The 72089-nt window shown below is 35.3% G+C and overlaps 1 protein-coding gene across 2 annotated transcripts; it reads left to right on the top strand.

Annotated features, from left to right (window-relative positions):
• The first annotated feature begins 28407 nt into the window (after positions 1 to 28407).
• On the top strand, positions 28408 to 66975 carry LOC149168801 (uncharacterized). 2 transcript variants are annotated; one of them, XM_089426970.1, is made up of 2 exons: positions 28408 to 29592; positions 66753 to 66975. In XM_089426970.1, the coding sequence occupies exon 1, from the start codon at positions 28702 to 28704 to the stop codon at positions 29569 to 29571; it is 870 nt and encodes a 289-aa protein (XP_089283096.1). In that variant the 5' UTR covers positions 28408 to 28701; the 3' UTR covers positions 29572 to 29592; positions 66753 to 66975. The 2 variants fall into 2 exon arrangements, with proteins under 2 accessions (XP_089283096.1, XP_089283097.1); XM_089426971.1 differs by lacking the exon at positions 66753 to 66975 and adding an exon at positions 45567 to 45709.
• The last annotated feature ends 5114 nt before the right edge of the window (positions 66976 to 72089 follow it).

Here is a 72089-nt window from a genome sequence, read left to right as displayed (position 1 = left end):
TTGAGCTACCTCATTATCTGAAATGGTGGATTTGATTGCTTCAAAATGAGCTACCTTGCTCAAATTTCTGATTACCACCATAATTGCGTCATGTTTCCTGGAAGTTCTTGGAAGACCAATGATGAAATCCATGGGGATCACTTCCCACTTCCATTCTGAAATGGGAATGGGATGCACTAAACCTAATGGATGTTTACATCATCCTTCACTTGTTGGGATTCAATGCATTTAACAAGAAAATCAACCACTTTTCTTTTCAAATTAGGCCAATAATAAAAATATTTGATGGCCATGAGAGTCTTTTGGTATCCTAGGTGGCCAAAATATGGTTTAACATGGAACTCTATCATAATTTATGATCCTCTTCAAATATTCATTACTTAGCACATAGATTTTGTTCTTGAATCTAATCATACCATCATCTGTGAGATGATATACCTCGTTCTCACCATTTTGTTATAGCTTTTCTCTTATCTGTTGATACTTCTCATCATGTTTCCCTGCATCTTTTACCTTTTCTACTAGGTCTAATCCATAAGAACATATGGATTCCAAGTGTTGAATTGAATCCTTCTACTTAGTGCATTAACAACTCTATTCTCTTTACCCTTGATGTACTTGATTTCAAAGTTGAATTCACTAAGTAAATCCAACCACCTAGCTTATCTTGCATTCAACTTAGGCTGATAAAACAAATACTTGAGTCCTCCATGGTTTTTCATGAGTGTAAATATTCTGTCAAGGAGGTAACACATCCACATTTTCAATGCATGGATAATGTCAGCTAACTCTAAATCATGAGTTACATAGTTTTCCTCATGTTCATTTAGCTTTTGCAACTCATATAAAACTATATGTCCTTCCTACATGAAGACTCCATCGAGCCCTTCCTTGCAGGCATTTGTACAAAACACAAAATCTTTGTCTATATTTGTAATCCTCAACACTCGTGCATTGGTGAGAAACTTCTTTAAATCTTAGAAGCTTGTTGCACATTCAACTATCCACTGAAAAATATCTCCTTTCCTATGTGAGGATGTGATAGAGTGGCATGTGTTGGAGATGTTCATGATGAACCTCATGTAGTATCCTTTTGATCCCATGAAAAAACTAACTTCATTCAAATTCTTCAGTGTTGGGCACTCCATTATGGCCTTGATCTTTTATGGGTCAACTGATATCCCCTCCTTGGAGCTAATGTGCCAAAAATGGTGTATCTATGCCTGAAAAATTTCACATTTACTAAGCTTTGCATAAATCTTGTGTTCCCTTAATAATTGTAGCACAACAGCCAGGTGCTTTTCATGTTCTTCCTCAGTCCTTGAGTACACCAATATGTCATCAACAAAGACAATCATAAACTTGTCTAAGTAAGGACATGACAGACTGTTCGTTAAACACATGAATGTAGCAGGGGCATTGGTAAGCCGAAAGGGTAACACCAAAAACTCATAATACCTATATCTAGTCTGGAATGCAGTCTTATGGAAATCTTCTTCCTTTATATGCACTTTATGATATCCTGACCTTAAATCAATCTTGGATAAAATAGTTTCTCCCCTTAGCTCGTCAAATAAATCATCAATTTGTGACAACGGATATCAGTTTTTGAGGGTCACTTTATTTAATTTCCTATAATTAATGAAGAGTATGAGCATACCATCCTTTTTCTTCATAAACAATACTGGATCTCCCCATGGGGACACACTTGGTTGTATATAGCCTTTATCATGCATCTCCTTAAGCTATAATTTAAATTCAACCAACTCAGGTGTACTCATCTATTATGTTTCCTTGGATGTTGGTGCTGCTCTAGGCATCAATTTGATAGAGAAGGCTACTTCTCTATGAGGAGGTAATTCCAGAACATCCATTAGAAACAAATCCTCAAACTACTATAAGATAGGATATTTCTTCGACACTTTAATTTCCACATGTCCAACGTTGTCACCAACCTTTTCATATTTCAGAATTTTCACGACAAATAATTGAAATCCCTTTCAATAATTGTGTTTGGCTGGCATGGCTATGATCATCCTCATAGAAATGGGTGTTCATTTTCCCTGCAAAATTTTCCTTTCTCCAACATCATTAACACATTCGATTGTCTTTTCAAAACAATCAACTTTGGTTATATGTGTGTACATCCAGTCCATGCCCAAAAACATGTTGTACACACCCAATGAAATCGAATTTAAATGTGTTATTCTTGACATGTACTAGGATCAAATGCACATGATTTCACCCACTAGTTAATTTTCCTTTTTTTTCTTGTTTCCAATTGAACTGACCATGGATTTGTATGTGATTCTTTGGAAAATTAGAATTTTTCCTCAAGATTTGGGTTGATGTAAAGAAAAATATATTTGATTACACATCTTACCTTCCCTCTCAATTATGGACACTTGGTGGTATTCCTTACGATTCTCCACCACTACATAAATTTTGGGCAAGCTCCACACTACATCACCCATGATATGATTTTTCTGAGCACTGAAATTTTTTGGTCCTACATTCTTCTGATGTGGGCAGTGGCTTCTTCGATGATTCTCACCACATGTCCAACATTTTAATGGTTCTTTTGTCTCATTTATGTGCTACTCTCATGTAATCTCATGCACAAGAACTTTTTCAACTGGACCAATTTTCTGTTGAAATCAACTTGTATTGGATGTGTGCATACTTTCCCTCTTGTATACAATTTCCTTAGGCCATTTCTTTTTTTTTCTAGCATTACTTTTTTCTTTCCAATCACCTTTAAATTTTGGCATGTGCTTTGCTTGTTCATAGCATTGTTTTAATTTCTTAATGGAATCATTCAATGTATGTGTTCTAGAATTTCAATTCAATCTATGAATTATATGGGCATCCCATGTTGAGCTCATAAATTATTTTTCTTTATTGTCGTAGTATCACTCTGATAAATATTAATTTTTGAAGAGCCTTTTAGACTCACTCCAAGTCAACATCTCCTCAGTTATGCCTTGAAAATTCTTCACATCTTCCCACCATATGTCTGCTTTTCCCTTCAAACTATAAGTGGTTACCTTGGCTTTCATGTTCTCAGAATAGTCATGGATCTTGAAGAATTTTTACATTCTAAGCAACCAAGCCTCTGCAATATGGTCCTTTTCTATTTTTCTCTGATGATGGTGATGGTGGTAATAATGATGGTGATGGCTTCTGGTAGCAGAGCTATAATTTCTACCAGAGTGATGTACATAAGTGCTAGTTCTTCCTTATATGGTACTCAATGGTGCATTCCCTCTCACAGTGTCTTCACTTTCCCTTGTGTTCCTCTTCCTGGACCTGCTACCATATGCTCCACTTTTTCTCTCTTCTAGTTCCAAAGGGCTTTATCAGTCTCTATGACTAGCCCCCAACTCATGTTGCCTTTATCTCTCTAAGTATGAGAGGCTTTGTAGTATAACTGCATTGACCTCAACTTGCCTCTCATGAGCCCTACCAACCTTTCATTATCTGCATTGAAACTCCTAATCTCAGCCCATACAATCCTCAAGGTATCCATCTAATCAAGAGAGTTTTCCCTTGCCTCCTGGCCAATTGATCTCTCTTCTTCATTTACCATTGCTTCTTCATATCCATGTTGGGACTAATTAGAGCTATACTGTACCAAAATTGTCCTCATTTCCTTTGTTTCTTACTATCCTTTGCTACTTGTATGTGTTTTTGTTCACACACAATTTGTTAGCTAACATCATAATATAAATAAATCACACAATATCATGCCCATGATCTTTCTTTTGTGGAGCTACCATGGAAAACTACTTGTAAAAAATAATCGTGTCAACAAATTAATGTCATTCAATCATCCAATCATTATTGTCAATATACATATGTGAACTACATACTATGAATGTATATGTAATCAAGTTATATCAGACAACCAATTGTTAGCTCATCACTGACAATGAAATTATATCATAAGCCAAATTTTAACACCTAAATGTTTGTCTTATTAATTTTCTAAAAATCAACATGAGACCCCTTTGCAGGAGCCAATTGTTACTTGCTCATGATATAGCCTGCCCTATCTAATTTTTGAACCAAGATACTCTGATACCACCTCTAACAACCCCACCTTACCCTTGATGAAGTGTTCACTTGCTAGCCTGAATTCCTCGGTATAGTTAGAGAAATGGGGTAACTATAATTTTCTTTCTTTCTTTCTTTCGATTTATCCAAACTCAAAATATATTTCACCATCACACACGTCTCAACAAGATGATTTAGGTGATATAATTTTTTTCTCAATTTGGACTATCGAATCCCAAATTAGACTCTTTTAAAGTTTCATTATTTTTAAAGGGCCATTTCTCTCTTTTATGCCATGTGGCACTTACGTGAACTCTGCATAGTTCTCACATGGCATATCTCCATGCCACTGCTTGGAAGAGGCTCTTCGAAACCCTAAGGACACATGTTGATTTGGCATATCCCATGTGGCACTCCTATTCTCACTACACAAGCATAATTCTACTCATATATTCCTTTATATATATATATATATATATATATATATATATATATATATATAGAAATGTCTTGTCATTGATGGAAAAGGTGATGAGGATGAATATTGCAAGAAGAATGAAGATCAACTCAAGGTATGTAGAAGTTAAAGGTGGATATGTTGCATGACCTTTGAAGCCATTTATAGCTTATAAGATCTGCTCAAATGCAGCTGAAACCCACTTAAATGGATAAAGATATGAAAAAGATTTCTAGTGGTTTATGGAAGTTTCAAAATGGCGTATTGGATCAAAATTTATTTCCAGTCAAATTTTAGTAACCCCAAAGCCAAAATATGTAGAAATGAAGTGTTGGAGGGCCCATTGAAGCAAGTTAAGTTTGGTGGTATTACCAAATTTGGCAGAACTAGTTTGTGGAGCAACTATCCAAATCACTAGGCAAATGTGGCGGATAGTGAAGCGGTGGGAAGCATTTTTATTGGCTCACAGTGGGGCACTTACATACCATGTAATATTGATAGGTGTCTTCCCCCAGAAGGTTTAAAGGTGAGTGCATAATGGAGCACACGAGATGACATAGAACTGGGAAGACCTAGCTTGAGAATATACAGTGGAAGGGTTTTTTATTGGAAAAAAGGTATTAAAGTGAGAGGTCCAAACACCAGTTCATCTTAGTGGGTAGAACCCTTGAAGTTTTTGAAAGTGTGTGTGGTTGTTAAATCCAGTGATGATGCAAGCTCAACCTAGGAGGTCCTTCCTCAAAAGTTAAATGTGTAACATAGCTTATAAAGGCCAAAGATGAGTAAGAGTTAGGCTATAATGGTAAAGTAGGGCAGCAATAGTAACCAATAGAGAGGTGGCCGGACAATGTGGTGTGAGGAAAGGTGTAGCAAGTATAAAAGGGAGTTAACTTGGTGGTTTTTATTAACAAATTTAACAAAGAAATTTGTTGCAAAACACATGGCCCAGGACCCTTTTTTCTCTCCTATCTAGAGTATGTGTGGCAAAATTTTATTGGTCCATGACAATGTCAACATGGTGTTAATACAAATGACACCTTGCAGGTAGATTCGATGTTTTCAGGTACCCTTAGTAGGCCAAATCGAAGTGACACATGTCACCACTTAGTTGGCACCGCATGGCAGTTGGTGATGTCAACATGATAATAGCGTAGAAGGGATTTCCTGGAATGTTTTTGAGTGATGCACAAGCAAGAAACTAGGTTGTCTAAGCGTCGGGCGCATGTGGTAGTTACAGGTAAGTCTAGCGTGTTTATGATTGGTGCACAGGTACAGGAAGTGGACCCACTTTTATAGCTCATCCCAGTCCCTGGACCTCAAAAGGATATAAGTTAGCGCAACAAAGGTACCTCTGGGTTGACACAATGTTGGGATGAGTTGGAAGCTAACAATAGAGATACAAGCGAATGGAGTAAGGCGTAGGGTGGTCCCACACAGCATGTTATCTCAGAACTTGAATCCTGGAAGGAAAAAAATGGGCACAAAGGAAAATGGTTGGGATGATAGGCTAAGGAGACAAAAATATTTCCGATAAGTTACAATCCTTCAAGTGATGGAAAGCCCACCCAAGTCATGGTTTTGTGGAATTTTCATGTGTTTTTTTATTGAGGGTCTTCGGGCTATAACCAATATAAAGAACTGCATTCACATTGAAAAAGGGCTTAGCACCTTTGTATGCGCGAGTCGACAACTATGAGTTAAGCCCTTGGGGCTATATCACAAAAGAGCTACAATGGAAAATAGGCTTGCGGCTATATATATATATATATATATATATGGCAGCGTTTTTGTATAAAAGCGCTCGGGCTCGTAGAAGATCTACAGCCTTGATTTAAAAAAATTTCAGCCTATATTGAAGGCTTAAGCATAAAAATGGTCAACAACACTAATGCCAAATATAATAAGCGTTAAAATTGCATAAAACAAGCATGAAAGCATATTAGTGGAACAAAAATTTAAGAGAGATATTTGGTTGAATAGCTAGATTTGGTGTAGCCATAATTAGATGGAGCACTGCTAAGTCCTATATCAAATTCCACAATGGAATAATTGATGAGTTAATCTCGATTTTTCTTCCAAAAAAAAGTAAGAAGTATTTGAAGACTTGAAGTTGACATTTAGATGACTTGACAGAAGCAAGACAAAGGCAAAAATACAAGATTCAAGCGAGCATTGAAGTGACAATCACAAAAGCTTCAATTCCAAAAATATCAATCAAAATTTCTTTATAAGGAGAATTGAATGAGCAAGGGGAGCGTGTTTGAAAAAATGCAATTGTGGTGAGTACGCTGAATTTTTCAATATTCAGAGGTTGTTGAAGGTGTTTTAATGGTGGTTTTGGTGAGTGATTGAAGTGAAAAAATTATTTTTAATGTATGGAAGTAGCCTTCATGATTTAAGTATGAAAATTGTATGAGAGATGAATCATTGAGGTCATGCCAATTGTACCTTGCAAGTTATGGGTTGTAGCTCCTTCTAGTAGCTGGTGGTAAACAATTAGGGGTTGAAGTTTCTTTCAATAAAACCTAATAAAAACTAAGGGTTGTATCTCCTTTCAGTTGCAGATGATAAATCAAGGATTTATTGTTTCCTGATGGTTGTAGCCACATAATTTTGTAACCACAAATTGCAGCTTGTCTTATGAATATATTCAACAAAAGTTTGAAGAATCTATGTGTTTTATTTATGCTTTTTATGTTTATTCTTTTCATGCTCATATGAATTAATTTCTGAAGTATTTATTGGTGTCCTAAGTATCATTGCAAGTGAAAGAAAGTTATGAAATTATTACAATATTTATTCACCCCATCTCTTAGTATTTTCCTAGTTATTAATAATTGGTATCAAAACTTCTAGGTTCATATAAGTTTAACAGTTGGTAGAGATATCAAGGACCATGGCAAACTAGGAAGGAGGATTTACCAATAGGGCACCCATGTTCAATGGAACAAACTGTGTTTTGGAAAGTGAGGATAAAGTTTCTTGGAGCTTATGTATGGGATGTTGTGGAAGAAGAATATCAAAAGCATCCAACAGTGATTACTAAATATCAAAATATGGAATTTACATGTAATGCAAAAGCAATGAATGCATTGATTACTGGTTTACCTGAATCAAAACTAGTCAAGGTTATGGATTGCTCAACAACAAAGGCTATTTGGGACAAGATGATTAGCTATTATGAAGGAGACAACAAGGTAATGCAAGATGAACTTCAAGGTTTTAGAATTCAATTTGAGTCATTAAGTTTGCATGATGATGAAGATATTGCAAAGTACTTCTTAAGAGTCAATGAAGTTGTGAACACTATAAGAAGCCTTGATGAGAAATTAGAAGAACCTCTAGTATTTCAAAAGGTACTAAGATCTCTCCCTGGGATATTTAATCCTAAGGTATCATCCATTGAGGAGATGATAGAATTCGAGACTCTCCATTTGGACCAATTACTTGGTAGACTCACTACTTATGAGATGAAAAATTTAAATGGAAAGCCTGTAGCAAAGCAGTTAGTTGTCAAAGAAGATAAGAAGCCCAAGGAAGAGCACGATGATTCATGTTGTGAATCGGATAAATAAGAAGCCAAGTTTGTGAGGAAACTTAAGAGAAGCTTAGGAAAGTATAAAGGTAAGTTACCTTTTGAGTGCAACAATTGTGGTAAAGTTGGTCACCATGCTTCCAAGTGACCTAAAAGGAAGAAAAATGAATATGAACCTTGAGAGAATTTCAAGAAGGTGCAAAAGAAAAGGAAGAAAGCTAAAAAGAAGATATTTTATACTCAAGAAGACAACTCTTATGAAGGTGAAGGAAAGTAATCCTATGATGAGGACCGAGATGATGTAAGTCCAACAAAATTAATACTTATGGCTATAGACAATCTAGAAGTTGAAGCCATTAATTATGATGGTGAAGAGGTTGAGGTGGATTTAGAAGGACAACTAACAACAGTATTGAAGAGATTGAAAAGTCCAGACAGAAAAATAAATATCATAAATATTTTTTGATCAAAGAAAAAGTTGAATTTGTTGAACCATTACTCCTGCAAATTTTAGAAGGCAATAAAATTCAAGAAGTCTTATATCAATAACTCGGTGATAAAAATAAATCTTATGAGTGTCTTGGAAGCGAAGTTGTTCTCCTAAGGAAGGAGTTGGAAAAGGAAAAGAATCAGGTGAGACTTAATCAGAAGTTTGGCATGGAGGAGTGTTCTTTAGTGAGCACACCAATGGTTATAGGTTTCAAGCTTAGCAAGATAGAGGAATCACCAGAAGTGGACCATACTTTATACAACTATATTATTAGAAACCTATTATATTTGATTACTTCAAGCCCAAACATTATGCAAGCAATTGGTATCGTTGGAATATTTGAAACAGTCCCTCGACATAGCCATATTCTAGTAGTCATGATGTCTCTCAAATATCTCAAAGCCACAATGGACTGTGGAATTTGGTACCCAAGAGGTAAAGATTTTTCACTAATTGTTTATACTGATGTTAATTGGGTAGGTGATGTAGATAATCAAAAGAGCACTAGTGGTGGTGCTTTTTTTCATAGAGAATGTATAGTTTCATGGTTGAGTAAGAAGTAAGCTTCAATCTCCCTATCTAAAGTTGAAGCAGAATATATAGAAGAAACTTCTTGTTGCACTCATCTCTTATGGATGAAGAAATTTTTGAAAGATGTACAAGTTTTTTATAATCTATCTATTCCTGTTGTTGCGAAAATACAAGTGCCATCAATATGTCAGAGTATCATGTATTTCACTCAAAGACAAAGCATATTCCAATCAAGTACAACTTCTTGAGAGTGAAAGTTGCAAATCATATTGTCAAGCTGGAGTATGTATCTAAAAAATAATAGGTCGCTGATATTTTCACAAAATCGCTCCTAAGAGATCAATTTGATCATTTAAGGAATACATTGGGAGTTGTTCCTCTTTCATCCCTCCGCTAGATCTTCCTCCAAGAGGAAGAAAGGAATCCAAAAGGAAATCAACATATGAAGATGCAGCTGCGAGGTCCACAAGATCCACATGATAGTGGCAGATTGATGACAGGGGGGGTATTTTGGTGTCTTTGCCATCGATAACAGAGGGGGAGTAATATTAATTATCAAATAAAAGAATAATAACATCACACAAGGGCGCAGATGTATTGGCAACTAAATAAAGGAGAGGTACACCACAACAATACTACAACAAAAGATGAGTGCATTTCAGGGGGAGCACCATCTAAAGAAGAAGGAAAATAAGAAGCACACTTTCCTTATCTTTTGTGATGATTTTGTTTGATCAAGGTGTTGCCATCAATGGAAAAGGGGGAGAATGCTAGAAATGTGTTGTCATTGATGGAAAAGGTGATGATGTTGAAGGTATAAGCAGAGAATATTGTAAGAAGAATGAAGATAAGCTCAAGGTATGTAGAAGGAAAAGGTGGTGATGATGAAGGATATTTGAAGCCACTTCTAGCTCACAAAATCTCCTCAAATTTAGTTAGAACCCACTTATATGGAAAAATATATGAAAGCACATTCCAGTGGTGTATTGGAGTTTCAAAATGGCCTCCTAGATCACAAGTTATTGCCAGTCAAATTTTAGTAACCAAAATGTCAAAATTTGCAGAGTTAAAGTGTTGGAGGACCCATTGAAGGAAGATATGTTTGGTGGTATTGCCAAATTTGGTAGAACTAGTTGGCAAAATAACTATCCAAATGACTAGGAAAATGTGGTAGGCTACAAAGAAAGAATAAGTTTTTTTATTGTCTCAAAAAGGAGCCCTTACATAACACATAATCCCAGAAGGAGTATTTACTTGAAGGTTCAAAGTTAAGCACATAAGGGAGTACCTGGGATGGTGTAGGAACTAGGTAGACGTGGTTTGACAACAAATAGTGGAAGGATTTATTATTGGAACATTGTATTAAAGCGAGAGGTCGCAGTGCCAGTTCATCTCGGTGGGTAGAACCCCAGAAGGTTTCGAAAGTGTGTGCGGGTGTTGAAACCCAGGATGACGTAAGCCCGACTCGGGAGGTCCTTCCCTAGAAGCTAAATGTGCAACGTTGTTTATAAAGACCCAAGATGATTCAGAGCTATGGTAGATGGCAAAGCATAGTAGCAACAAATACCAATAGAGAGGTGGTCATGCAACGTGTCATGAGGAAAGTTGTAGCATTTATAAAATGGCTTGAACCTAGTGGTTTTTATTAAGAAATTTAACAAAGAAATTTGCTTCAAAACACATGACCCAATACCCTTTTCTCTCTCCTCTCTAAAGGATGTGTGGCAAAATTTTATTGGCCCATGATGATGTCATTATGATGTTAGTACATAGGACACGTGGTAGGTAGATTCAACATTTTCAGGTACCCTAGTAGGCCAAATAAAAGTGACACGTGTCACCACTCAGATGGCACCACATGGTGTTTAGTGATGTTAGCATGAGAACAACCTAGAAGGGCTTGCTTGGAAGGTTTTTGAGTGGTGCATAGGTAGGAACACTGGACTGACTAAGCATTGGGCGCATGTGGCCATTACAAGTCAACCTATTTTTCTTATGATTGGTGGATAGGTACAAGCAACGAACACAGCTTGAAAGCTCATCCTTATCCCCAGGTCCCGGAAGGATTTAAGTTAACGCAACAGAGGTACCTCCGGGCTGACACAATGTCAGGATGAGTTGGAAGTTGATAGTAAAGATACAAGCCAATGGAATAAGGTGCAGGGTGGCCCCACACAACATGTTATCTCAAAAAGTGAATCCTGGAGGGAAAACAAAGGCGCAAAAAGGAAAATGGCCGAGATAACGAGCCCAAGTGATGAAAATATTATCGATAAGCGACATTCTGTCAAGTAACGGAAGGCACACCTAGGTCGTGGTTTTTTGGCATTTGCATGTGTATTATGATTGAGGGCCTTCGAACTATAATCAATATAAAGCACTACATTCACATTGGAAAAGGATTATATCCTTTGTATAAGCGGGTCAACAACGATGATTTAAGCCCTTGGGGCTATACCGCAAAGGAGATATACTGGAAAATGGGCCCGCGACTATATATATTTGGAAGTGCTTTTGTATAAAAGTACTCGGGTCTGTAGCAAATCTACAATTTGATTTAAAAGTGCTTTTGTCCTATATTTAAGGCTTAAGCATGAAAAGGGTCGGCAACACTAATGAAAAATATAATAAAGTGCTAAAATTGCATAAAAACGTAGGCATGAAAGCATATTAGTGGACAAAGACAATTAAGAGAAATATTTGGCTGAATAATTGAATTTGGTGAAGTGCCAGAATTAGATGGAGCATTGCTAAATCCTCTAACAAATTCTAGAATGGCATATTGATGATTTAAGTTTAGTTTTTCATGCAAAAACAAGTGAGAATTATTTGAAGACTTGAAGTGCACATTAGGTGACTTGATAGAAACAAGACAAAGGAAAACATACAAGATTCATGCAAGCATTGAAGTGAAGATAAAAAAAAAAAGTTTCAATTCCAAAAATATCAATCGAAATTTATATATAAGTAGAATTGAATGAGCAAGGAGAGTGTGTATCCAAAAGTGAAATTGTGGTGAGTATGGTGAATTTCTCAGTAATCAAAGATTGTTGAAGGTGTATTAATGGTGGATTTGGTGAGTTATTGAAGTGAAAAAGTTATTCTTTTATGTATGGAAGTGGAATTAATGATTTGAGTATAACATTTGCATGAAAGATGAATAATTGAGGTCACACAAGTGGTAGCCTGCAGGTATAGGGTTGTAGCTCTTTTAGTAGTTGATGGTAAACAATTAGGGGTCGAAGCTCCTCTCAATAGAAGATGATAAAAACTAGGGGTTGTATAACTACTTTCAGTTGTAGATGATAAATCAAAGAGTAGTTGGTTCCTACTGGTTGTAGCCAGATAATTTTGTAACTGCAAGTTATAGCTTGTCTTGTGAAGATATTGAAGAAATGTTTGAAGAATGTGTATGTACAATTTGTGCTTGTTATGTTGATTCTTGTCATGCTCGTTGGAATTAATTGTTGAAGTATGTATTGGTGTCCTAAGTATCATTGCAAGTAAAAGAAAGCTTTAAAATTGCTACAACACTAGTTCACCCCCACTCTATATATTGTTAGAAACCAGGACAATACTGAGAGGGGGGTGAACTAATATTATGGGAATTTTAAAGATTTTTTTCACTTGCAATGATACTTAGGACACTAATGCATAATTCAAACATCAATTCCAATGATCATAAAAAGAATCAACATAACAAGCACAAATATTACATACACATTCTTCAAACTTTTCTTCAATATCTTCACAAGACAAGCTACAAATTTTAGTTACAAAATTCTCTAACTACATCTAGCAGGAAGTAACTACTCCCAGATTTATCAGCTACAACTGAAAGGAGCCACAAACCCTATCTTTTATTAGCTTCTATTGAAAGGAGCTTCGACCCCTAATTTTTTACCAATAGCTACTCGAAGGTGCTACAACCCCAAACCTGCAAGCTACAACTTGCGTGACCTCAATTATTCATCTTTCATACAAGTTTCATCCTCAAATAATTAAGCCCACTTCCATACATAAAAATAAATAAATTTGTCACTTCAAGCACTCACCAAAGACACCATTAATACACCTTCTATAATCTCTGGTTACTGAATAATTCACCATACTCACCACAATCTCACTTTTGAATACACACAACTGATAAATCAGAGAGTAGTTGTTTCCTACTAGTTGTAGCCAGAGAATTTTGTAACTGCAAGTTGTATCTTGTCTTGTGAAGATATTGAAGAAAAGTTTGAAGAATTTGTATGTACTATTTGTGTTTGTTCAGTTGATTCTCGTCATGCTCATTGGAATTAATTGTTGAAATATGTATTGGTGTCCTAAGTATCATTGCAAGTAAAAGAAAGCTTTAAAATTCCTACAATATTGGTTCACCCCCCTCTCATTATTGTCCTAGTTTTTAACAATATATATATATATATATATATATATAATGAACTTCATCACAGTCTAATCAACCAACCATATAACTATATAACTAGGAATTACTCCATACTAATCTTTTATGTGGCATTGTATATCTCACACACATATTGTACATATATGTTCATTTATATTAGCCATGACAGGCTTATAGCTAACATGCACTATATGTATGTTTCATATACGTGGACATATTTATATATAAATCAAACTATATGCAATGTCTCGATATACAACTAATGAATGGGGACCACACATATTGTCCATCCAACATATTAGATTTAAGGGGCTCGTTTGAAAGAGTAGGATGAAAGTGATACCGTGTGTTTTCTCGATGACATCACTAGGGGGTGCTTTTTCTTTCAGCGTTCAAACGCAAGGTTCCCACTACCTTACTAGGCCTCATTTGATGGTGTGTAGGACCCCACCCCTTCCCCACTGATGTCAAAGGGGGGAATCCCTCTGGCATCCTAGCCATTGATTTCCCATAGGTTTTTGGATGGTCCTAATCAAAGCGAGGGATCCCCTTCGCTTTGTTGTTGTCGCACGGGAAAGGCCTTGCGTGTACCATGTTCTTCAACCCTCAATGTTAAATCCCCACCATCTAAGAGATATGTCTCCACCCTCGGTTACAGAAATTTCACCTTGTGATATTATGACTTAGCTAGGGAGTGACTTTTTGAACAAGAGATTAATGTACAACAAAGCTTATTATTGAATACAAAACCGTTCACCCTCATCATTGTTTGTAAAAACAACTTTTAATATATAGATTTCTAATCCATGGTCTCTAAATTCTATGTATATAGTTTTAAAAATGTGAGTAATTTATGAAATGAAGTGATACTAAATAAGTTGAAGAATGAAATAATTGTCTTTCTATAATTTGTGTATGCACAAAAGAATTAATTTTTGGCTAGTTCCCTTTGATTTAGGCCCTCACGATGCTGAAATTAGAAGTCACATTCTGAAAAGTAACCATGTTTAATTTCCAGAAAATGAGGTTATGAATGATGTTTCCATCTCCTTACTAACTTTAAGATATGAATTGAATACTTCAGGTGATTTCTAAATGGAAGTGCCATGGCTTTGGGTCATAGTCATGGTCATCCTTGCAATTGGGTTAGGTGTTTTAGCATGTATCCCTTTTATTTCAACGATATGACCCCAGCTTCATTCCTGAATTCAGGTTTTGTTATTATGAAATGCCTCGTCCTAAATTTGGTTGTGAGAATGTCGACGGTACATGCAACCAAACAGATGTAGTTTAAATTACTTGAAAACAAATTATATGGCTATAAACAATGCAGTGAAAATCAATTGAATATCGATCTTAAAGGGCCGGTTCTGAGATTAAGTGCCCAGGTCTCCATTACGTTAGTTGCACCCAGCTTTCCTTAGCTGGAACTTGCCATTATATATCAAATCACCCAGGTTTCCTTCTTTAGAATCTGTAGGTTGCTAGTTCAATATGTTTTAAATTATTTTTTGGCTCCACAATGTTTGCATCCGGGTTTTGCATGAATTCCAAACGCCTCACGAGTCGAAGAATGGGTGTGTCTCTGCAAATAAACTGAGTGTGATTCGACCGTTGACCAGATGAAATTTCCTTCCTTCAGCGCTTACCAGAGCTTTTCACCCACACTTGGACAGGCCCGCACCTTGGAAGTTGGCACTATGATTTACTTGTTTACCAGAGCTTTTCACCCACACTTGGACAGGCCCGCACCTTGGAAGTTGGCACTATGATTTACTTGTTCTATCAACCCTAGGAGGCATATTAAATCCCTGACATATTGCTCCTTTGAATCTATTTAAATCAGACCGAGGGATGCTCTCTTGGTTCAACCCCCATGTTCAATTTGCGGTGATCAGCTCCTTGGCCTCACTTTGCCATTGGTGATGTTAAACTCACGCTTCTCTAGAAACTAAATGGACCAGCAATGCGTCCGACACGCTGACCTTGCTTATCATCGCTGGTTGGCAAGAAATTGACATTAGTGGCTGGCAAAATTTGTCGCATTGAGAAACGAGTTAAACTGTCTAATTGGCACCCAACAATGTCTTGGTTTTAACTTTTCAGCGGTTAGCAGCCCTTGTCATCGGTGCCCGCGGTCTCTTATCGTCATCGGCGATCAGCCAAACTTCGTCATAGGCGCATTGGATTTAGCGCCTTACAACGACACCTTAGACTTTTTTACGGACATCAGCGTTTGGAAAATACTCTCTCTTGGCTGCCTTCCCACTTTCCATCAATGAAATGATTACCCTTTTAAAAGTAATGCTACGTCAGATGTTACATATGCATGTTAAAAGAAGCAACTCGACATGTACAAAGGTTTTAGAAGGCCATTACTTCTCACTTCAACTTTAGAATTAAGTAACAAACTTATGTATCGTAAACAATTACACACATAACAGGAACATCAAATGCACATGTGATAAGTTGGGTGAATGGTTGGGTATGTGATAATAGTTATTGTGGACGATCAATTAAATTCAAAATTCTATAAGTCGATGCTTTACCAGCAAGTGGTATTTAATGTTTCAATATAAATATTAAGATATAATTCTATAAGCCGATGCTTTATCAGCGAGTGGTATTTAATGTTTCAATATAAATATTAAGATATACATGCTAGGGAAATATTTGTATTACGTGAATCTTTGGTGGCTCCTATGACCAATATATTAAGAGAAGAACATCATCCTCATACAATTCTTTGTCTCGTAGCCTCTCCTACTGAAGCATATTAATCATTCTATGACTCCCTGCACATCCAACATGGCCAAACAACTCGTGGAGTCTTCTTGCTCCCCTAACAATCTAACCTATCACTAACACTAATGGAGATTCGAAAGTGTGTTGGATGCTTAGTCAGCTTATCCATCACATCCCCAATACCCTCACTAACCAAATCTATGATGCGGTAGAGAATACCACCTGGATCCCAACAACGGTCATCCCATGTCTCAAGTATATGGTAGGAAGTCCCACCTCAATCCCAATGCGAACCTGGGCCTCCAGTGTCCTCAATGTCTAGTGGCTCCTACTGAGCTTCACTTTTAGCTACGATCATCTCCATAAGTCTAGGATACTTCACGGGGTACCAACTCATAATCTCGCCATCCAACCCCAAGGGCAATATCGAATGCATGTGTACCCACATATGCAACAACCTCAACATGCGAACACTCCACCCTACGTAAGTCATGTCATCTCATGTTATTGTCCTAGTTGACACATGAGATTTGACTAGGTAACTTTACCTCTCTTTATAATGTTCATAGATGACTCATCAGTGTTGTAAACCCCATCTATGTATGCTTGAAGAGGGTTTTTAAGGCACTCCAACATACACCCATGCAGCTGCATTGTTAGGGATGTCAACCATTCCTAACGCGATTTAGCTTGGGCACTAACTCGACACAAACCACTCTTATGCCCTCCAACTCATTCTGCTGCAGAAAGGACTCTCGGACTGTCATTCCCTTAAAATAATATTTTTTCCTTTTCTTACAAAATAATATTTTCCCCATTTTTAATATTATCAAAAATTAGTAAAACTCATTGATTTTAGCATGCACATAAATGGGGACATGACATCCTCCTTCTTTGTCTCTCTCTACATTCTTCTTTTTCCAGACCTTCCTTCTTGTTTTCTTTGTGTTTGTCTTTGCTATCTCTCTAATTGTTCAAATACTCCCTCCCTTGCCTAATTGCTCGAATTCTCTCTTCTCTGATAGTTCGAATGGTCTCCTTACTTGTCTCTTGCATTGTGCAACTATTTGAATTAGTCCTTCGTCCCCTGAATTCCCCTGAGTACTTCGAATTGTCTTTTTCCTTCAACCTTCAAATAGTTTCCTCTGTCTCCTAGAATCGTGTCAGCGAATGAGGAAAGTGCCAATTGTGTGCATGTTTCTAGGTTGTTAAATGTTGGTTAATTTGTTGTAGTGAATGATCAACACACCATACTAGTTGGCGACCTATCCATTATCCTTTTAAATTTCATGTCCTTGTTTTCTTGTCCACTATTGTAAAAAGCACAACTAATAAAAAAATACAAATTGTTCCTTTTTCCCAACTATCAACTGCTATGTACTAGTTCCAGTTTATGCTATAAGGAAACCTTAAAATATCCCTCCCCAGCCTTTGGAATCCGTGTTATTCAAGTCTTTTTTTTTTAATATTTACATTGCATACATGAGTGTAAACTAATTGGGGCTGTCACATAAGCATATGTTATAGACATTTTTTTGCCCTACAACCCCAAGCATGAAATGTCCATAAACCAAGGGCTCCTAAGTCCCTAAAAGTGTTGTTCTAACCCCTAAAGGGACAAGTTCAACAGATTACAGCTTCTCCCAGAAGTTCTCCATGAGAAACTACTCAGAATTGATCAAAACAGGATCATTGCAGCTGCTCCACTGGCTAAGTGCGTTGCATCTCACCTAAATACACTGTGAGGGTGCGTTGCATTTCAAAAGTCCCTTCTGTGGGGTGCGATGGGCAAGAAATGACAAATGGAAATGTCATTCCGCGAGGTGGAGAGGCAATGGAAGCTTCCAGAATCTTCTTCTGTGACACTTGCCTCACTGAATTCGACCAAGGATGAGTAAGAGGCCCTCAGTCTCCAAGTGGAAGCAAGAACTATCAGAGAGAAGACACTAATCAGATCACAAGCTGACTCATCCCCCTTACAGATATCTATATATGGATCCCTCATCCCAGAGATCCAGAGGGTGGAATTTTGCATATTGTAAGGAATTGCTGTTGGTTTCTAGAGACAAACATCAGATTGTTGGGTGATCTAAGCTTTTTTTGAGGTGAAGAGGGGCTTCTTTGCTGGGAGGTTGATGCTGGGTCATAACAACTGGTTGTAACTCCTTCTGGATCTTTTCTTGTTTATCAATAAAAGCTATTTGAGTTTTCCTTCATGCTTTTGTATCATTGATGCTTGTTACATTTGTATGGTCAATTTACATCTGATCCTAGATTGTTTATGATTATAGATCCATGTCTTTGTATAGTGCTATGCTTCTGTGATCTTACAGGTACTTTGTGAAGCTGGGCGTGTAAGGGAGCAGGTAGCTGAGGACTATCAAAGAAGAGAGGGATCGAATCGAAGGATTAGCGCAAGACAAAGTTTGGTCTTTCTGTTCCTCTCTATCTATAATTCATAAAGGAAAAACAAAAGTAGTTTTTCTCTGTTTGTTTCTAAGGCAGCTGTCACACCTTAGTGGGATAGAGTAGTTCTAAATAGACACTTTCCCTGTAACACCATAGCGTGAGGAAGATCAATGAATAAATTAAGTGTATACCATCTTGAGAAGAGTAGGAAAGTTGGGAAAACTACTAGAGTTACACAACTATAGCTAGGAATTTACTTGACACACACCAAGAAACAATAGAGGGTTCGGTGGGAAGGGTTTTAACAAATTGTGTAGTAGAGAAGGGAGTTCTCTCCTTGTGTTCTATGGGTAGGCATTGGAGTGCTAATTAGTCATTTTTAGTTAACACTTTATAATTTGGTAATTAAATGCTTAGAAAATCATTGTGAGGGTTAATTTCACCCTTGTGGTATTATGACCTAGCTAGAGAGTGATTTTCTGAACAAGGGATTAATGTACAACAAAGCTTATTACTGAATACAAAACCATTCACCCTCATCCTTGTTTGAAAAAATGACTTTTAATATATAAATTTATAATCCATGGTCTCTGAATTCTATGCATATATAGTTTTAAAAATGTGAGTAATTAATGAAATGAAGTGATACTAAATAAGTTGAAGAATGAAATAATTGTATTGTGTATGCACAAACGAATTAATTGTTGGCTAGTTCCCTTTAATTTATGCTCTCATGATGCTGAAATTAGAAGTCACATTCTGAGAAGTAACCATGTTTAATTTCCAGAAAATGAGGCTATGGATGATGTTTCCATCTCCTTACTAACTTTAAGATATGAGTTGAATACTTGAGGTGATTTCTAAATGGAAGTGCCATGGCTTTGGGCATCCTATGTTGGGCTGAGTGAAGAATAGTCATAGTCATCCTTGCAATTGGGTCAGGTGTTTTAGCATGTATCCCTTTTATTTCAACGTTATGACCCCAGCTTCATTCCTGAATTCCGTTTTTGTGGTTATGAAATGCCTAGTCCTAAATTTGGTTGTGAAAATGTGGACGACACATGCAACCAAACAGAAATAGTTTAAATTACTTGAAAACAAATTACATGGCTATAAACAATGCAGTGAAAATCTATTGAATATCGATCTTAAAGGGCCGGTTCTGAGATTAAGTGCCCAGGTCTCCATTATGTTAGTTGCAGCCATCTCTCCTTAGCTGGAACTTGCCATTATATACCAAATCACCCATGTTTCCTTCTTTAGAATCTGTAGGTTGCTAGTTCAATATGTCTTAAATTATTTTTTGGCTCCACAATGTTTGCATCCGGGTTTTGCATGAATTCCAAACGCCGCACGAGTCGAAGAATGGGTGTGTCTCTACAAATAAAATGGGTGTGATTATACCCTTGACGAGATGAATTTTCCTTCCTTCAGCGCTTAGCAGAGCTTTTCACCACACTTGACAGGCCGACACCTTGGCACTATGATTTACTTGTTCTATCAACCCTAGGAGGCATATTAAAACCCTGACATATTGCTACTTAAGAATCTATTTAAATGACACTGAGAGATGCACTCTTGGCTCAGCCCCCATATTCTATTTGCGGTGATTAGCTCCTTAGCCTCACTTTGCTATTGGTGATTTTTTTTTTTTTTTTTTTTTTTTTTCGCGGTGGTTCACGAACACCTTGGTCAATAGGGGCTTACTCGGACAAATCTGCGTTGACCAACCCCGAAGGGAACACCTTGGTCAAGGGGTGGTCACTCGGACAAATCTGCGCTGATTGACCCCGAAGGGAACACCTTGGTCAAGGGGTGGTCACTCTGTCAAATCTGGGCTGATCGACCCCGAAGGGAATCTAGCCCCGCTGCCCACTAGCTAGGCCTAACCCCAAGGGCTTGGGGTAGAATGGACCTTTTGACCTCCCGATTGGCGAGGCACTGATTTTGACCAACTGAGCTAACCCTTGATGTTGCCATTGGTGATGTTAAACTCACGCTTCTTTAGAAACTAAATAGACCAGCGATGCGTCCGACAGGCTGGTTGGCAAGAAAATTGACATAAGTGGCTGGAAAAATTTGTCCCATTGAGCAATGAGTTAAATTGTCTAATTGGCACCCAACAATTTCTTGGTTTTCAGCAGTTAGCAGCCCTTGTCATCGGCACCCCCAGTGTCTTAGCCTCATCGGCGATCAGCCAAACTTTGTCATAGGCGCATTGGATTTTCCTTCCATGAGCGCCCTACAATGACACCCAGGCTTGGAATTTCAAATCCCCTCTGCCCCTCAGATGAAAATTTGATGACGTTTTGGCATTTTTCATGCCTTTCATTTTACGTTCTTCTTAAATTTGTGAGTGACGACTGCCCTTTATCTAGAAATTCTCTTACAACTATTCCTTAATCTCAACTTCCTTTAATCTCCCTATGAAAGTGCCTTGTTTCTTCTCAGCATATGTATTTCACCATGTCTCGACTTCCTTTAATATCCCTCTTAGAGTGCCTTGTTCCTTCCTAAATTAGCATATGTGTTTCCACCTAGTATACAACCATATTTTTAAGATTTTATAAAGCTTTTTAGCCTTTGGGAGTTAATAATTTTGATTATGTACATAAATTTTGACATGTGAAAGAAACTAAAGAAAGCCATATAGTTAAGATGATGAGGATTCTCAACTGCGAGTAAATGAGATAGAGTTATTTTTTTTAAATATCAAGAATTTAACTACTATCCCTTTTTATAATTTATTTAAATCCAATAATCTACTACATATGTCAAATTTATTAAACATATAATTACATGTTTGACTATTTCTTAATAATTTATTTTCACCAAATATTTTATTTACAGATGGGTGCACGCATCTTTATTTACTCACTACATATTTTATTTACTAATTCTTTATTTATACTAAGATAACTTTAATCCCTATAAGTGCACTTTCAATCAACTATGAACCACTTGAACTACTTGAATAATAAATCCAGTAATGATAGCTAAATATTTTTTAAAATATTTGTATATCCTTTCAACTAATTTGATATCCATTACACATATTTGGAACACATTATTCCTAAAACCATGGCGCTGAAAAATGTCAAGACTAAGCAAATAGGTAAACTCTGCAATCTATCTACCACGTAATAAACTCATTATCTGCATTTGAACATTGTTAACTAATCATTTTCATAATATCTTAAATATGAGCCTATGATTTCCTCATCTTAAAAAATTAGATTCACATAAACATTGCCCTAGACAATACCATCACTTATTCTATTCATGTACTTAGTACGAGTTGAATCCTCCAAATACAATTATATTAGAAGTGGTTGATAATCTAAATAGGTGTGTTAAATAAATATGAGTTTGTAACATTTTCAATAATTATTTTTATTGTAAGAGAAGTTTAGCTTAATAATTATATGATTATTTTTTTTAAAGAGAAATTCACTACGATAAAAATGAAGTTGATTTCAAAACATTTAGTAAAAAAACTCAAAATACAAAATTAGTCAAAATAAGCCAGGGCACTTAAAAAACAAAAATAGTCAAAATAAGCCTGGGCTTTTCAAAATAGTAATTAGCGCTTCATTATGCAATAAAACACAAGCTATTTTTAGTCAAAATAAGCCAGGGCGCTCAAAAAAACAAAAATAGTCAAAATAAGCATGGGCTTTTCAGAATGGTAATTGAGCACTTCATTATGCAATAAATCACCAGAGATTTTTATAATATTTAAGACATTTTTTTAACGTGACATGATATATTATTCCTATAAAAGAACGAGAAATTCATTTTTACAAGCCTGTATAATTTCACAACATTTATTTCACATAAAACAAATACTAAGAAAGAAATTAAAAAACAACAACCGAATGAGATTGAAACTGGTTGAAGAAGGCAACTTACTTGGGACTTGAAAACGGGTAAATCTTGTCGATTTTGAAGTAAATGATGAGGGCAAGTTCAGTAGAAAGCTCCAATATTTATTTTTAGTGACTTTTTTTTTGGTTGTGGTGTTGTTTTCTGTGTTATTGCATATAAATTTTTGGAATCCACGTTTCAAACCATCTTTCGTGGTTCATGAACCACCTAAAATGGTTCGAAACATCGATTCCAAAAATTTGTATGCAATGACTCTAGAAGACAACACCACACATAATATAGATTGCAAGAGCCTCAAATCAATAACTATCCTTGCTTTTCAAGAAAATAGCATGACAATGACTACTGTTTTGAATGAGTTTAAGGTCCACCTTTTGCTTACCCCTTTTCATTGTTATTTTGTTGTCTGTTTGCTTGGGAAGGTGAGTAGCAATGGCAGACCACCTATTTCCCAATAGAGCATGAAGTTGAATAATAGTCTTCTCTTGCTGCACGCTGAATTTTTCCCCTTGATATTATATTTGGTCTTAGATAGTTAGCCCAATGTAATCTCTAGCTCTTTCTTATCTCAGCGCCCTACTTTCTACTGCAGAGCCCTCCAACTTCCATATTTCTTATCTCAACGCCCTAATTTCTGCTGCAGAGCCCTCCAACTTCCATCTTTCTTATCTTAGCGCCCTACTTTCTGCTACAGAGCCCTCCAACTTCCATCTTTCTTATCTCGGCGCCCTACTTTCTACTGCAGAGCCCTCCAACTTCCATGGTTGTGCTACAATATGTAAGTAACCAGCCTTTGATTTTCTTTGGGCGTCCAGGGCTCTTCTTGAGCCCAACTTTTTCGCCGTAGGGAGCCCTACCATTATTTTTGATTTGGTGCGACTTTTAATAAGCCTCGGCAAAGATTTTTTCAAATTAAACACTGCAACTGCCCTTCATGTCCCCAGTTGTTCCTCGACTGCTTTTATTTATTGATCGCACTTCTTCATCGATGTTGGAAGATGGCAGAGTCAAACAAGAGGGAGAGTGTGGAATGATTGAGGGAAGCCTAAGGAATAAAAACAAGCCCACCACCCCTTCTCAGTGTTAACACACCAAAAAATGCATGTATATTTTTAGTATTTTTCAATCACGTACTAGCTCACTGTTTGATCGCTGAATTCACATTCTTGACGTAAACTGGTTGGTCGGTTCTTTGAATGTAACCCCTAGATTACAATGTAGTTGTTCTTAGTTGCCTAGGGCTAGATCTCCCTTCATAAAGTTCAAATCTACGAAAGGACTATAGCCAAATAATTTTTCATACGATTCAAATCTATGAAAGTGTCCCAGGGTCCATTGCCATGTGAGCCAGAGGTGTTGTATGCATTTGCGTTAAGACCCTGGGCTTAGTCTGACTTTGGTGTTTTTAACTTAAAGATGAGTACTATAAATTTTGACGAAACAAATTTAAACTAAACATCAAAATGACAGTTTCTAATTTATGAAGCACATCAAATTTGACGAGTAAAAATTTATAGCAACTGTCAAATACATCTTAAAATATGAAATACGACGTCTTGTGAGACGTCAAATTCCAGACCTCACGACACCTTACATTTTACGGACATCAGCGTCTCGAAAAAACTCTCTACGGTGCCTTCCCACTGTCCATCAACGCAATGATTAGCCTTTTAAAAGTAATGCCACGTGATGTTACATATGCATGTTAAAATAGACATGTACACGGATTTTAGAATGCCATTCCTTCTCACTTCAAAATATTAAATGCAGATGTGAAAAGTTAGGTTAATGGTGGGGTTTGTGATGATAGCTATTCTTGATGATCAATAAAATTCAAAATTCTAGACTTTAGAAGCATAGGCTTTTCAAGTAAGTGGTATTTAATGCTCAATAAGAATATTAAGATATATATTTCATAGTTTTTAGCATTTTAAATATGTATATAGATAATTTAAATATTATCAATAAAATATTATCATATCTTTGGATTATGTATATAACATATTTTTATCAAAAATTTGTATCATACTTAATAAATTTAGGTGACTTGACACTTCCTAATCTTATAAGTGTAATATATTTGTCATACATTTGACATGAGTCTAACCTTGTGTGACCTTTTCATTCTCTTTACCATCCCACCACCAAATGAGGACAATAGAACCCCTCCCCTAGCCTTAATCATGGAGGAAAATCCATAACCTATGGATGCTTCCATAATTTGCACATAACATTACTTATTAGAGATTGTGACTCCTTCCCACACCACGCCTTAACTTTATCGACTTTCAAGCATGGATGAGGACCACACGAACTATGATTAGAATGCCTAGTATGTCGAGATGTGCTCACTTGACTAGAATTAGATGCATGACTTTAAATCCTAGTGTGTGACTCTCCATTATAAGTTACAAATTGTTCGAAGATCTCTCTTAGTATGATGCAATGATGAATGTGTTATACTAAAGTAAACTATAGGTCAAGGTGGACAATAAAGTTGAGGACTCACAAAAAATTGTTTGAAATCTCAATATGTTGGAATGGGGGTTAGACATCTACCTAGAATGGTGCAACCCCTCAACAAGTCATGCTCGTCATTTTGTCAGTGTTACATAAATTCATGAACTACCCCCAAAAATTCATTAACTTTAAGGTATTTCACATAGAGAACTAAAACAAATCCAACACAAAATTTTTGGCATAGAAAATACAATGACACCTCCATGTTATGAAGTTTGTTAACCACCATAAACCACTTATCTATCCAATTTCCTATAAATAGGTGATATGCAAATCAATCCATACATATGAACCTTTTTGTATTAAGAGGATGTTTGACTAGTTTTATGGTTAATGAATAAGGCCATGAGATCATGTTTCTAGATTTGTAAATATTTCACCTCATTCCTACCTAATCCTATAATGTAGTACCTCATTCTTTGCCGCATATTTAAAGATAAAGATACACAATTTCGTAGACCATGCATAATGAAAGATATAATGGTGTGTACTTTTAAAAAATTTCTAAGTGTTTTGATCACATTATTAATGTTGATTGTTTATTTTTCTAATAAAATGGGAATTTTCTTTATCTAACATTGATGGATTAAGATTTTGATCATATATACTATAAGAGATTTACTAAATAAACCTATAAAATAACATGTATATTCATAAAATATTAAATAATATTATAATTCATTTTTGATTTTCCATATTTTAAATATTAATAAAAGTACAGTAAAATTTTATTTTATTAAATTAAATATTATAAATAACTTTTTTTCAACTATATTATTTAATCACTATTTAAGAAAACATTATTATTATTATTATTATTATTTTATTTAAATCAATTCACTAGTGTGAAACAGGATTCGTCACACTAACTTTCCTACAAATTCTCCTTAAATAGGACATGTGCCTATTTAATCTATAATGCCTTATGGACATGTAAATGGAGAAGTCAACATTGCTGGTCGATATGGAATAGTGATAAACTTGGATCTCCTTAACCTGGGGAGAGAACTCTCTCAAATACACCACTTACCGCGTGGACGATATTTTTAAATAATTAAAAAAACTAAATTTATATGTCACATTCGATGTAATACCGGTCAAAGCGCTAGGTTAGAAATTAAGTAATTTGGCTATGAACAGTTTCTGGTAGGCAGTCAAACCATTATTAGAAATAAATTCTTGGTAACAAATCAGGGTTATTATAGATAAATTTAATCAAGAATCTTAACCTGAGTTGTGATTGAAATTAACTTTTAGTTATTATATCAAAACATTTAATTATATAAAATTAAAATTATTATTATTATTTAAAATAACTAATACAAAGTTAATATTGTCAAAGTCCATGACTGCGAGTCTTTCTGAATTGTAACTTCTTTATTTTGAAGTATTTTTACTTTTCTAGGTTCACAGAATAATAACGAATGCAACGATAGTATTCACTGGGTGTAAAGTAAATGTTTTGTATGTTTATTTCAAAATTTATTATATTTGTGTGACGTAAATTAATTATTTTTATTTGGTTAAGAATTTGTTATTTTAAAATTAAAAAAAATAAGCTAATGACTTAAGATTTAAAAGTATGTTTTGAGAAATTAACAATTAAATTAGATATTTCATTTTCCTGAAAAATATTTTTATTAATCACATAATATTTTTATTAATCACATAATACTTTATTTTGATTTATTTATTATTTTCTATTTTCAACATCAGCCATATCACTCGTAAAAACTAAATTTAGGTAAAGAAAATTTCTTTTCTTGAACCACCCACAATAATCAATTAGTATATATATCTCTCTCTATATATAACTAATTATACGAAATAATCCTTCAAAAGAATATTATACTCTAACCATTATCTTCTTCATCCCAACCTGAGTTCGAATCTCAAGTCAAATTAATATAGCGAACCACAAATTAGGAGTGACGATCCTAGCATTCAACAACACGATACCAAGTGGATTGGTTGGGATGTGATATATATATATAGAGAGTTAGACACGTGACGATGATGAAGTCGTCTGAAAAGGCAACCATACCTTTCAAACGTGATAACGTGTCACATGGCTTGCGGACTGCCGCCACTTCTCATTAGTCGTGTAATATTCCATACATTTCTGTATCTTGTTCACGTCCACCACACACAAGTTACACACACACAGGAAAACACACGCGTACGCATTTCCATGAACATATTTTACACATCGATGTTTTGGGAGTTTTCTATGGGAATAAGGGAAAAGAATGGTAGGTTAAATCTTGATTTTTACGGTTTAAAATCAGTGTTTTTTATTCAGATGTTTTTGGAGTTTTTTATTATTTAAATCTTAATTTTTATTATTTAAAATTAGTATTTGATTGTGTATATAGATTCAATATTTTTAAAAATTTTAAAATTATAAACCATTTACAATTTCAACACATCTTAACTAAACTATAAACAAAATAAATAAAAAAATATATCAAAAAACCTCTAAAACTTATAAAGAGAAACTGCAACTATCCCATTCCAATCTTTTGATGTGTGATTGGTGGAGTGGGCATGTCCTATTTGAGTTTGGTGGACGATTTGATTTAGGTATCGAGTAAATTAATTGAAAAATCTTCATCAAAATCTAACAGGGACCTTTGTACATAGTCAAAGTTTCTACATAAACTAGCATCTCCGAAATTTTTAAATCTGAATAAATAGAAACTTTCCCAAAGATATAGAGACAGACCAATAAGATTGAATTTGTCTTGCACGATCCCTTGCAACCATTAGACCGCCGATGTCCCCGTCCCCACATGACAAAGTCCTCTTACAGGTGTTTTGGCAGATAGGGATATTACAGCAATGCAGATATGTATCATGGGGTTGTATTTTCTCACCTAGACTTCGGACAATTAGGACATTTATTCCGCCAAAACAGCCGACTTAAAACAAGTCAGATCATCCACCTAGGACCCGGTACCAATGAGGAGAAAACCCTTTTTTTTTTTGGCCCTATCATTTATCTTAAGGTTCGCTGAATATAATTTCTCTTTTGCTAGTTTTGGCTTCAGAGTAATAACCTCTGAGAGTCGCCGTGCTGGGTTGGTTGATGATTGTTCACCTACAGTGAGAGACTTGGAGATGTTTTATACCCTAGCCGGGCCCACTAGAAGGGGTTAGAAGGGGGGCGGAGGGGGGCAAGTTTAGCAAGATTGTGATAAACTCAAAGAAAATTGAATTCATATCATTAAAATTGAAAGGACGACTCATAACAGAACCCTAACAATTTAGCAAGTACACAACCCACTGTACACATGGCTTTTATATCGAAGCTTGTACATAGCTTTTTATATTGAAGTCTCCGTGTTTGAACGAGTATTCCCCTCGTCAATTCAATCCAGATATGGCGTTCCTGGTAATTTCGTGGATATTCTAGAACACAATTTCCCGACCGCTTGATTTCGTAAGTGTGACGACAAACTAGAGAAGACTCCACAATTGACAAAACTCGGTCATTTGCATCTATCAGACGTCTCCTGTACATTGCAGCTAACTTGGACGCTACGCTATGCTATGGTTCTTCATAGTACTAGGGGTTTTAATTCTATTCAACCTAATTTAGATTCTGGAGTTTTTGCATATAGAAGCTCTTATGAGCCCTTAGTTTTCATCAGAAATTACATATGAATCCAGCAGTCAGAATGCTCAATCAAACTGTATGCTCGGAAATGGCCGCAGAAACTGTTTCCTCACCTAGTTCCATACAGAAATCAGAGATCTCGTTGGATTTGAGCCTGTATACTTGCAATCAAACGCCTTCTGGGTTTAATGGCGACAAAAATCAGACCGCGGATAGTTATGCCCATGATATCAATCCTGCTGGAAAAGCTGATCAGATAATCAAAGAAAGCAACGCTCGATCGTTTACAATGCCCTCCCAGGATTCCATTAGCAAGCCCCTGGGCACAAATTCCGGGCTAAGTCACAAGAGGACTGAGCTTCGCACAAATCTTTCTGAAAATAATTGCGCTCCCTCTGAAGACTATTCAGTATCGCGCCTCTTTTCGTGCTATTACTGCGAGAGAAAGTTTTACAGCTCTCAAGCCCTGGGAGGACACCAAAATGCCCATAAACGAGAACGCTCGAAGGTTACTAAAAAGGCACAGAGAAGTACGACTTGTCCGCAATCGTATGAGATTTCTAATTCCAATTCAGAAACAAATTGCATCTCTGCTGGTATGCCTTTTGGCGTTAAAGAAGGCCTTTTGGATACAAGCGCTGGATATTCTTTAAAACCTCGTATATCACATGATATTAAGGTTACAACGGATTCAAAATTGAGGCACTGTTTTCCGATGGACAACTGCCAGGTATCGAGCATGAGCAAGCCTAAATATTCAGAGGAGGCTAATATCTTAGTTTGGCCTGCAAACCGAGAGAAATCGGATAGATCAGGAGGCCATGGAGGACCAGTATTACATTCTTCCCTCACCGAATCCGTTGACGAGAAGCAAAGCGACGCCAGTAACTTAGATTTGTCTCTTAGACTTTGAAGTTTAATGTTGATCTACCATGTAAGTGTTCTCAAGGTGCACATATGTTTCATTATTATCACAGTTAGTCATTAGATGTTTTTAGCTTGATTACATGGTTCCACCATTTCTGTAAGCAGTGAATCTGTTAATTTTAATGCAAAATTAAAATTTATTCAACAAAGACTATAGAGTGTTCTTGTTTGGTGGGAGGTTATTGTTTTTTCAATTGATTTCAACTCTATTTGGGACTCAACTTTAGACGTAGCACAAAGAGAGTTACTGGTTCTCATCTCCCCACCTTCAAGAATTCAAATGCCGGTCCGTTATTCACCGTAGAGAGGTTTCAAACAAGACATTGTGATCCTGTAGGAAAGAGAATTTATTTCTCTTCTTCTTATTCGTGCTTCTCTCGTCATGTTTTCGGTTTTGAAAGTGTTTCCACCATATTTTAGGCTTAAATGGTCTTAGAGATTTGTTTGAATCATAAATTTAAGTAATCTTAGTGACTGAGAGATTTGTTTGAATCACAAGTAATATTTAAGTAATCTTAGTGACTGAGATATTGTGAACTTTTCATAATCAAAGTAGAGTGACTCAGATATATTTTAGAATGCTGAATCCATAAATACGGACAGGAAAAAACCAACTTTAAACAACAAAAATCAAGATTTTATTGTATTACTTTTAGTCTACTAAAAACTTCAACAACCAAAACCTACACAAAATCCTTCCTCGTGGCTAATCTGAAAACAAAACTACACAGAAGGTCCTATTCTTCATGAATATCCACCTCTATGGTATAGTTTTCCACTGTTTGTCTTCCTCCATCTACAAAGTAGTTATGTCCAGGCTAAAACCTCTATGATCTGGAGAGAGAAAAAATAAAAATAAAAATAAAAATATCTAGGCAGGAAGTCCCACTGTTTGTCTTCCTCCATCTACAAAGTAGTTATGTCAAGGCTAAAACCTCTATGATCTGGAGAGAGAAAAAATAAAAATAAAAATAAAAATATCTAGGCAGGAAGTCCCATCCTATATGAAAATCTACATTTATATAAAAGGTCTTAACATTTATGAAGATTCATATTTAGTATGAGGTTGTTTATTATTGAAAAATAAATATTAAGACCTATATAATAAATTAATAATTGGTTTACTATTTTTCTGTCATTCATTTTCCATAAAGCCATCATTTGATAACGAATCCATACATCTTAGAGCAACAATTTTTAGGTCCACGTTATTGGATAACTTAAGTTCAAATACTGGCCGCGTCCACACAACTTTTCGCCCATTACCCATTTCTCTAACCTTAAGCAACCTTCTCAATACAAAGATGGTGTAATAGGTAACTTTCTCCATGAATCCGCCACACTGCAAACTGGTGATATTTTCAGGCTTTACAATAGTGCAGATTAAGGGCTCTTAATGCTAATTAAATTCGGGCTTTACAATAGTGCCGATTAAGGGCTCTTAATGCTAATTAAATTCGGTATTAATGGTGCATAAGGTTGAAATAACTAGAGATTTTTCTGACAATTGTGGACTCCAGTGGTCAAACTTGCCATTGATTTTATCGCTATAAAACTAGGGTTGGCTGGGCACTAAACACGCCTTCATTCTCCACTCATCGAATCCATAACTAAACAATATTCTCCTCGCTACAAGACTTAGCAATCACCAACTAAGACTTCCAATAAACCGTTAAAATTTAAGAAGAAATACAAGTCAAACGATCTAAATTCGTGTTGATCCTTTTCTTGTCGAGACTTCCTCTTCATCTCACAGACCCTCCGTCGAAATGGACGATATTTGCAATCAGAAAATCCTGAAATCTATTTTATGTCGACATTATTAGTTTATATAAATTTTCTAAGGAATAACCACTCGTTGATATACATATTTGTTCATTCATGACATCGTTCAACAACTCTTTGATAAACCATATCGATCTTCTTTAATGGATGAAATACTTCACCAACACAATTCCCAAGGGCAATCCCAATATAAATAATTCATCAATCTCACACAAATAATAATTCATATATAATCCCCGAATCCGGGTTTCAAATAGCAACCCCGAGGCATTAAATCCCTTCATGAATCCAAACTTCGAAGCATAGAACGACTGGAGTGGAATTTCGGCAGTACCACTCGCACAGCTTCCATGGTGTAAAGTACATCTGCCTCCTACATTTGAAGCGCATTAAGCATAGGTTCAATCACCCTGGTATATGGTGAAACGAAAACAATGTTAAAAGGTTTGGTGCTCATAAAAATGGCCACTCATTTCCTCAGCTGTTCGAAGGTGAAGATTGTGTTCAGATCTAGAGAATTGTATTTGATTTCACAATAATCATGGTGCAGGAATGTGGGTCATCCCGCAGAGGTGGCCGAGGAAAAGGCAAACTGCCCCTCAGTGGCATGGGCAAGGGACGAGCACTTTGATTGTAACACCCATTCGCAGAATGGTGGCCGATGGGAAGCTCTGGAGCTCAGAGTCATGGGCGACCACCTTTGGGCTCTGCATAACTTCCTTGGCCGCCATTACAGGAATCACGAAGATGTCATTGTTCTATTGGAAGGAAATGTCCTCAACATGAATTTTCATGACCCACTTGAACCCTAAAAAGAAATGTGTTCAAAACATGTGTTTCCTTCTCCTTACACATGGAAACATATGACCCACTTAAGCCCAAAAAGAAATGTGTTCACAACTATCAAACGTGGAAGCCTCCTCTTTCACGAAAATAATGCTGCAAAGGAACTTCATCAATAACATATTACTTCAAGTTCCTTGGACCCATTTCAATTCTTAGTTTTCCTTCTCAACCGACAAATAACTAAACATTCGGGATTGAACCATCCCGTTTTATATGGTCGTGCATTTTGCCTTTCCTTGTATTTGTCTTCCCCTTTTTTCAAAAGATATATGCCTCTTCCAAAATATTCAAACACGTCGAGGAAAACCCGACCCAAACAACAATTGCTTTTGTATAGAACAATCACCACGGTAATGGATGAAGTATTATCTATACCTAGTTAATGATGAAATATGTAATATACTTATATTATTAAATTACAAATTATTATTTTAGCTATTATTAAATTGTAAAGTAATATTTTAGTTATGAGATAATTGTTTCATAATCCTAGTTTTGTAATGAAGCGGGGAATAAATGTAAACGTACAATAACTATGGAAGCTTTAGATGGAGGATCTTCTCATAGATTGAGCTGTATAGGTTGTATTATTTGGAACCAAATCCACTAGCATGAAAGATGAAGAGGGAGTGATGTTGGAGAGAAAGGATAAAGGCCTTAATATAATGTTTAGTTGATTCATCATTATTGAATGTTTGAAAAGAAAAGAAAAAGTCATATAAATATATCAAAGAATTTGGGGGATTTATATGAGGCTAAATCCTTGGTTAATACTTTTTTCTTATGGAAAAGGTTGTTTTCCTTGAAAATGGGTGATGATGATCTATAGCCAAGCACTTGAATGCATCTAATATTATTATGGCTCAGTTGATCTTAGAGTTAGGATGGATCAGAAGGATGGTTGTATGATTATTTTTTTCTTTTCGAGATTAGTGTGACAACCTAGTAATGGTCATTAGAAGGATTGTAAATACATTGGTGCTTGATGAGGATGTAGATTTTTTCTTCTTAGAGGTAGTCAGATTAAATATTTTGAATCCATAAATGAGGTCTTGGTTATTCATGGAAGATATATGAATAAAGGAAATAAGAGAGAAAAGGGCATATCCAAATCTCATTTGCAGACATATGTATCTTTGAACATATAATGAAATATGATGATATTGTAAGAAAGAAAAAAAAAAGAATAAAAAGGAAAAGAATGATTATGACAATTAGTTTGAAAAATATTCTCAGAGAGGATAGTCAAGATACCTTTGGTTGTAGATAAACTTTGGATCTTCCTTCCATATGAATTTACATCAATAATAGTTTTCAATTCATGAGAAATATGATGGTGGGGTGATGTACCCTTGTGATGAATCTCCTCTCAACACGACTTCCCATGGTAGTGTCATAATTCGATTCATTCATGATTAAGTAAAGTGGATTAAAGGAAATTTGCACACTTTGGATCTAGCATGAATCCTACTATCAACAAGGACACCTAATGGTGAAGGTGTGTAGGTTCCTTTATTTGATAAAGGGTGTAAGATGGTCCAAGGAGCTATGGTTCTTGATAAGGTTTTTCATGTGGACACTTTGTTTCATGTTGATACATGCAATATTCAATGTAATTGGTCTTTGATTTTTACTGTGGAGAGATCTATCAAATATAAAACTTCTCAATTAAAACCTATATACACTTCTTACAATCATGCTTTTTGGACACCTAAACAAACTCTTATTTCAAAAAGAAAGTTATCTATAGAGAAGACAATGTTGTGGCACCAAAAATTGGGCCATATAAGTGAGAAGTGTCATGACCATTGAAAACCATGTTATCGATGGATTGAATGATTGTGTTCTTGAATTTGATTTATTTAAGCATTGTTGAAAATAACAACAATAAATGCTAAAAATAGAGTCCATAAATTCCAATTTAGTTTGTCCTTGAATTAAATTGTAAATTAAAATTGTAATTCTTTTCTCATAGCAACTTGTAATAGTTAACTAAGTTAAGTTGACTTAGTTAACTTAGGAATTTTGAGTTGGAAGTCTATTTGGATTCATGTAAATGTGATCCCTAAGTTTTAGGGGTCCAGATTGATTCTATTGGAGCTGTAATTAGATAACTCAGTTTGACTAAGTTATAGACAGTTAAACTAGTTCTAACTGTTTGTGGAACTAGTAGAGGATTAGTAGTGAGTTGGTGCACTGGTGCATCCTCAGGTGCTACTCCATCTAACTAAAGATTCCCTCATGAGAAGCTCATTCATTTTAGTTCAGAGAAATACCCAGTTGAGACTAAAGTGCGGGGATAGTGTACTATCAGTTGTATGATTTACTGAGATGCAAATATTATGCATGCAATAAGAGAGGGACCTATGTTTGGATTACGCAGTTTTGGAGGAAGGATTTCCCAATTAAATATGGGTTTATCATCATAGGAATTACGCAAGGAAATAGGGGCTTGGATAGCTGTAGAATAGGCTAAGGATTTGGCTTGAGCTAGCTTGTGAACTGAGGTTGATTTACTTGTGCACGGATTGTTCTTGTGAGAACAAGCATTGCATTCTCATCTAGGATTTCTAATTAATGCAATAAATATAGTAGGGGTTTTGAGTTGTGGCTTTCGCGAGATACATATTGTGTTATGTGCCATTGATTATCTACCTCTTGTCTATTACTATTTTCATCGATATATTGGCTTCCGTTGGTCGAAAGTAGAAGTAGATTCTTATCCTATGCTTTAGTAAATTGCATGAGCTTGTGAATCTACAAGAAATTATACATGGTATCAGAGCCGATTACAGTAGAGTAGAGGAGATTTCGAAGTCTTTTAGTTCAGGGTTAGAGTTGAAATTCAAATTTGCATTACATACTTTAGGATTGGCAGATGGCGTTCTATGGTTTTTGGCTCTAGTATTCCTTGGATGGAAACTCGAATTATATAGCTTGGAAGGATAGGATGGAGGCCATGTTGGAGGATAATGGCTTGAAGGAATTCATTGATCAAGACATTCCTAAGCCACCAACATCAGATGAAAAGTATATCGCTGAATGGAGGGAGTGTGTGGAAAGGGCGAGGCGAATTATCCTTGAGGGAGTTTGAGACCACATTGTCTCGAGTCTGCATGGCAAGGAAACTCCACATGCTATGTGGAAAGCATTGATGAACCTATTTCAGAACAACAATGACCATAGGAAGTTCGCACTAAAAGATAAACTTCGAAAAATCAAGATGGAGGCAGGTGACTCAATTCCAAATTACTTGACCAAGTTCACTCATTGTCAAGATGAGCTTGGAAGTGTTTTAATCATTGTTGTTGAGGATGATATGGTGAGCCTACCTCTTCTAGGAATTCCCAAGAGTTGGCATATTTATCAAGACTCTGTCAATGGGAGGGAGAAGCTGCGAGAATGTGAACGTCTGTGATTGGATTTTGTATAAGAGGAGTTTCGATGGAACACTAGAGATGGGACCTCTTCCAGATAAGTGGAAGAGGACTTTGCCTTAGCAAGTAAGGCAAAGAAGGCCAAGGGAAAGAAGTCCCAAGGCAAGATGGGCGACAAGAAGATGGACTTGTCGAAAGTCAAGTGTTTTCACTATCACGAGCATAGGCACTTTGCCACGAATTTTCCATAGAAGAAAGAAAGAAAGAATGAGCCTACAATTGTTGCACCAGGTGAAGCTCTAGCTTCACAATTCGAACCTGATTTCACTCTCATTGCATTCATGGCCATCACTATCATGAGAGGCATGTGGTACCTTGATAGTGGTGCCTCGTTCCATATGACGAGGAGCATAGATCTCTTTAGTAATTTTGAGGAGAAAGTCCTCAAGAAAAGCATAGAGTTTGGTGATGATAGGAGGTATAGCACTACCAGGATCGGTACGGTTACATTTCAGAGTGAGTCTGGCTCGCCCTCAGTATCACAAATGTGATGTATGTTCCAGGGCTAAAGAAGAATCTTGTTTGAGTCGCGGTATTGGAAGATCGTGGCTATGATGTGATTTTTAGTAAGGGAAATATTTTCCTTAGACACATCACCACAAGACAGGTGAAACATATTAGTGCACGGGTCAAGAACCTATATGCTCTTGAGGTACAAGATGCATGCAAATCCTTGAGGATCAAGGCAAAGGTTAGAGACTTGGTGGTTGAGAGAGAGAGTAAATTACCTCTCAACATGTAGCCGTAGAAGAAGCCTTAGAAGTAGACTGAGACAATTGTGGAGCAACCACAATTGGAGAAGTAGAGAGGAGACCGAGTGGAGAGATCCACTCAAGAAAAGAAGAAGTAGCCTCAGAAGTACTCTTCAAATAATTGTGGAGTAGTCACAATTGGAGAAGCAGAGAGGAGACCAAGTGGAGGCATCCACTCAAGAAGAGACCTTTAGTAGGGGGAAATTTCAAGCTAGGTGGGTAGAGGGATCACATGCAATCATATCTCTAGGTGTGAGGTGGGGCGATGTGAAGTGATAATCCCAAGAGGGCTAATATTGGGCAGGGTCCATTGAGAGCTTTTGTCTCATGGATCGTACCTTGCTATGGAATCCCAAAATACATAGTAGTGGGAGGAATAAATGATGATTGATGTAGTCAAAGATCATAGTGATAGAGGCTAGAGCATTCAGATACTAAAGAGTGTAGAGAAGGGTTGACAATAGTGTAGAAAGGCAGAGTCAACATAAGCGAAGAATTTTCAGTTGACAGAGGCAGTAGCATTCAGAGAATTTGGTGACAGATGCATCATACGGTTTAAGGTTGGATGTTTTTTAGCTTGGGGAGTTTTTGTAACAACAACATTAGAGAGAAGTGTTGCATGAAAAAAATTCCAAAGGTTCAGGATCAGGATAGAATTGAATTCCTTTCTTGTTGAGAGGGAGTGTTGAAAATAGCAACAAGAAATGTTAAAAATAGAATCCAAAAATTCCAATTTAATTTGTCCTTGAATTAAATTGTGAATTAAAATTGTAATTCTTTTCTCATAGCAACTCATAATAGTTAAATAAGTTAAGTTGACTTAGTTAACTAAGGAATTTCGAGGTGGAAGTACATATGGAGCCATGTAAGTATGATCCCTATGATTTAGGGGTCTAGGTTGAGTTTATTGGACTTGTAATTAGATAACTCAATTTGACTGAGTTATAGACAATGAAAATAGTTCTAATTGTTTGTGGAACTAGTAGAGATTAGTAATGAGTTGGTGCACTGGTGAATCCTCAAGTGCTACTCCAGCTAACTGAAGATTCCCTCATGATAAAATCATGCATGTCAGTTCAGAGAAAGACCTAGTTGAGACTAGAGTGCAGGGACAATGTACTATCAGTTGTATGATTTACTGAGTTGTAAATATCATGCATGCAATCAGAGATGGACCTGTATTTGGATTGCACAGTTTTGGAGGAAGGATTTCCTAATTAAATATGGGTTGAACCTCATAGGAATTGCACAAGGAAATAAGGGCTTGTAGAGCTGCAAAATAGGCTAAGGATTTGGCTTGAGCTAGCTTGTGAGATGAGAGTTGATTATACTTGTGCAGGGATTGTTCTTGTGAGAAGAAACATTGTATTATCATCTTGGATTTCTAATTAATGCAATATAGATAGATTGTAAATTGCACGAGATTGTTAATCTACAAGAAATTCGACATGGTATCATAGTTGATTACAGTACAATAGAGGAGATTTCAAAGTTTTGAGTTTAGGGTTATAGGTGAAATTTGAACTTTCATTACATACTTTAGGATTGGCATAAGTCGTTCTATGGTTTGCGGCTCGAGTTATATAGCCTGGAAGGATAGGATGGAGGTTGTGTTGGAGGATAATGGCTTGAAGGAATTCATTGATCAAGAAATTCCTAAGCCACCAACGTCAGATGTAAAATATATGGCTAAATGGAGGAAGCGTGTGGCAAGGGTGAGTAGAATTATCCTTGAGGGAGTTTGAGACCACATTGTATTAAGTTTCCATGGCAAGGAAACTCCACATGCCATGTGGAAAGCATTGACGGACTTGTTTTAGAATACCAGTGACCATAAGAAGTTCACAATGAAGGATAAACTTCAAAAAATCAAGATGAAAGTGGGTGACTCAATTCCAAATTACTTGACCAAGTTCACTCATTATCGAGATGAGCTTAGAAGTGTTGGAATCACTGTTGTCGAGGATGATATGGTGAGCCTAGCTCTTCTAGAACTTCCCAAGAGTTGGCATAGTTATCAGGACTCTGTCAATTGGAGGGAGAAGCTACTAGATTGGGAACGACTATGGTTGGATTTGTTACAAGAGGAGTTTCTTCGGAACACCAGAGATGGGACCTCTTCCAAAGAAATGGAAGAGGAATTTTCCTTAGCAAGTAAGACAAAGAAGGCCAAGGGAAAGAAGCCCCAAGGCAAGACGGGTGGCAAGAAGATGGACCTGTCGAAAGTCAAGTGTTTTCACTATCATGAGCATGGGCACTATGCCACGAGTTGCCTACGAAAGAAAGAAAGCAAGAAGGAGCCTGCAATAGCTGCACTAGGTGAAGCTCTAGCTTCACAATTCAAGCCTGATTTCACTCTCATTGCATGCATGGAAAGCACTGCCATGGGAGGCCTATGATATCATGAGAGCGGTGGCCCGTTCCATATGACGAGGAACAAAGATCTCTTAAGTAATTTTGAGGAGAAATTCCTCAAGCAAAGCATAGAGTTTGGAAATGAAAAGAGGTCTAGAGCTACCAGGATCGATACGGTTACCTTTCAGATGGAGTCTGTCTCCCCTCTCAGTATCACAGATGTGATGTATGTTCCAGGACTAAAGAAGAATCTTGTTTCAGTCGCGTATAGGAAGACTGTGGCTATGATGTGATTTTTAGTAAGGGAAAGTTTCTTCTTAGACACATCGCTACAAGACAGATGAAACATATCAGTGAATGGGTGAGGAACTTGTATGCTCTTGGGGGAAAGGACTCATGCAAAGCCTTGAGGATCAAGGAAAAGGTTAGATACTTGGTGGTTGAGAGGGACAATAAATTACCTCTCAACATGGAGCCCTAGAAGAAGCCTCAGAAGCAGTCTCAAACCCTTGTGGAGCAGCTAGAATTGGAGAAGCAGAGAATAGACCGAGTATAGAGATCCACTCAAGTAGAGAATAAGTAGTCTTAAAAGCACTTTGATACAATTGTGGAGCATCCATAATTGGAGAAGCAAAGAGTATAATGAGTGGAGGCATCCACTCAAATAGAGACCTTTAGTAGGGGGAAATTTCGAGCCATATAGGTGGAGGGATCACATGTAGCCATACCTCTAGGTGTGAGGTGGGGGGATGTGAAGTGATAGTCCTAAGAGAGATGAAATTGGGAAGGGTCCATTGAGAGGTTTTGTCTCATGGATCATACCTTGCTACAGTAGCCCAAAGTACATAGTAGTGGGAGTAATCAACGAGGATTGATGAAGTGAAAGATCAGAGTGACAAAGGCTAGAGGAGTCAAATACTAAAGAGTGGAGAGAAGAGTTGAAAATAGTGCATAAAGAAAGAGTCAGCAAAAGCACAAAATTTTTAGTCAATGGAGGCATTAGCAGTCAGAGACTTTGTTGATAGATGTATCATACTGTTTCAGGTTGGATGTTTTTTTAGTTTCAGGAGTTGTTGTAGCAACAACACTAGAGAGAAGTGTTGCATGAAAAACATTCCAAAGGTTCAGGACCGAGATAGAATTGATTTCCTTTCTTGTTTAGAGGGAGTGTTGAAAACAACAACAAGAAATGTTAAAAATAGAATCCATAAATTCCAATTAATTTGTGAATTAAAATTGTAATTCTTTTCTTATAACAACTCATAATAATTAACTAAGTTAAGTTAACTTAGTTAACTTAGGAATATCGAGTTAGAAGTCTATCTGGAGCCATGTAAGTGTGATCCCAAAGTTTTAGGGTTCTAGATGAGTTTATTGGAGTTGTAATTAGATAACTCAGTTTGATTGAGTTATAGACAATTAAAATAGTTCTAATTGTTTGTGGAACTAGTAGAGGATTAGTAGTGAGTTGGTGCACTTGTGCATCCTTAGGTGGTACTCCAACTAACTGAAGATTCCCTCATGATAAACGCATGCATCTTAGTTCTGAGAAAGACGCAGTTGAGACTAGAGTGCAGGGACAATGTACTATCAGTTGTATGATTTACTTAGTTGTAAATATCATGCATGCTATCAGAGAAGGACCTATGTTTGGATTGCGCAGTTTGGAGGAAGGATTTCCCAATTAAATATGGGTTGACCCTCATAGGAATTGCGCAAGGAAATAGGGGCTTGGAGAACTGTAGAATAGGCTAAGGATTTGGCTTGACCTAGATTTTGAGCTGAGAGTTGACTATACTTGTGCAGTGATTGTTCTTGTGAGAACAAGCATTGTATTCTCATCTTAGATTTTTGATTAATGCGATATAGATAATAGGGGTTTTGAGTTGTGGTTTTTCCCGGATACATATTGTGTTATGTGCCATTGATTATCTTCCTCTTGTCGATTACTGTTTTCATCGATATATTGGCTTCCGCTGGTTGAAAGTAGAAGTAGATTATTGTCCTATGCTTTAGTAAATTTCATGAGCTTGTGAATCTACAGGAAATTCTACAAGCATTTCTTATATTAAAATTGAACTATATTTGATTTTATTCTAGTTCTCACAATTATTTTTGGTAATTGGATTTCATTCATTCTAATGTATTTTCTTTAGTTCCTTTAGTATCTAAGGTGTTGCAATGTGGCATTCATTAATGATGATTTTACAAGGACATGGAAATATTTTATTCAAACAAAAGTTAAGGTTTTCAATTGGTTTAAGAAGTTAAGTTCTCTTATAAAATTAGACTTGTATGAAGGGTAACATGTTGAGGATTGATAAGTGCCATGAGTTTTGTTCAATAGGGCTTGACAAGTTCTATAAGGAGAATGGAATTCAAAGACATAACCGCCTTAACAAAATGGAGATGTAGAATGGATCAATAGAACATTAGTGGAGAGATCTAGGAGTATGCTCATAGGAATAAACTTAGAGAATAAATTCTAAACATAAGTAACTATTGTGACATGTTACTTGATTAATAGGTCTCACACATCATAAAAATCTTATGGTGGTGTGGATGAGTAAGAATCTCACTTAAGCATCATTTTGTTTTTTTGCTGTGAGACATATACTCATATGGTTAAGGAGAAGTAGTCAAATTTTGGATAGCAAGGCTAAGAAATATATCTTCATTGGCTATAAAGTTGGTGTGAAAGGGTATATGCTTTGAGATCCTATGCCTCAAGAAGTTTTGTATAGTGGGAATGTTATTTTTACAGAAGTTAATCCTTCTTTGAGAATAGTAAAGCCAAAATAGTCTGAGAATAAGTTAGTGGTTCAAATACTAATAAAAAATGAGAAATCTTAACTAGGAACATGAGTTCATAATAGACTTGATGAGGAAAATGGTTTAAAGAGTTTGGAAGAGGAGGAAAAAACTCCACCTCAAACTTCAAGGAGGTTCACTTAGTAAAGAAGAAAACCAAATGTACATTATAATTATAACATGTGTATTTTTGGATGTATATTTTCATTATTTGATAACACAAATGAGCCTAGAAATATGAAAGAGGCAATGGAGATAAACAATAATTGAGTCTTCGAGATTGGCCATGGATGCCCTTAGAAAGAATTGTACATGGGACTTGGTACTATTTCCTAATGGATGGAACCCCATTGGATGTAAATGGGTATTCTAGAAGAAGATTAGTTTATATGTTATTATTGAAAAAACAATGCAATGTAGGTTGCAAAAGGATATTGCAAAATATGTAGACTATATGGAAGCTACTCATGTTTATGAAGAGATCATTTGGCTTATGAAACTAATTTCAGAAGTAAGGCCAAATTAAGGAACTATTACACTTAGGCGTGATGGGTAATAATGCCATATGTCTAGTTAAAAACCATGCATTCCATCTAATAATAGCATATAAACATCCACTACCATTTAATTAGAAACATAATAAATAATGAAAAGATGATGAATAAAATTAATATGTTTATTTAATTTCTACATATTTATTTTAATTGATTAGCATAGAAAGGTATATTGTTTGGAGTAGGAAAATAATAGAAATTCTTACTTGATTTTAAGAAAATACATCAGATATTTTTGAAAATAAATTTTGTTAAGAAAATAATAAAAATTCTGTCATGATTTTAAGAAAATGCAGCAAATTTTTTTGAAAATCTTGAAAATCTAGATTATAGTTTTAAAGTTTCCAAGATTTCAAGTACACAATTTTATTTTTAGATAATTCCAACGGAGTACAAATTGTAACGTCCGTAACAACGCCTATAAAAGTCTCTTATTGAATGCATGCGTGGTCGTATTATGGCACAATCATTCAGTGTGCAGTAAGAAAAAAACATGTCGAGGATATGGAAGTGTACCCGAAAAATACAACAGTATGTCACCATATAAACATAAGGTCCTTATGGTTGTCGCAAAGCTCACCATATTTCATGTTTTCATTAGCAGTTCAAGTATGCTATAGTGCTCATTCTTGTGGCACTTTAACAGATTTGAATACCGTATCATATTGTATGTTTGACAGGACCTGGATTCGTCCTTACAATTTCTGATGTCCGTTTTTGCTATCTTCATCCAGCAGCTTATTGAGACGGTACATGTAAAACTATTCATGCTGCAAGAAAACCATTCACGTACATTGATTAAACCGATAGTCCTTGATTTTACATGAATGCACCATTCCAATATCCAATACAACGTAACAGGAAACCACCAAACTACAGCTGCTGCTACTCTTAGATTCTCTAGATGTGCAGGGGCGCACATTTATTGGCTGGGAATTGTACCATCCTTCCCTCCTTACACATGAGTTATGCGTCCACGGCATGTTCTTTTGAATATTCCACTAACGAAATCGCCACAAACCCTGACAACTCGTGTGATAAAGCACAAGCTGAGAAAATACATGAAAAAGGGATAAAACTAAGAGTCATATAAATGAAATGCCTTTGCTATTAAAACCAAAACACTTTTGTATCATTTGACATTTAATTTATATAAAGTTGAGAATATATAAGGTCAGGAATGGGTGGAGGTGTAATAGCAAAGGAAAATGGATACATCAAACACATTGGACTAGTTTTGAAATTAAAATATTGTTGAGAAACTTTTGATGTTCTTTATAATACAAAAGAATATTTTCACATTATTAAATCTATATTATTTATATATTTTTCCTTTTTTCTGAGAACCATATTCTTCAATAAACAATGTCTATCAATCATGATACACTTTCCTCATCACTACTATTTATTATTTATACAAATTTAATCACAACCATTTAATTATATAGTTATCCATATTTATCTAATAATAATATATTACATTTAAATATTTTAAAAAATAAAATAATATATACATTATATACATATTATTAATATATTTATTCTAAATAATCAATTGTTAATATTTAATTACTTATCTCCATTATTTTATGCCCTTATAATTAGATACATAATTTTACCACTCCAAAAAGTTCACAGCTATTTACCTTTCCATCCCAAATGGACATAGCTATTTGATAAATGGTTGTGCATCACCTCTGTAATACAGTATTGCCCTTGTACAACCCTTTGATGAATTGTTGTCTATTACCTACGTAATAGAGTATTGCAGTTTTTAGAGCGATACAAACTCATATAGTATTGCAGTCTTGAGAGCGATACACTTTATAGATAAAACAATTTCATTTGCAAGAGGTTATCTTACGTTGATTATACATTTCAGGATACTTTAAACTATGACACACGGGATTTATGAATTCAGTTGGATTTTTGAAATATTTTGAAGTCTACACTTTAGTTACACTCTTATTTAGATTCTCATTGAGATATCGTAGGCTTATATATTCTCTGCTTAAAATTGAAATAAGATAGTGGTGAGTGCTGCATGCCAGAAAAGTAATGTTTGAAGCTTCATCCAGTTGCTTTAGCAAACTGTTGCTCAGCTTCTGTAACTCCTGCACCACATGAAAGCGATCCACTTCATGATAGAGATTACAATGGTCAGTGTTTAAGTTAAAAAAAATATGGGTGTTGACAGACCATTGCGGGGAGTGTTGGAGAATTAATAATACAAGGAAAGACCAAATTACACATTTACTTCATTGTTGAGCGTATTCTACGAATCTGCAGACTTCTGCAAAAATATATTTACGGGGCCTCCGTTCAAAACATAAAGTGGCTTATAAACTTTCCCTTGAAACAAAATCGGAAATAAATAGCTCTGAAAACACTGCAAGATTTAAATAAATTTCTCTGAAAACATTTTAAAACATAGAATTTCAAAAATCAGGCTAATAGTTTTATGGAAATATTAAGCTCTATGCATTAAATTAATGACTGGATCAATGTCTGCTGTGGCGTCAGACATTAGCACAATCCAATACGGAGACGAGACGATCTGTGCGATTTCATTCATTTTCTAGAATTTGTCATAATCATGCTCAAATAAACTTACAAACTTATTTGGGAGTGTAGAAGAAATAATGAATTCCACCAATCTACCAAAACCTTGTGGTAAGAAGAGAAACTTCCAACGTATTTCATCGCACTACACACTTCAAAACTGCCCATAATATGGGGAAGATTATATCAGTTCTTATTTTCCATTTTCCATACTAGCCAGTCATAAATAAAATATGAGGGCAGACGGATAGAGGATACCAAGTGGTAATAACTCTATTCTAAATGGTGTGACTCTCTAACTTGAATTAGCATCCAAAACACTTCTCTGAAAATATCTTCAAAGCACTAATACTCTTCCTAAATTTAAACACTACCGTAAACCTAAATATCTTGAAAGCACTAATACTATTCCTAAATTTAAACACTACCATGAACCTGTTAATGGGGAGTCATCAATACATTCCAACCAAAAAGCTCCCCATCCTTCAGTGTTGGAATTGTTAAAACATATATGTCACACTCATTGCATTTTTTAGAGAGTGTGGAACAAATGCTTAGCTATTGCAGAAATAAAACCATATCATTTTTTTCTTATCATATTTCTATACATTGAGTATGTATTTTTAATTTGTTTATGTAAGTTTGTGGATTATTTCATTTATTTTCAATTATTCTTTTTCAAATTTGTGGACATCCTTCTCTAATGAATTAGTATAGAAAGTATATTCTTTTGGTATCAAAGCTAGGATTTAAGCTATTAAGGATAATTTTTGGAGTGGGATCTTACATTCAAGTAAATCATGTTGTACAAGCATGTAGGAACATCTCATTAGAAATGGAGAAGTTTAATGGAACTAACTTTGGGTTGTGTTCTCTTAGATCAAGATCTATGAGTTGAAGCATCTACAATTAGAAGATAAAAGATGAATGGAAGATAGAGATTGGTTGGTGTTGGAGATAAATATTTGTTTGTCCATTTTGTATTATTGAATGTTTCTCAAGATCTATTAGAAAAGTTGGGGGGATTTGTATAAAGTTAAAGCCTTGGCTAATAAACTTTTCTTACGAAAAAGATGTTTTTTTTGAAAATTATAGTTAGTGATTTTGTAGTGGAGAACATCAATTTTTTTAATACTATTATGACTTAGTTGAAATTGTGAACATGCCTCCTATATTCTTTGCCAAATTCATGGAACTAGGTAATCATGGCCAATGGAAACACTGTAAAGACATTGGTGCTTGATAAAGTTATCCTCCACAAGGAGGTGACGTCGAAATATTTTGAATACATCAATGAGGCCTTGACTATTCATGGAAGATTAAAGGATTTTGATAAAGATAAGAAGAGAAAAGGGGATATAGAAATATCTTCCAAGGAAAAATGTTTGAATTGCAATTGGGATGGACAGTTTAGAAGCTATTGCAAGCTAGAGAAGAATAATAAGAACAAGAAGGAACACAATGATTCTAGAGTCTAGAAAAATTTCTTAAGAGGATGGTGGAGAAACCTTTGTGAGAACTTTGGAAACCTATGTAGGCTAGAGTACATTGCTAATAGAATTTGAAGCTTCCTTCAAGATGGTTTCCCATTCTCACCAGTTTTCAGCGTGTGAGAAACATAATGGTGGGATTGTATATCTTGGTGATGACTCTCATTGCAATTAGGACGGGAATTTGAGAAGGGATTGCAAGCTAGAGAAGAATAAGAAGAAAAAGAAGAAAACGAAGGCAAGGAATAATTATCGAGTCTAGCAAATTTTTTCAAGAGGATGGTGGAGACCCCTTTGTGACAAATTTGGAACCCTATGTAGGATAGAGTACATTGTTAATAGAATTTGAAGCTTCCTTCCATATGGTTTCCCATTCTCATTAGTTTTTAGTGTATGAGAAACATGATGATATGATGATAAACCTTAGTGATGACTCTCCTCTTAGCATAGTTGATCCTAGTAGAGTCTTGATTGAGTTCCTTGATGGACACGTGAAGATGATAAATAGGTCCTTCCACATTCCAAGTTTAATAGGGAATCTACTATTAATAACTACGGTTAATGATTTAAATGGAAAGGATATTTTCTTTAATGAAGTGGTCATTTTCAAGAATGGTCCAAGGTGCTATGAAGTTCACTAAATGTGTTCATGATACCTCTTCATTTCAACTTAATGCATGCAATATTGCACGTAATAGATATTCTATATTTGTAGTGGCACTAAATGTGTTCACGTTGCCTCTTCATTTCAACTTAATGCATGCAATATTGAATGTAATAATTATTCTATATTTGTAGTGGAGTGATCTATATGATTTGCACCTTCACAATCAGTTGCTTCATAAAGCAAGTTAACCATAGAAAATATAATTCCATATCATGAAATATTGGATTGTATAGGTGAGAAGGGCCTAAGGTCCTTGAAAAACAAAAAACTTATTAACAAATCGAATTATTGTACATTTGAATTTGATTTGTGTGACAAATGCATATATGGAAAACAAAATAGTGTTCAATTTTATTCTAGTTCTTACAAATATTTAGGTCATTGGAATTAATTCATTTTGATGTATTTGTTAAATTTGTAAGGCTTTGTATTACATTTAGAAGGAGATGAGTATCTTGTTTTTCTTTCTGGTATGCTAAGCAAGAAGGACCACCCACTAGGAATTTAGGTGATCTATCTCAAGGAGTGCCTTAATAATACACCCACCCACTGGGGATTTGAATAGGTGGCCTATCCCAAGGAGTGTTTTAATACTACACCCATTCATCGTTAACGCAAAGACCGGTGGGGATCCTTTTTTAAGGTTAGGTGGAACCACCCACAGGGGATTTGAAGAGGTGACCCTATGACCTATGGAAAGGAGTGCCTTAGTAGTGCATCCATTCACCATCAATCCAAAGTTTTTTTAAAGGCTACATGCGACCACCTACATGGGATTTGAACTAGTGACCCTGTGACCTATGGCACGAAATGCCTTAATAGTGCACCCATGCACCATTAATACAAAGCACCATGAGATTCCTAAAATTAAATATTAGGTTTTTAGTCTATTTAAAGAAAAAGTCCTATTCGAGAATCAAAATAGTAGGAAGATCAAGGTATTGAAGATAGAGTTTTATAAATTTTCTAAGAAGAATGGTATTGTCTTTCAATGGAACTATGTCAAGGAATTCATTAGTATTGAACATCTAAAATATTAACTTAATCCTTTTAATCAAACTTTTAAAACCTTAGGACAATAAAATTATACACAAAATATGTAGGCGATCGCTCAAATGTGATAGACAATTTGAGAATAATATAAAAGTTCTGATGAATATGGTGCAAATAGAAAAAAATAGTCAATGCTATTTGAATAACACTTTAACTCTTGTTAAGATAGAAAAATTGCTAAGAAATCGAATTTAACAACTAACAAAATGTGTTTAATTAGAACTATGAATACCACTCAAATGAATTAACGAAAGAGGAAGGCCATATTTAATACAAACTATTTTATTCATGAAATTTGGATTTTTTATCACATCACAAAGACACATTTAATAGGGGATGTAGTACCGAATTACTTCTTTTCAAATTTATTCATATGGTTAATAATGAAATATATAGGTTGAATAGGCCTTTGAGAGAATTCACAATCTGTTATAGTTAAAATGCACGAATCTTCAAGAATTACCAATGAGTATTATCAAGAGTGTAATCCCTTGTTTGATTACAAAAGAGTCTAGATACTTGGAGTTCAAGCTTTTACTTTTTTTTTTTGTACAATGTTCAACTCTTCACCAAAAACAATTGTTTTGAGAAACTTTCTACACCTAAATTTTTTAAATAGACCTTGAATATAAAAAATATTAGAGTTGGCAAAATTTCTTGCCATATGTTGGTTCCCATGTGCCCTTGTTTCAAGAGTTGTTTTGTTAAATCATGCCTACTATCCTCCAATAATTGTTCACATAATAGTTGTAATTGGCCATTTTGTTGTAAGTCATACCCATGTCGATATGCTTATCATTGGATGGAGAAGTTAAAAATAAATTCTTTATTTGACTTATCCAATATGGTTTGACATTTCAAATGTCCACTCATGTTTTGAAGCTTGTCAATATTATTCCTTTCCTTCAGTAATATTTCCTTGTAGGTTTTTAAAGGAAGAGTAATTTTTTTTTTTTAAATCCATAAGTTGGCTCCCCAATGGGGGTTTTAACACGTGCAGAGAGGGATTCTTGTTGGAAAATGTGAAAAATGCTTAATAGGTCTCTCAACTTTGAGGAGGAATGGAAATGGGCAACTAACAGACTTTGGATTTCTCAATGATGGTCTCGTTGATTTAAATGCATGATTATGGTGTTGGGGTGGCCAAGTTACGTGAAGCGTGAGAATCAAGGTGAGGAGTTATCCTCAAACTCCTTCATCTAAATTCATCTGTGGCTGCTATGTCTTGTTTCTCATTTATTAGATGTAGATTCTGGGACTTTATTTCAGTTTAAGTCTGGGCCTTTGATAACGAGGTTATAGGTACATAATTTCCCTTTTATTTTTTTGAACTATGCCAATGGTTGCTTGTTTTTCTTGTAGGAGCTTAATATCTCTACGTGGGTTATAGTTCAGTCAATTGGGGTGTGTCTATTCTAGGGCATTTCCTTTGGATGCATATGTATTAATTTTTTGTAATTCTTTGGCTCTGTGAAGTTGAGTTTATATACGACATTACCTTAATTCTTCTTTTATTTTAATCTATATTTCACCTTTCTAGTGTTTCTAAGTAATTTGAGCATTAGTTTCATCCTTGCCCTCCATTTGAGTGCTAGATTTTCTCTTGTCCTATGTTTGCATAACTATCTCTTCTTATTATGTTCTTAGGAAATTTATTATGTTATGTCTTTGCGTTGTGGAGAATCCAATGATTTGTTGGGATTTGGTCCTCTGATGTGGCAATTAGGTGATGGCCTACTGATCTTTAGTTCAAGGTTTCAATGACCTGTGTATCATTATTATTATTACTTTGTTGGTAGAGGGTCTCTTAGTGGTTACCCTATTTGTTCCCTTATCACTATAATCATGCCTCCTTGCTAGAGAATGATGAGTAGAAGGGGTGGCATGGGTAATGCCGGGTATAAACGTATTCGTCAGTTTGCTTATGATTTAGTTGGGACCTTTCTTTATGCAATTCCATTAGAAGTGAGGAATAAATTTTCATGTTCATGTCTAAATATACTGCTGAACATCTGTATCACTCTGATTCATATGTTGTTGGAGAAGATATAAATAGGGTTCTTCAGCCTGGTAGATTCAAGAAAAGGAGGCTTCATTTGTTGGACTCCTTGTATCTTCACCCACAAATGGATACCTTGATGCATTTAATTTTTAAGGATAATCCAGTTGAGAATTGTAATGTGTTTTCTTCACTTGAAGATATCAAACATATGTTGAGTAACAAAAAGTTTTATTTAGATAACAACGATTCTTGATTGGCCAGGGTAAAAATCTTTATGATGTTGAATTCAACTTAAGGTGACCTCACTAATCCGCCTAGTGATCCCATAGACCCACTAGTTGACAGTGCCCATGATTCAACTATAGTCTCCTTTGATAAGAACTAGCATAGGATGGTCTTCTCCTTTTTGCTTCTATTTTGGTAATCCTTCTCTAGGCATGGTCTTATCATGGTGGTCTCCACTTGTTTTGGATCATTTTCTTAGTGTGAAAGCTAATGGCATATGTTTTTGGATTGCACTGTTAATGGATAACTTTGGTTCATATTTCTATTAATTTATGGATTATTCAGTGTTGTTCCTTTTTGTGGAATTATGGCTTTGGTGGATGCGATATGGCCTTGTTATCTTGCAAGAATTTCTATAGGATTGAGATGCACAATATCTTCAATATCATGTACGTTCATAGCTTCATAGATGGTGATGTAATGCAGGTGGTTTTTGATTCCCATCATTGACAGGTTCACTCATGTCATTCCTGTAATTTTCCTTGACATTCTGGGTATTGGTCTCAATCTCTTTCTTTCCTTGGATAGATATATGAACACGTTGAAGATGATCTAATTATGGTTCTAATGATAGGCGAAGATTTGAATCAATGTTGCTACGAGAAGTAATTCCTATGCGTTTACTCTTGTAGCTTTGAATACACTTGTGGCTACTGGTGTATTGTTGTTTCATTACTTTATGGCATCTCATTTGTGGAGAAATTTGGATTTTATGTCATTTTGGAAATGGTTTCGGTTTTGGTCAGATTTATTCTATTGTCTTCTTGAGTTTATATCATTTGGATCTATGTTTTCCTTTTGTATTTTTCCATCGTGAGGAGCTACTTTATTTCTTTGTTTCCCTATTTTCTGATGTCTAGAATGCCAAGTTCTTTCTGAATCTGAAGCTAATAACTATGTAAATTTTCTATATTAATAAATTTCAAGTGTCGCAGTTTATAAAAAGAAACAAATCCACAAGCTAGTAAAACCATTTCCCCCATATTATTGATCTTATTCATAAAATATTCTAAGCTTATTTTAATTACATTACGAGTATTTTGAGCTTGTTGAAGCGGATTCCTCTTTGTCAATATTTTATTTTTCTCCATGATCATTGTACTCATTAACTCTAAAGGATTTTAATTTGTCTCAAAATTTAGAGTTAAATTTTTTTATAATTAGGGTTTATTTACCAATTCCTCAAGTGTCTATTTTTATAATTCATCTCTCACTATTATGAAGGAATTCCATATCTTAGTAATTTCATCTATGATATGGTCCCAAATAATGTGTTTTTTTCTAATCAAATAATATTTACCAACCCATTTTCCCTATATCCTTTCTAATTGTCCTTGAAATTTAATTTTAGTCTTCTAATATTCAATTATAATTCGATCTTTTGAATTATTTTCTCTTTAAAAATATCTATCGTATTATTTTTAATAGTGATTATTCTCTTCAAATTCTCAACCTCAATCTCTTGACGCTCAAATCTAACAATATCTTAGCTAACTCTTCAGATGGGTCTATTGGCATTGAAGGTTGAGAAGATGAAGATATTTCCCATAAATGTTCAACTTTATCCTTCCTTAGTGTAGGTTTTAACCCCGTACAAAAATTACCTGCATATGAATTCTAAGAACAAAAAATAAACAATGTGAGATCATAACACATAAAACACACATACATAGAGATTTTCCCTTAGATCCCAAAACTGGGACTACCAGCTTAATTTTTCATTATGTTCCTTTCAATGTTACAATACATATATTTACATTCCGAATCATCCAATACCATGGACCAAAAACCATCGCGCCCAAAACCATGTGCAAAAACCATGTACAAAACCATAGGTAGATTCGGCCACCTAATATAGGGTCCATTTTTTTTTCCAACCCAACCTAATATAGGGTGGCTAGCCGTGGAAAGAATATAACACAACCCAACATTCTCCCACTTGTTGTTTTCTTTCCACATGGGGCCACAATAGAGCTTAGTCATTTATCCAGCCCTGCAACGCCCATTGTTTCTCTACACCAAGAGAACTTCTCAGAGCTCACATATTTTGTCAATGTATCTGCCGTATTCTTCAAAGTTTCCAACTTTACTAGCAACACCCTTTTGTCTTCTATAATATCCCTCACAAAGTGATATTGAACATTAATGTTCTTTGTCTTTGAATGGTAAGCAGGGTTCTTTGCCAAGAAAATTGCACTTTGGCTATCACAATCTATTCTTATAGCTCCCTATACTAACCCCATACTTGAACACAATCTCTGCAACCAGATTGCTTCCTTGCTTGCATGAGGGGCTACCATGTATTCTGCCTCTGTAGTTGACAATGCCACTACATATTTTTTCTTACTCATCCAATTGACTGCACCTCCAAATAGGTTAAACACATATCGACTTGTAGATCTTCTCTGATTAGATCTCCAGCCCCGTCTGCATCAACAAAGCCATGAATATCCAGAACTCTGTCCAATCCTAGTCTTCCTTAGTAGCACAAACCATAATCACTAGTGCCATGCAAATACCCAAAGACCCGCTTCACTGCTGTCTAATTCTCCTTCCTTGGTTTGACATAAACTTGTTCAATACTCCCACTACATGTGCAATGTATGGTCTAGTACAAGCCATCACATACATTGGGCTACTAATTGCACTTCCATATGGAACACGGGACATGTCCTCTTCCTCTTCTTGTGTCTTGGGACACTGTTCAGTAGATAACTTCACACCTACAGGAATAGTAAGCTTCACTGGTTTACTATCTTGTATATTAAACCTCTATAGTATTGTCTTGACATGCTTCCTCTGGTTTTACTAGAGCTTCCTCTTTGTCCTATCTCTTTTAATTTCCATGCTAAAAATATAGTTTGCAGCACCAAGATCTTTCATGTTGAATTTGGAGGACAATTGGGTCTTCAAATCTTGGATAATTTCTTTATCATTTCCAACCATCAACATATCATCCACCTACAAGATCAGATAAATACCACAGTCACCAATTAATTTAAAATACACACAGTGATTTGCTTTACTTCTAGTGAAGCCAACTCCCTGTATAAATGTATCAAATTTCTGATACCACATACTTGGCGACTGTTTTAACCCATATAGAGACTTTTTTAACTTGCATGCGAGTTCTTTCTTACCCTTCACTGCAAAGCCTCCAGGTTTCTTCATATAGATCTCTTCTTCTAGATCCTAGTGAAGAAATGTTGTCTTCACATCCATCTGTTCTATCTCAAAATCAAAAGCAGAAGAAACAAATAAAAGTAATCTAATAGAAGCTACCTTGGTAAAAGGAGAAAAAATATCACCAATATCAATGCCCGACACTTGGAAATAACCTTTTGCTACCAATCGAGATTTGTATTTCTCCACTTTTCCTTATGCATTTGTCTTCTTCTCGAACACTCATTTGTTGCCAATGGGTTTCCTTCCAATCGGAAACTCCACCAGAGCCCAAGCCTCATTTTTGTGCAAAGATGCCATGTCATCAACCATGGCCTCTTTCCAGAGTTTTCCATCCTCTGAATCTATTGCTTCCTTTACAGTTCTGGGATCATCATCAGTAATAGATAAATAAAAATTTGAATAGAAAGAAGATGGACTATACCTTTCTGGTTGCCTTCTTTGTCGAACTGATCTTCTCACAACTGGAGTTTGTGGATGTTCATATTCTGATTCCTTTTCTATTGTAGAGTCTGATTCTTCCTCCTTTAGCTCAAACTCTATCTTCTCAGGTTCCTTTGGTTGGACTTCATCTTTAATAACATCTTTCACCTCTTTGAACACCACATCTTGGATGTACACAACCTTCCTTGTTAATAGGTTCCAATGTTTATAACCCTTTAAACCATCCTTATACCCAATAAAGATGCACTTTTCAGATTTACTATCCAACTTTTTTCTTTTCTCCTTTGGAACATGTACATATGTATCACATCCAAATACCCTCAGATGTGAAAGAGAGGGTTTCTTACTAGTCCATACCGATTGTGGAGTCTTATCCTCCAACGCTGATGAAGATGATCTATTGACCAGATAACATGCAGTCTCCATTGCCTCTACCCAGAATTCCTGTCCTAACCTAACACCACTAAACATGCTTCTTGCCCTTTCCATCAATGTCTTGTTCATTCTTTTTGCAACTCCATTTTGCTCAGGTGTGTATGGAGTAGTCCAGCAGAGCCTTAAATTATTTAAACTTGTCAAAGACTTTAGATTTTTTCTTAAGGAAAAATATCCATGTATTCCTTTAAAAGTCATCTATAAATGATACATAGTACACAAAATTACCCAGTGATGGAACCTTCACAGGTCTAAACACATCACTATGCACAAGCTCTAATATTTGTTTCGCCCTCTTACCACCAGAGGGGAAATTCACCTGATTTTGCTTCCCATATACACAATTTTCACAGAAATCAAAATCGAGAGAGCTATTAGTCATACCCTCTGTTATCACCCTAAAATCTTTGTCTCTAAGCTTTGGAAATTTGCCTTGTTTTTAGTCATAGTCTTATAAGTTTTCAGTCATCTTATCACAATTAGTGTCATTCTCATTTACAAACCCTTCTTCTAGTCATGGTGTTAAAGGGTCTCTAGGTCATTTCATGCTTTAAGGGTTAGGTCATAAGGTTAGAAGTCTTTTAAGGTCATATCTCTTTTCCAAATAAAGTTTCATAGCCTCATTCCATGTTCTAGAAGCCTTACCAGGTGTTTAGAAGTCATATCTCACATCATTCTAGATAAATTTTGAAACTAGCTACGAAATCACTGAACTAGGACTTTTCGTAGCGCGCTACGAAATCCCTGAAAAAGCTCGTTTCAGCATAAAAAACTTTGCTTTCTGTGTTTACTAGTCAACTTCCAAAAGGGGTCCTGAGCAGCTGAAAACTAAATTTTTAAAATTGAAAGAGGTGTTTCTTCCTAACATACCAAAATACAAAAACCTCTTTCAGTTTCTTCAAATTCATTTTGAGGTGTGAGGAATTTATGGTTAAATGTGCGCTACGAAACTGCTGAAAGTCAAGCTTGGTCTTCTGGTTTTAGAAGTCTTTTTCAAGATCCGTTTCTGGTCACATGAAAAGGTATTTTAGAATTTTGAAGGAGGTTTCTCTTCACCAACTCTCTAGCTACAATAACCTATCTCACTTTCTTCATAAGTGTTTTCAGTTGGAATATTTTTCAGAGAAACTCTCTTATTGTGCTTTGGTGTAATACTTTTTTTCTAGTAATACAGTACTTGGTTTTGCTTCTCAGGAATCAGAAGGGATTCAATGTTCAGAATGTCTTGTGTTGTTCTTCTCTCTTTATCTACAGTGGTATGAATGTGTGATTACTTAGAAATCACTGATAGTGCTCTAACTTCCTTTACACATTTATAAACTGTGTGGTCCTATGCATTTCTGATATATTCTCCATATGTTGAATTCCTATGCCCTGACTTCTATGTAAGGATGATATCATTGTTATACTGAAATGAATTTGACTCCATAAGCCTAATGGATAATTTCTAATTGTGTTTCCAACACTTACATTCCTTCATTTTGTTTCATAGAGTTAGCCATCTTACTCATAATCAAAATCTTTATTCTTGTGAGAGAGCCCTCTCAGGTTGAGGAGGCTAAGCCTCAGCCAAAAGTTTGGTTTGAAATAGTTGCTCAAAGTCTTCCTGATCAGCAGCCTTCTAGGGTCTAATTTTGAGATAACACCCTCTACCATACCTTTACCATGAAGTATTCGAAGGCCCTTCTCTTCAGTATGTCCAAGCCTTTGATGCCATAGCATGGTCTTTTCTCTAGAGACCACTAGATTTTCTGCTCCACTTTCAGGAACCACAAAACTGTTGCACTTGTCAACAACAGTGCTACCTTGTAGCTTGTACAATGTTCCAATCCAAACTCCCTGCATCAATACCAGTGCTCCCTGAACCATCTTGCAGGTATCCGTCTCGGACATTGTTTTTACACCTGCATCATCCAGCTTGCTTACATAAATCAGATTTCTGGCCAACGCAGGAATATGCAGAACACCCAGAAGTGTTCTAATCCTTCCACCTTACAAAATTAAACTTAACTTTTTTGTGACTAATGATTTTAGCCTTATTTTCATCCCCCAAGAAGAAATCACCCCCATCATATTTTTCATACTCGTAGAACCACTCTCTATGGGGAGTGAAGTGAAAGGATGCACAAGAGTCAATCAACCATGCCTCATGATATACATGTGTACTTGAAGAAGCCAAGTACATATCCCCACCTTCATCTGAGGTGTTTTTCGCCTTTGTAGAAGGAGCATCATCACATCCCTTTCCTTTTTTAGGAGCTTTAGATTTACAGTCCCTTTTGTAGTGCCCTTCCTTTCTGCATTTCCAGCACACCTTTACAGGTTTTCCTGGAGATTTAGATCTCCCTCTAGATTTAGATCTCCCACTTGATTACTTATTTTTGTTTTTATTCTCGGACTGTCCTCGTACAGACAAGGCATCACCATTCTGGTTCTCCATATTTTTCCATCTCATCTCCTCCGTCAGTAAGGATGAGACTATTTCATCAAACTGCAAGGCATTTGCATTGCTACCTATTGCAATAACAAGACCATCCCACGAATTTGGTAGAGAAAACAAAAAATTGATGCACTTATCTCCATCTAAAATTTTAATATCAACAGATAATAACTGACTTACCAGAGTATTAAATGCGTTCAGATGCTCTATCACCAAGTCTCCATCTTTCATCCTCATGTTATATAGATTTTTCCGTAAGAACAATTTATTCACCAAAGACTTAGATTGGTACAAAGTCCCTAACTTGTCCCACAAAGCCTTCACTGTAGCTTCCCCTGATAGATTAAGCAATACTGAATCTGAGACACACAATCGTATTATGGTCTTTGCCTTCTGATCCAACTTCTTCCATTCTTCATCAGACACTCCCATTGGTTTAGTACCCGGATCTACTGCGATCCACTGATATTTTTCCACAAGCAGATCCTCCATCGTGAGTTTCCACAACTTAACAATTTGACCATTAAATTTATCGATATCTATCTTTCCACTACTTGCCATCTTCTTTCACCACCAGAATCCATCTCGCAGATCTCCCACTGAACAGGGTCTACCACAGGCCTGAGTGAAACCGCTTATCAACAAAGGCATCACCTTGAAGCTAAAACAACTCTGACACCATATGTAGGTTTTAACCCCGTACAGAAATTACCTGCATACCAGTTCTAAGAACAAAAAAAAACAATGTGAGAGCATAACACATAAAACACATATACATAGAGATTTTCCCCTGGATCCCAAAACCGGGACTACCAACTTATTTTTTCATTATGTTCCTTTCAATGTTATAATACATATATATAATGCCGAAGCATCCAATAACATGGATCGAAAACCATCGCACCCAAAACCATGTGCGAAAACCATGCACAGGACCATACGTAGGTTCGCCCACCTAATATAGGGTCCCAACCCAACACTTAGAACCTCAATCGGTTTCTCATATTATTAAATATGATTAATCATTTGAAGAATTTGTTGTAGGAGTTGAACTTTTTGTTTTTATATTGCTTGCAATTTATGAGTTTGAACATGGCCAATATTTGGTATTTTTATATTTTTGTTTAATTTTAGGATTTCAATGGCTTTGGTTTTGACCAAATCTTGTAGTGACTTCACATATTTAGGGTTAGCACCCAAATTAATTATCCACTATTCCAGCTCATCAATTCTTATTAGTTTTGTTCTAGTGGATAATTTTTTTGGCTTTATCTATTTTTCAATTTTATTTGCCATGGTTTGTACTTTACTCATGCTTGGAGAACTCTATACAAAATGTTTGAAAATGAAAATCGATTTTGTCAACTATATTCATTTGATCTATCTTTAGTGAAAATTTAGCTACTTTATAATCACTTACCTTATTCACTACCTATTCTTTAGGTTCTAATACAACCCATGTTTAATTTCCCTTTATCAAAATATAGGTTTGAAAGTAATTTGGTATCACTCTAAATATTTGGATGCATCTCATATTTCATCTTAATGTTTTTGTTCTTCATTACATGATATTGAGAAAAAATGGTTTTTTTTCCTTTGATTGGCTTAATAATGTTGAAGCTTCCTTCTCTTCTTAAACAATTCAGATTCCTATACTTGTTGATGGGACAAACTCAATTGAGAATATAGGATGGCTTACTAATGGTTCTTGTGCACCCTATATGATATTTCCTCTTTCATCCCATTTCCTCTCAATTCTTTCTTTTTCTCCTAGATTCTTGTCTTCTTCCATATATGAGATTATTTGAGAGGACTTGGGGTGCATCCTTTTATTAGCCTTCTCATGTTGTTGCATCATTTTAATTATAAATGGTTGAGTTGACTAGGCAAGACCCCACACTTGACTTTATGATATTCACTAGAAATCCTCCCAACTTTCTTGATTTGATAATTTTATAACCCTAGTTTTCATACATGACCCAAAAGAGTAGATCCTTGCTCTATTTGTTTCCTTAAAATTAAAAGATATGGATCATAAGTCCATGCTTTTACGCATTGAAAACCTATTTTCTTGAGAATTTTCTTAGCCATCTTAGGTGAAAATTTGGCATTGAAAATAAAGGTACAACTTACTTCATTAATTTAAATGTCATATGTTGTTTCTTGGAGGAAAAATGAACATAATTTGAACTTATTCTCCACCTTATATATTCTAGAGAAAAAAATCCTCATTGTTAAAAATACTAGTGATAATAAGGGTTGAGATTCAAAACCATAAATTCTAATTTATGTATGATTATGAAACAAGTAACATTTTACCACCTTTGTATTTGGACTCAATTTCAGTAATTTTTTAAATTTTAGACAAATTGTAGGAGGCAATTCTTCATGAATAATACTATAAGAACTATATACAAAATCATCAACATATTTTGTGAAATTTGTATTCTAAGGTATTCTTGTGAATAATGAGGTCTACTAAATAAACAAGGATTTACCCATTTCATATTTTATTTTCAACAAGAAATTTTGAAATGTTATAGGCTGGAAATACAAGAACAAGTACACCAAATATAAATAAAACCTAAAATATCTACTAACTGTAAATTTTGTAATTAGAAGTGCATAATGTCATCCATACTGACCATAACTAAACTTAGCCAAAGGTTTGTAATAAATTGAGAAGATAGAAGACATGATTTATAAAATTGCTTTATCAATATTTTTATCATTGTAATAGCCTAAAAGTGCACACATCATGATTATGACCTACCTCAAAATTTCAGGAAAAATACCATCTTCATAGGGTGAGGAATTTGTAGGCATACTACCATATTTATCCAAGTAAGTATATAATAGGGTGACCCTTTCTTGAAAACTCAACTCATTAAGGCTAGAAATTAAAGTCCCCTCTTTGAGAACTTGACTTTTGAGAAATTTAGTAAGGTTTAGCATCTAAAACATTGACTAGGAATTCAATACAAATATAACCAAGTCATTTTTTAATATTAGAAACCTTTTGGTCAAGAGATAATTTAGGGCACACCAATATATAAAATCAAGAAAATGATAGATTTATACAACTATAAATTTGGCTAGGTGAGACTCCCGCACATGAAAATAATGATGGAGGTCTTGAAAATAGTCATGGGCCAATGATGGAATTTTGTAATAGTCGAATTGAGATACAATAATGTCAAATAATTCACCATATTGGTCTATTAGGCTATTTTCCTCTATTTTTAAAGGTCCACTAGACCCGATGGATTTAGAAAACTTCATTTGAGGGAGAAAAAAGAAAATACAATGCTAATAATTGAGCTAATTTTTTATGGTAATTTTCCATTCTTTTCATGAAACTTCATCACTAAAATGACAAAAGTAGTCTCAATAAATGTCATTTTAGGTACAACCATACTATCAAAATTTTACAATCATTAGAATTTTGATGATATTTATGGACACATATCATAAAAAATAGAAGGTGTTTCCTAACACAAGTGCTTGTTGGAGTTCCAAATCCAATAATTGTTATTCCATGTAGTTGCAATACTGATGGAAGGTCAATTTCCTGTCATAATAAGACTGATGAAAGATGGCATTGGTTGAATGAAAATGACAAATATCCTTTGACAAAAATTCCATACCTGCCACACTTTCTATTTAATGGTTATATTTTTTCAGTAGTTGTATGTTCGCGTCAGATAGTTGACGAATGTTTGTCAAAATATTTGTTGGAAATCTAGTGAAATTGCAGCTATTTAAAAAAATGTGTGAGGATGGTTTAGGTCCATCCTTTTCTTCTCCATCAATACCTATAATCATCCCTTTTGATGAAACACTTGCTAGAAACGTCCTAGGTTTGACCAATTGTATCTTTTATAACCTTACATATAATAAGTATATTTATGTAATGTTAATGTGTATTTTTTTGGGCATTAGATATTATAATATGTAAGATGTTTAAATTATTCAATTTACATAACTCAAACTTAAAATTATAAAAAATATCTATTAAATCTATGATGTCAGAAATTGCTCCACAGTAGAAATTTTTTAATTATTGACGTTTCGAGTCTAAACCAAGACTCATCATTAGGAAAAAGGTCAAGAAGAAGCATATGAAAATTGTGTAATAAAGCATGTAGTGAAATTGGACGACAATATGAGGATGAATTTAATCACTATTAATATAATACATAAATAGTCATCTTAGTTTGGATAGTATTTAAAAGTTTGAATGAGGTTGATATTCGTTTCCTTCTTAGAACCCTAGCTAACTTATAAGTGACACCTTGGACGTAATGGAGGTACACGTTTCCAATTAGGGTTTGAGAGCTAGATGAGGACATTGAAATATAGAAAAAAGGCTCACACATATAGCTACCTCCATGTTGATTCTCATCGCCATTTGTCCTAAAAGATGGGGGTTCTCACCCTCTCATCCAACTCTCAAACCCTAATTGGAAAAGTGTATCTCCCTTACATCCAAGGTGTCATTGATAATTAACCAGGGTTCTAAGAAAGAAAGGAATTCAACCTCGTTCAAACCCTTAAATACTATCCAGCATAGGATGATTGTTTCTATCTTATATTAATATTGATTAAGTCATACTCATAATGTCAACCAATTTCACTACACACTTTATTACACAATTTTCATCTGCTTCTTCTCGACCTTTGTCCTGAATATAGGTATTTGTTTAGACTTGAAATGTCGACAATGAAATATGTCTGCCGTGGAGCAATTTCTGACATCACAGATTCAAGATCACACCCATAGAAATCTATAAACACTAATCTCTATTAATTTTTTGGAAAAAAAAAATAGTAGAATTAGATACATAGACATATGTTAGAAGCTATTACAAGAATAGCTTTCAAACCATGAAATAAACCACACCAAATATCTATGACATAGTTATTGGTTATAACTAAATATATCTTATGCAACTATTAGATCTGTAATGATATTGGTCTCTCTGAACAGTGGTCCTAACCTCGATATGCAGTGAGCTTGAATATATCCCCATTCTACAATACTCTGTCATTTATTAGGCATAGTCCCTCACCATGAAGAAAGGAGATAAATATAACTAAGAGGCATAATATTTTATAAACAAATGAAAATAAATTAGAAGCAAAACATCATGTTTTTTTTTTTTTTTTTTCTCGTTAAAACTGAGCTAATTATATTACAAAAAAGTCAAAATTACAACAAAAATTACATCTGGGCCGAAGCCCTGTTTCTTCAAAGAAGATATCGGTCATTGCTAACCTTGCAGAGAGATTCGACACAGTGAATACAGTAATCGACACGATGGATTCATGACTTGACACGGTGAATACAGAAATCGACACGATGGATGCATTACTTGACACGGTGAACATAATTCGACACGATGTATATAGAAAACGACACGGTGAACATGTAGACTGACGCGTGGACTGAGACTATGGTGATTTGGACCGACACTGCGAGCATAAACCCCATGACAAATATACAAAAACAGCAAAATGAGATGGTCAGAGAAATTCATTCCTTGCTGCCCAGACTTGGCGTCTTCTGAGTTAATCTTCATCCGTGGTGTGAGGCTCATCTTTTGCAGGGCCCTTGAGCTTTTCCGAATCTTCCTTATCCTGGCACGAGCTCCTCTGAACAGGTTCACTGGGGCCGGCCTCATCCTTCTGAACTGGGCGCCTGAAGTCGACAGTGGGAGTCTCCATATCAACCCTCGGAACATTCACAGTTTCCAAGCGCCCCCGAATACTGCTGCAATGCTCCATGGTGACCGAAACTATCAGAGTGTTGTTTGCAAATGCACAGGGGATTCTGTAACGAATGGCCGGGTGTTCCGTGTGACCACACTCCGGAATGCCCCAGCTTCCTCTAACATTGCTGCCCGGAGGCCTGTTTTGCTCAGAGGTAATCTCTACTGAAGAGGATGGTGAGATCTCAGGCCTCTGAGAGGCAGAACGACCCCGTGACCCTCCTCTGCGACTGCTCATCCTGAGCCTCTCCCTTGACATTTGACAATGGCTTCCCACACCAGCAATTCCTTGAGAAACCTTACACCAAGCGATCACCCACTCAAACGGCTTGAGATGCGGCAGAGTGGTTTGGGTAGCAGCCTTAATAGCTCCCATACTCCTCGGATGTTGCAGCGCATTGAATGGCGCCTGCAAACGACTGTACATTCCCACAGCATTCCCCTGCAAGCGACTAGACAAACTAACGACATTCCCCTCCGCATAAACCATTGCAGACTCGCTCATTGCTTCGCCTTCCGGCGAATTTAAGGAGCCTTCGTCATGGAGTGGCGTGGCTTGTCCGGGCTGACAGAGGCCCATGTGACAAGCCACATGCCTCTTAACTCCATTAACACGCGGAATTAAAACTATTAGCACCCGCATCCGGGAAAGCAAAACATCATGTTGGTGACCAAGTGAAAACTAGTTGTAGGGCTGTAATCCAATTTGTAAAAACACTTCAAAAAAAATGCTCGTTCAAGAGTGGACTGCGCTGTGGGTAATTGTGTTGTCTCATATTTTATTATTGTTAACTCCATAACACTTTCTTTAAGGAAGCATTGACCTATAAAATTATCTTAATCGTCTTCTCAATTCTACATTTAACATCATCTTGGAGTGAAGTCAAGGATGTGCAACTTTTTCTCATTTTTCAAGGGAGAAAGATATAAAAGAATCTTTAGAAAACATGACTAGAGACTCACTAAAAATATAAGAGACTCTTAAGAAAATATGAGTAAAGACTAATTTAAAATAAATGAGAATCTTAAGAAAAAGAAACATTAACAATTTTGAATATAATCAATATTGTTTGTGAAATTTTATCACACAAATATTACAAAATAAGATCACACAAATTTGGATAAAACAAATTTTCTTCTCAATCATACAGCTCAAATCATACCTATTTTCTTTGGTTTCCTAGTTGCAATGTTATATAAAAACAAAAAAAATGTTCTTGGGAGAAATCATTCCCTTCATCAACAAATATATGTGACTTTCTGTATTCATATTTTGTATTTCTTAGGGACTTTCCATATTTATGTGACTTTTATATTTCAATACACTGTGTGTTTTGTTATTCATAATTTCTATTTTTAATATTTATTGCAACTATTTATAATCTTGTAAAATTAATAGAATGAATGTTGCATAGATTATTTATCTCTTATTCTCTTATTCCCATCCTCTTCTAACATTTTTTAGAAACCACACCCTCTAGACACCCAACATTTTTAACAATTCTTCTGAGGCATGGGAAATACTCTCCCAGATTTGAAAATGTAATATCCAATTGATCCTTTAGATATGACACATGAAATAATGACTCACTAATCAACATTTTTAAAAATATGCATCCCATTGACCAAACACCCATTGCAAAACAATTATATGAGGTGCGTCCCATTAGCAATTTGGGAGATTTGTAACACAAAGTAACACACTCCCTATATTTATTGTTCTCAATAACTCAATGCTTAAAGTCGTCCACCATGACAACCATGCCAAAATATGCAATCTTTAGGGTAGTGGCTTCCTTGTTCATCAAACAGTTAGAGGGCTTAAGGTCCGTGTGTGCAACACCCTTGCTGTGATAATAAGCCACACCGTTGCAGAGTTTCCATAGTAACCTTTTCATCACCCCTAATCTATAATGGCACCCAAAAACCCATGAGTCCCACCATAAATAGATAAGATGTTTTTTTTTTTTTTCCAAGGTTAGATCCATATATTCCATTGTAATGTATACAAAATTTGGGTCTGTATACTGATCAAAACCTTCAATCTTTTCCCATTCAAAGAACCCCATTGCATACTTACTTGGACTCAAGAATTTTAACAGAGATCCTTCCTTTAATGTGACATTACAGTTAAGATAAATTTTCATGGACACTATATTTCCTACATCAACATTCTTGACCTTCGAAACAATTCCATAGGTTCCATTCCTTGAATAATTCTAAAGCTAATAATTCTAAGACATCCTTGAATTCTAATTACCTGAGATAGATAAACTGCAATTTCAATAAAGTTTGAAGTCATTATATGGAATTTAATTTGGAATGCAACAAGAGGAGGAGATATAATAACAAATATAGACATCCAAATAAATCATTGATTATGAAATGGGCTTCACATGAATAAAATTCAAAAGGAGAAGGGGTTTATAATGTTTTTCTACTATTTGTAACCATCCAAATTTGGGTGCTCGTTTTTCCATTTTGAATTTCGATATGACCTTTGTTTCTCATAGTTCAGTTCTTTTATTGGAACACAATTTCTATAATAAGAAAATAAACCTATTAAAATCAGCTTTGTAATCTATTTATATATATTGAAAGTGTAGTAAATTTGAAAGATTTATTTTTAAAAGTTCCTTTAATTTCTAAAATAAAAAACATCAAAACATTAAGCTTCTATTTTTTCCATCATTTTGTTTTTAATAAATTGGAGATTAGGTTAAATCTATGAGTTATTCAACATTATAACATAAATATATCTAACAATAAGATAATTATTTTTTGTACACATATATACATAGGGAAATGTATAGTTATTAGATTTTATAAGTTACAAGGTGTTTTATATTTAGCAAATAAATGGAGTTGACTAGCTCAAATTAATTGTAGGGTTGTTGCACATAAGGTAAGCCATGATTTCTCTTCGAGATAATCATGAAGAGGCTTTTACATTCAAATTCTTCAGCTACTTCAAATCCAAATAATTTACAGTGTGATATAAATTAACATCTTTAGAATATAAAGATATTGGTGATCTTGGGGTAGTTTAATTGGGGATGGTCATGAAATTGAAGTATCATGTACACAAAAATTCAGGTTAAAATCCATCAAGTTGAGTGTGGGCCACTTGCTGAGGGAAACTAGTGCGAGTGATATTCCAACCTCATATTAGGTGAGTAGGAGACTAGACCACTTTCCATGTCTTGCGAGTACCAAACCAATCCGCTTACAAAACATACAAATGTAGTGAAATTGTAAATGGATAAATCTCTATTCTTTAGACTTTGTAAGCAACTATATGAGATCTTCCTAGGTAAGGTCAAACTCCTAAATATTAAACCCTAAATTTAACAAAATAAAAATTTGTGAAAAAATATGCATAGTCTATATATATCTATATATATATATATTCACCCCAAATTAGTAAAGAAATAAAATCCATTTGTCAATCTTTCTATGTTGGGAGAATCTAGATAAAGTGATAATGTTGAACGAACTTAATTTTTTTTTTTTTTATTGTTTAACATGTTCTTATCATGCCAAGAAATAATTCTCTAAAGTTTTCCTTGCTGCCATATTTGACACAACAAAAGAAATATTCTTGTGCTCCCATATTTGATACATCACTTTTCTTGTATGGTATAAGCATTGCCTCCTTGAAGGCCTTGGATTGTTTCAATAAATCATTTTAACTAATTGATTTCTATAAGTTTATCTTCTTGGTTTACAAATAATTTGAAAAAGAGGATATTTTTTATGAAATTTTCACAATCCCCAAATCTCATGGCACTTTTGGAGAGAATGTGGGACAATATTGTAGGTGGGAATAGATCTATTTTTTATGACACAAAATATTCACATGCACAACTACAACACAAGATTCAACAAATGGAACCTCAACCAACTTTGGTAGTGTTGGATCATGTTTAGAAAAAAATGACCCTGATATATTGTTGTTAAATGGAGAAGGGTACAAGGTTCTCATTACAAATAGAAAAACCATTTATGATAAATCTAATTATTTCCAATATGAGATGTTGCTTTTGAGAGAGCTAGATGTTATATCCCTTTTCTACTTTTGGGCCTTTAAGCATCCATCCATTCCATAAATAAGATATTTAAAACTATTTAATGAGGTACTTGTTTCTTCTACTTTGAAGTACATATGAAATACAACATGATCCTTGATCTAGGTTAGTGTAATGACAATAAACCATGTTTGAAATTGATGATTAGCCTTTGTTGAAGTTCGAGTGTTAGACATGCTGACCAATCTAGCAACAATTTCATTGCAGATAATAGAGGAATGCAAAGGATTATTGACTATTATTGGCGTAATTGGAAGGTCTCTATATGAACAACCACATGCAACATGTATGACAACAAATTACAAGCTTTCCTAAGGGAAAATAATATTTTATTATCATGAAATAACGCTTCTAAAATGCATGTAAGAAAGCATAGATATATCGAAAGAAGACATATGAGAATGATTTTCGGACATGGGATTATTTTCAGAGGACAGGAAAATATTTGATTATGATTTTTTAGACTTGGGGGTTTATTTTCGCAAGTTGAAGTGGATAACTGAACACAACCTTAATAGAAATTCCAAACCAATCTCTTGTAAATTTAGCGAATAATCAAATGTAAGTCACTTATTTTTATTTTTTTTCCATTTCTTGTCATTCATTATCTTATGTATGACAGAGGAGGCTTAGCCAAAAACCTCTTTCCAAAGCGATAAATTAAAGCCTAAAGTGGAATAAATTATCTTCAAACAAAAATATGAAATAGGTAGAGGAATAAAGTTATTGACTACCTATTACACTTTTAATTATGAAAAAAGAGGGGATATTTTTTTTTTTTACATTAAAAGGATGATTTTTCTTTCTAGCATAACATCTTTGGTTCAAAGGAACCCTAGATTTGTGGAATTGTTATGGAAATAGTGATGATCATTCTTGTGCTTAGCATGTTTTAATGCGATATTGGGATATCTATTTGACTGAGAAGTAGCCTACATATAAAAGAAAAAGGTTTATTATACCACATAAATATAAAGCCAAATTTATTCACAAAATGTGGAAAAAGCATGTAAATTATACATTCAATCTTGGTCTTGTTTCCTTCCACAAATGTTTGGTGCATACCTTTTAATTTAGATTAATGGTTGTTTGTTTTTAAATGTCACTTAATCAAAGGCACATTGAATCTCACACTATCTTCTAATAATTTTTCTTCTAAATATATTGTTTCTGTTCTTATATGTGAAGAATCTTCAATAAAGGAGAAGGATTGGTGTCAAATGAACTTTCCTAATGCCAAGGCTCTCATATTGTACTTTTGCTACAAGTGAATACTTTCTTCCACCATTCGTGTAGTCAATGTCTAGATTAAATGTTCTCATAATTGTGAATCATAGTTCTAAGCGTGCTACACTCAAAGGTGTATCAAGGAATTGTGTTCTGCACTCTAAATTCATATTTGACAACTAATCAGAAGCTTAAGGTCAAGCTTAATATCGAAAACATTCCGCACAACAAACTAGGTTCTAGCTAATTAGTGAGGTTGAAGGACATCTAAGCCATCCACCATGGTTAAATTCTCATCATGGTTTGCCCCACTTGATTGGTATGAGATTGAAAGAGATGAGGCCAACTACAAGTCCTTGATAATTTGGGCACAATAACCACCCATTAAAACACCTAAGCCAAAAATTCCACTCTTTGTACTGCAACCCCTCAGGGAATATTTTATAAAGCACTTCCAAAAACGCATTCCTAATTTATAGTGATTCTAATTCATAACTCAATGGGCTCAAGTTGCTATATCAGGAGCATAAACATGATATTAACAACCTCATGACTAAGGTAGGAATTCTTTAATGTTTCAATCCTAATTATCATTGTGAAAATCAACAATATGTAGAAAACATTGATTTATATGATTCCAAAATAAGGTAAAAGAAGAAATAAAACAAAGTTTAAAGTTATCATTGATTTAGTTGTATTAGGTCTATCAAAAAATTGAGGAAAACATTTAACTCCGTTCCTCGTCTAGTCTCCTTATGTATGAATTTGATTTACATATAACCAGTAAAAAGGTGGAAAATTATGTGATTTATTATGGATATTAATTGTTTGGACTCAGACATATCAATCCAAGAAGTGCACCTTGTCTAATTCCATGTTGAAGCTATCTAAAAATCACTATAAAATTAATCAAACTTGGAAGGATATACAAAACTTCTCTACAAGTACAATTAAGAGGAAGCTCCTCAAAAAATATTGTATTGGTATTTGCACCAGGCTCAAAATGATTAGGTAGCCTAAAACATGAATTGGATATTGAATTGTCAGGGAATTTCAAAGATGCATCTATCTTGGCACTGTAAAAATCCACTTATGCAATAGAAATTAGACAATATTATTTGAAAAAATCACCAACCATAGGTAAAGTGCATCTAGATGATTGCAAATCCTTCATTTTTTATCAATAATAGAGAAATTCTATAAAATTGGAATAAGACATGTAATTTTCAATCTTGAAATATTTGTAAGAAAAAATTCAATTCAACAACATTTCTAACATAATATTATGAATAGTTAATTTTAAACAAACTTAAAGATGAAACAAAATCATATGAAATCTGACATGGTAAAAATGAAGAAGATAAAAACCATGTGATAACAAATTTCACCTCTTTTGGGCTATGTCTCTATGCCTTGCTCTAATGGCTAGGCTGCTTTATTGATATTAGCAACAAAAAGAGTACATTACAAATATTTAACTCATAGATTAAACCTCCTTCTGGAGTGGGACTGTTATTCTTTCAAAGAAATGTTCTCCTTTTGAGAACTCTCACTCACAAGTTGAATCCCTTTAGCAAATAAATGATGACACCAAAAGGAAAGGACTCTCTCACTAAAATATGGCAATAGGTCCTCATACTCATTCTAAGATAAAAAAGAAAGCACAAATTCAACTACTTCATAATGAAGTGTTGAAATGGTATTTCTCCATAAACATACTGAGAATATACTAAAAAAATGGCTTCTCTACTAAATAAATAAGTGCTACAGATATGTCTGGAAGGCTTGAAAACCCCTTTCTAAGCTCTTTCTGTGCTCAACAAGGTCTCCATATGGTCTCAAAATAGTCTTTGTCTGCAACACAAAAGGACTTGACTATGCAAATTATCCAACATAAAATTCTCAAGTCACAAAAATAATTCTGTCGTTGTGTCCAAAACACCCAAAAACCCCTGTGTAAGATCTGCTTGCGCTAAAAAAGATTGAAAAATGACCAAGTTCGGCCTCCTGGAACATTTCCGTACTACTTATCCTACAAAATGAAAAAACTAGCTACCCAGGCAATGAACTCATCCTTTGGCAAGTCCTTCAAGTAATATATTGCTTCGAGAGTGGAAACAATCTTGCCGAAAAGAGTGCATTTTGTCGCTAGTTTGAGAAAACCTTCATGCCCAAAAAATATGCCTTTTTTTGGTCACATGGTGGCCATGTGTTCGTGGCTTGGTGCCACATGCGGGCCCCTCCATCGTTGGATGTGGGTGGTGCTCATGTTGAAACAATGGGACTGGGGGCTAGGCTAACTTCCCATCCCCACCGCCTTTTGCCATGGTTCCAGGCCATGGTTTGAGGACTCGGCCACTCGCCTTCCCTTCCGATCTGGGACATTCGCCTATGGTTCCACTTGCAGGTTGTGGGAGTTAATATGACTTGGGGCTGGGCTAACCACCCACCCTCATCACTTGTGAACTATGGTCATGTGGAATGACTTGTAATTAAATATAACCACCAACCTTAATATAATAAGAACCAAACACATGGGTTGGCGGTAAGACTATTGATTAGTTAACAAGAGGTCATGGGTTTGATCCTAATGAGGTCAACTGGTCGACCCATAAAAATTTTGGCACAGTTCCTGAGGGCCACGTGGCACCGTCACATTGGGCCACATGGCACATTCTAATTGGGCCACATCAAACCAAATCGATCAATCAAGCTTTGAGAAATGTCCTCATACAACTGGGCCACATGTCGACACATGATTAGCTCACCTATCTACAATACAACCTATTCATCTACTAATTTCTCCACCACATCACATGTACAGTCTGCCCAGTTAATAGCCCAATCAACCCTGCAAGTTGAATTTTTAGTTCTTTGCCAAAAACTTCAAAATGTGATAACTTTCACATATGGTGTTGGATTGAGCTGATTCAATATTTGTTGGAATCAAAATGATGAGATCTACGATTTGGCCCAAGTTTTGTAAAATTATGAGCAATTTGATTTTTGAGCATATTTTGATCCCTTGGATCATTCCTCCCCACTGGAAACTTTTGGACATTCAAAATTTTGTTTTGTACTTAGCAAGTGAGTGAAAGTACAACTCCATTTTCCTGATCTTAATTCACCTTGATTTACTTGGATCGGGGCCTTTGAGACCCACTCAAAGATACTACACATTGCCTCTATGTGAAGTCCTGATTCTCTTGTCAAGATTTGTCTCTTCCTACAACTCATCTAAATATTCAGAAGAAAAATATTCAATAGATCATCAATCATTGGAGACTCATACAATATTCACCTTGAAGTCTTTCCTTGCTAATATACAAACAAAATAATCTTCCACCTGGAAATCATGATCAACTCGACGCTTGTCATGCCTTTCTTTGTACTTGGATTTTCTTTTCTCAAGATGCTCTTGTACTCCTTGATGCACTAGCTACATTGTTTCAATGAAATGCTTGGATTTGTCCACATCACTATTTCCATATACTGAAAAATATTTATCAAAGAGAAAATACAAAGGAGACTTTGGAAAATAACCCAACCAAGCTTCAAATGGAAATACTTGCGTAGATGAGTGCTTGGCATGATTGTAGCATTGTCTATGTAATGAAAATGCATATCCCAAAGTTTAGGATGCTAACCACAATATCCATGAAGGAGATGCATTTTTACAATATGTAATAAATTATACTCTCAAATTTTCATACAAATTGACTCATCAACAAGCTAGAATAACACCAAATGTCAAATAAAACACTATTTCATATAATTGATTTATTCAAAACATCACTTTTATAAAATAGCTGAATGTGGGGGACATGAAACATGTGGAATGCAAAATAAATGCAGTATTTAATTAGACAAATAGTCCAACCATTTCTTACCTAACCACACTAGGGAATTTTTGTTCTACATTTCTCTTTTTTTCTGGATCTTCTTCAGGTTTGGTTATGGTGTGCCTCACGTGTTCTTATCCCTGCTCTTTCTCAGGTTATTTCATAACCTATTTGTCGTTCTTTGGATGAATATGTGGATGTAGTTTCCAACATTTATCGATCCAATGCTCACTTATATTGCAATGAGGACAAAAGTTTTTGTGAGAATTTCTTGGCAAAAATGTATTCGAACTTGAAAGTGGAATTTCATTCTGGATCTCAATTCCAATCAAAAGATTCATTTTCTTGACTGATTCTTTCATTGTTTGGAACTTTACACAATGATTAGGTTCATGACAAAAGATGAAAGGAAACACATTCCACAACATTTTATTCAAATCATCATCCTATTCATATTCATTGAAATTTTTTGGAT

This window comes from Pinus tabuliformis, chromosome 4_2 (genome assembly GCF_031772625.1).
Source record: "Pinus tabuliformis cultivar Carrire ecotype Pingquan chromosome 4_2, CPIR1, whole genome shotgun sequence".
NCBI classification, from domain to species: domain Eukaryota; kingdom Viridiplantae; phylum Streptophyta; class Pinopsida; order Pinales; family Pinaceae; genus Pinus; species Pinus tabuliformis.
The sequence above is the reverse complement of the archived record's forward strand: the minus strand, read 5'-3'. Positions and strand labels throughout refer to the sequence as shown.

Coding starts and splice junctions, on each gene's coding strand:
- LOC149168801 (XM_089426970.1), top strand. CDS start 28,702: ATGAATCCAGCAGTCAGAATGCTCAATCAAACTGTATGCTCGGAAATG.